The sequence below is a fragment of the Gymnoscopelus braueri genome (assembly GCF_963280865.1).
Source record: "Gymnoscopelus braueri genome assembly, chromosome: 9".
NCBI classification, from domain to species: Eukaryota; Metazoa; Chordata; class Actinopteri; order Myctophiformes; family Myctophidae; genus Gymnoscopelus; species Gymnoscopelus braueri.
Genome location: NC_137610.1, coordinates 46,567,652 through 46,639,740, shown reverse-complemented (window position 1 = coordinate 46,639,740; position 72,089 = coordinate 46,567,652). Strand labels below are relative to the sequence as shown.

The 72,089-nt window shown below is 42.5% G+C and overlaps 1 protein-coding gene across 1 annotated transcript; it reads left to right on the top strand.

Moving 5' to 3' along the window:
• Positions 1–40,784: 40,784 nt before the first annotated feature.
• Positions 40,785–49,414, top strand: LOC308092350 (zinc finger protein RFP-like; the record flags this gene model as incomplete). The annotated part of the gene is made up of 3 exons (XM_080438201.1): positions 40,785–41,182; positions 46,767–47,385; positions 49,382–49,414. The coding sequence occupies 3 exons, from the start codon at positions 40,785–40,787 to the stop codon at positions 49,412–49,414; spliced, it is 1,050 nt and encodes a 349-aa protein (XP_080294327.1).
• Positions 49,415–72,089: the final 22,675 nt, after the last annotated feature.

Genomic DNA, 72,089 nt, shown 5'->3' with positions numbered 1-72,089 from the left:
ACAACGCGTTGCGCTGCGACCCGCTGTGAGCTTGTATATCAACTATTTTCGGTCTGTGACACCCGCGTGCACCCATGATGACTTGTCTTTAGTTCTACTGGATTTCTTCTCCACTAGTCCCTCCCAAACAGTTTTTATTTGTTGACGAAATTAGTTTACTCATCATAGCTTAGTTTTTATTTAGTTTTCGTAAGTGAAAAAAGGTTGTCAACAGACATTTTTCGTCATAGATTTGGTCGACGAAATCAACACTGGTGCGATGCAACCAAATATTTTGGGTATTTTGAAATCTCTCATCACAACTCGCTGTATACACAACAACACTCCGTTAATAACAGACTGTCCCCGGGCAGGATAATTCAAATTGTTGATGAGATCTGTTCTCTCTGAGTAGTCAGTTCAGCCAGAGTTGAAAGAGCTTTGGAAGCCGGTGGAATGTTGAGCCTCCATCATGGCTGGTGTGGAAAGATAGAGTGATTTATTGTCATCAGACATAGCTGCAGAATTATGGAGAGAGTGTAATGTTCGGGAGGGGCACATATCTATCATGCAGTCCATGTCTGTCAAGATTCATCCTGAATGATATGGATATATCACATCTACAGAATACTGGATCAAACTGCACTCTGGACTTCCTCTGCTGACTGCTCATAAAAACCATACTGTCCATCTAGGAAGCCTTTCACAGTCCTTGCAGTCACTTTGATCCATCACTGCAGTGTCCCTATACTTTTTCTATTTATCAAATAATCAAGCCCTTTTTGTCAGTGGTGGAAAAAGTATCAATACTGCTTGTAAGAATAGCGGAAATGGGCCATAAAAGCTCACAACGCATGGCATCGATTACTTTATTAAAATCAATATTTTTTCATAATTAATTAAATAGATTAGTTCAAGTAACGTTTACACCCCTAGTATCAATGCAAATGTATTTAATAATGGGCAGAATTTCTGTCTACTGTGCGTGCTGGACAAATGGCTCCGAAGATCCCATGGCTTTACCAAAATAATTTCATTGCAATGCAGTTAATATTGCAAACTTTTAAAGGAGTTGTTCACCCAAAAATGTTTTTATTTTCTATCAATTACACACCCCATGAAGCATTGAATCCATGGAGATTTTTTTGTTTTTGTCGCATATAATTTGATGACTGGCGGAAAGATGCTAATGTATCCGGTAGTAGACTCAAAAAGTCTCCTTTGAGGCCCCCACGGTCATCAAATTATTGGCTTAGGAATGCGACAAAAAAATAAAACTCCATTAATTCAATGCTTCATGGGGTGTGTAATTGATAGAAAATAAGTCATTTTTAGGGTGAACTAATCCTTTAAAAAGAAAATATAAAACTAGCTTTTCTATATGTTTTTTTTATGCATATTTAATTATATTATATAATAAATACTCTTTTTGCGGTTTTGTAATATAATTTGACACAGAATCAAATGTTTTATGGTTATGATTCACCAGGATCCTGGATGGCTTGGTTCCACGCTTATAAAATATTTTCGGAAATGCCCTATTGGCCTTGACCCCACTGCCTCTACAATTGGGTCCAGCATCACAGGACTGTTTGATACATAACAGATATATATATATAGCAGCCTGGTCAGTGTCAGTGATGTCTGCTGATGATGAGATGCTGCAATTCCAAGCGTCTCTCCATGCAGCCTCTCCCTAGAACCCTGCCTTTCATTTGCTCTGTCCCCCCCTCACTCTGCCCAATGTCTCCTCTTCTCTTCCTTTGTCCTGGTCTCCTCTCTGTCTCTCCTTGTCTCCTCTCTGTCTCCTCTCTGTCTCTCCTTGTCTTTAAAGTTGTACAATGCAGATTCACAAATAACGATTTTTAGCAACCTCTGCTGGTCACTACCGTCACTGCATACAATTTCCGTAGTCCTCGATTACCCAGAATTCCATTTGTTTTCACCGGAAGCCGGAAGCGTTTCAAAAAGCGTTCTTTTAATTGTTTTATACTATCTGCGGATCGTTTCTCTTAGCCAGTGGAGCATTAGTTACCATGAGCTGTGCTTTCTTTTTCTGTTCTTTTTCGATCTTCCAATCCTACATTCTCTTAAAATCAGCGTGAGGTTCCTTTTTGTTATTAGCGCGGTAGTTCCTGGCCAAACAGGAAACCGTTGCGGTAGTTCCTGGCCAAACAGGAAACCAGTGCATTTCCGCCTCCGTTTTCTGGCCAGATGACGTCATTTTCCCGGGAAAGTCCCCCCCGTCACCGTTCAATAGAAAATATATAAATAAAAGGCTTCCGGGGGTGAAATTCATGGAGTGGGTGTTGTATAACTTTTGCCACTCACAAAAGATATACAATTTAACTTTAGTTTTGTTGAAAACGTTACCTAGTATTACTTTAAGGACAGAGTACAGCAACTTGCAATGGACCTGCTCTACAAGATACACTACTGCACCACAAAGACACCCATGTACCTGTCAAAATACCAGAGGGAGCTCTCCACTAATCACGTCCAACCCAGATTTGGCACTAAACAAGAGGTTAAATTTGTTCTCCTGCTATGCCACAAAAATGTGGAATGCCCCACCAAAAGCCGTGAAGGAGCGTAAATCCCTACTCTCCTTCAAAACCGCTCTAAGGGAACCTCCCACCAAAACATGGTTGGCTGCTGTTAAACGCAGGTTGTGCGCGGCCACAGTTTTTTGCAGCCAGAGGATTCTAAAAAAACGGGAGTGACCCACCTGTCACTCACTTTCAGGACCCCCCCCTGTAGCCCGCACCGCCTTCTGCCTTGAGCACCATGGTGCTTCCTGAGTCTTGGGACGCTCCGCCTTCGACTCACCCGATTGGACAGAGGGGGAAAAGCAGCTCCTGCCTCCAGCAGTTATATGCTTCAAATGGACAAGTCGTGTGGAGCGGATAAACGCAAGGTCTGCGCGACAGGCGGAAAGATGCGCTCTTGCGTGAATCCACAGGTAAAATAAAAGTGCGGTGGGAGCGTGTAAGAGCACTTACAGGTGGCTGCAATTTCAAACTGTCCGCTTTTAAAGTGTTTATATGATGTTTTGCATAGTAGTGTATCATTCAATGTTTCTATGAATTGAGTACAAAGGACCCCAATGGAAACAAGCCATAGGCTTTCTTATTTAGGTCTAAAATCCTCCTAGCAGACCTTGTATTGAACTTTCTTTGGCTTCTCTGTATTCCTCTCTCTTTTTCTCTCCTGTATTTCCTGTATAATTTTCCCTCATTTTAACTTACCTATACAGTTGGCACTGTCTGCACCCCTGGGACATTACCACACACAGTGACACATGAGGACAGGAGGATATGTAAATGAGCTCATTTAGAACAGTGCCCTCATGGCCTAGAGCACATTTTCAACACACTATTTTTGTCGAATTGCTAAAAACAAGGCTGTGTGTCTAAAATCCCTCCTAGCGCCCCCCTTAACACCCAGCAGGACTAAAGAGGCTTGAAATGACTGACATTCATTGCTGTCCTCTCACTCGAGTGCAGCGGTTCCCAGCCTGTGGGCCAGGGCCCACTGGTGGACCGTGAGCAGTGGTGGAAAGTAGCTAAGTACATTTACTCAAGTACCGTACTTAAGTACAATTTTTAGGTATTTGTACTTTACTTGAGTATTTCCAATTTCCAATACTTTTACTTCTACTCCACTACATCTCAGAGGCAAATATTGTACTTTTACTCCACTACATTTAGTTGAAAACTTTAGTTACTAGTTACTTTGCAGATCTAAATTATTATATTATGAAACATACATTAACCACTTTAGCCCTATTTTATACATAGGCTATTTGAAAATAGCAGATCTACAAGCTCACAACGCGTCGCATCGCGACGCTTTGTGAGCTTGTAGATCGGCTATTTTCGAATATTTAGTACTTTTACTTTTTGTACTTTAAAGGGCAAGACCACTTTGGTAGAGGTTTGGGTTGTGTAGTTACCTCGCCATGATGTAACTCCAAAGGTGGTCAAGAAAAAAATAATAATTGCTGCATTGATTAGAAAATGATAATTCAAAATATGCTCCCCATTGACTTACATTGTACAGTAAAACAGCTCTCAAAGTCGCTCTTTTAGCATGTAAACGAACGTAAACAAAGTTGATTCAGACAATATAGAACATCACCAAACCCAGTACTGTTTTTTTTTTACATAAAAATGTTAACTTACTGTTGATTTAGCTATTTTTATTAGAAAGTAAACCTGGACTGGATCGGCGGATCCGGATCCGGATCTTCAAATAGTAAAATCATCAGGAAGTTGACATTTTTATTAAAAAAATAAACAGTACTGGGTTTGGTGATGTTCTATATTGTCTGAATCAGCTTAGTTTGTGTTCGTTTATGGGCTAAAAGAGTGACTTTGAGAGCTGTTTCAGTGTACAATGTAAGTCAATGGGGAGCATATTTTGAATTATCAATTTCTAATGAATGGAGCAATTATTTTTCATTTCTTGTCCACCTTTGGAGTTACATCATGGCAAGTTAACTACACAAACCAAACCTCTACCAAAGTGGTCTTGCCCTTTAAGTACATTTTGATGCCAATACTTTTGTACTTTTACTCAAGTACATTTTTAATTCTGGACTTTTACTTGTAACAGAGTATTTTTATATTGTAGTATTGGTACTTTTACTTAAGTATAGAATTTGAGTACTTTTACCACCACTGACCGTGAGGATGTTGTATGTGGGGCCCCCGAACAAATGGCAAAACACTACTATTGGAATGATAATATAACATTATGCGTGCTATGAGCTTGTATCTAAAGCCAAAGTGTAAAATAATGGTTAAAGTGGTTAAATTGACACAGATGCTTTCCCGGTTTTAATGGGTTAAAGTATCCTATGTTAGTTCCATTACACAATCGATTGATCTATCATTAAAATAAAATATGCTCTGAGAATGCACGTCGAGCATCTGGCCACCCATCTGACCACTTAACAAGTGGTCAGATGGGTGGGCTGCGAACACTTTCGAGATTTTAAAGTGGGCTCTCGTCAAAGAAAAGGTTGGGAAGGTGAGACGAAGGAGGGGCCCGGACAGGAGGCCATCCACAGAGCCTAGTCCCTCCGCGTGCCAGAGCCTCCCCCGGTCCCGGCAGAGTAGTTCTGGAGAAGCGGACTGATCGAATCGTCCTGTCTTTCCCTAAGAGGACTGACCGTGGGTAGCTACTGGGACGTAAGTCGGGGCTTGAAAAACTGAACACTGACCTGAAAGCATGTCTGTCCTCAGATTACAAGTGGACTTCTATCTCCTACCAGCTTGACCTCAGCCAGCTCCATGGAAGGAGCCTAGTGGGCGTGGCCTCCTCTGCACCCCTCCCCACCCCTCTTTTTTTCTGTGAATATAGTATCTTTAGCTGCTATTGGTGTCGTTTCTGATATGCAAAGTATTGTATGTAGCATTATGTTTCTAAAACATGCTAAATAACTTTACTCCTATACACGCATATAAGATGTAACGATACAGAAACCATGAACCATGATTAGATTAACATCATGTATGTTTCTTTTGCATACTAAGTGTAAAAGAAGGGGGTCGAGTGCCATGCAGTAGCCATGTTCAATGCTGCTTCTATAACCTCTCATCGAAAATAGCCGATCTACAAGCTCACAGCACATCACTTCTGCTATGGATTGTGAGCCTGTAAGTCAGACATTTTCAGCATGCGAAGATGTCGTACGACAAAGTATACGTCCAGCTTAGCTGCCTTCCCCTTGGATCTGGTCCTATTTTAACAGCAATTCTCAGTAATATGGCAATGGATTAACTAAGGACCTGGTCGACTGGAGAAGTGGTGACAAATATTTCACTTAAATAACGTTATAAACAGTCTTGGCCGAGTAACTTAAAAAAAGTAGGTAGGTACCCTCACAAAAAACATGCAGTAATCCTGGTCTCTATACTGCCTCCCCCTGGTCAGCCGGGGCGCCTGATGGAGGGGAAAGGAACTGGTTGGAATAACGTGTTCCTTCCACGCGCTACGTGCTACCGGGGAAACTCCCCCCTGTCAGGTGATAAGAAGCGGCCTGCTCGCTTCTCATGCATTGAATGAGGCATGATCTCAGTTTATATTAGTAATTATATAAGAACTTTGTTTCCTCTCGTGATCCAGCCTAGGACATACCCACGGACTGGTTGTTGGAGGGTTTCGACAACTTGGGATGCCCGAAGACGAGGCAGATAGGCTGGCAAAGTATTGTGCTGTCTCTGCTGCCATATGTGGCGGAGCCGCCACTACTTGGAGTGCTGAGTGACATGCGTGTTGCCATGAGTTTGTGAATGTAACCTTTACTGCACCTATAATATTTGTGTCCCTGTATGCTTTTCCTGTGTGTGGACATAAATACATTGTTAAACTCTGTGTGTGTGTGTGTGTGTGCGTGTGCATGTGCGTGTGACTACTCTTACCGGTGTCCATGTTTGTTGATATAAAGTTATAAATATCCTACTTTTTTGTCACTATATTTGTATCCTAGGAGCAGTGAGCAGCAGTTGGTTGTAGCACTCGGGGAGCAGTTAGGGGTTTAAGTCTCTTGCTCAGTTTGACGCTTTGACACATTGCTGAGAACTGGAATCGAACCTGGGACCTTTGCTTTCCCAGGCGAGCTCTCTAACGATTCAGCTATGGCCGCCTCATGTTGCCATGGTTACCTGATGTGTCCAATCACAGTACGTTTACAGTGTGAGGACATTAGTGAAAGAGAAGCAAACTTCACATCCTCCTATTGATGTATAAGAGCGCAGAGTGGAAGTCAAAACTGACCATTCCTGGATCGTAACTTGAGATGTCACTGTTTGGGACAGTTCTAGACAGATGGAGAAGACACTCAGTCAAGAGATGGAGAGAAAGCTGTGTGATTCTGAGATGAGGATCCAGCAATATGAGGTGGATGTAACTCTGGACCCTGATACAGCACAATGTGAACTCATCCTGTCTGAGGATGGAAAACAAGTAAGTGAGTCATGGAAACGTAAGGAAGAATCTCCCAGACAACAAAGAGAGATTCTATACAAATCTCTATGTCTTAGGGAAACAAAATTGTCAGGTTGGAGGGAAGACTAACTGGAGTTTAGGAGTGGCCAGAGAGTCCGTCAACAGGAAGGGATTCATCAATCGGAGAACCAACACTGGTTACTGGACTATAAGGTTGAGGAATGGAAATGAGTACAAGGCTCTTGCTGATTCTGCTGTCCTCCTCCCTGTAAGAGAGGAGGTCCAGAAAGTGGGAGTGTTTGTGGATTATGAGGAGGGTCTGGTCTCCTTTTATGATGTGGAGACCAGAGTTCACTGGCTGCACCTTCACTGAGAGACTCAACCCATTATTCTGTCCATGTAACAACCGTAATGGTACAAACTCTGCTCCTCTGATCATCTCTCCTGTCAATCACACTGATTGACAGGATTAATCCTTACATTTGCAATAGAATGTGTAAATTACACAGTATAATTGTAACTCTGAACAAACCTGCTTATCTGCAGCAGTTAGGGCTTCAGTGCCTTGCTCAAGGACGCTTCATCCGGTTCAAAACACTGGTGACGACCTACAAGACAGTCAAGGTCACGTCACCTCCTGACCTTCAGGACATGATCCACCCCTACACCCCTTCACAAACACTTTGCATCAGATATCAGGGTTTTCTTATTTTTTTTTACCAAATTAGGTAGAAATGGTGTCGTGAGTCATGTGACAATGAGCATCAAACAGGGTTCTGATACTCCATACTGTTTGACTGTAATTGGATTCATAATTTGTGGGCGGGCTGGGACCTATTTCCGACCCCAGGCTACAACACTGATGATACGTCCCAGGTGCATCCACGTGATGTTTTTGAGCGGTGTAGCCGTTCCTATAAGTGGGGTTGGGAATTCGTCCTTCCCTGTACTATTCACACCCTTTCCGTCCTTCGCTGTACTGTGATTGGCTGACTCTATTCACACCCTTTTCCAGTTCAGACCCTTTGCTTTGATTGGCTAGCGAGACGCATGATGAAATTAATAACATATAAATAGTACCACGCACTTAAAATAAAACTTTTTTTTTTTTAAGTGAGCTTCCATCACTGTGATGACACCGCTCACTTCACACTGGGTGTGATTTTTTTTATTTATTTATAGGAAGCATTGCTCTACTAGTACAATGGGATAGTACAATTGAAAATAGTTCACATTGATATCTTGTTTGGGACTAAAGTGGTGGGGACCGACCGACATTGGCATAATTTTTCAATTTTTTATACCACGATTTTGTAAACCATATTTCACCCGCTGCCAATTGCCTAAGCTTGTAATCCTGGGCGCTACTCTCCCTCTGCCAGCCTGGGGAGAGCCCCAAACTGAGCTCATGCCTCCTTCAATGCATGAGAAGCGAGCAGGTCGCTTCTTATCACCTGACAGGGGGGAGTTTCCCCGGTAGCACGTAGTGCGTGGAAGGAACACGTTATTCCAACCAGTTCCTTTCCCCTCCATCAGGCGCCCCGGCTGACCAGGGGGAGGCAGTATAGAGACCAGGATTACTGCATGTTTTTTGTGAGGGTACCTACCTACTTTTTTTAAGTACAGTAACTCCGCCAACACTGTTTATAACGTTATTTGAGTGAAATATTTGTCACCACTTCTCCAGTCGACCAGCAGGTCCTTAGTTAATCCATTGCCATATTACTGAGAAATGCTGTTAAAATAGGACCAGATCCAAGGAGAAGGCAGCTAAGCTGGACGTATTGTCGTACGACATCTTCGCATGCTGAAAATGTCTGACTTACAGGTTCACAATCCGTAGCAGAAGTGATGTGCTGTGAGCTTGTAGATCGGCTATTTTCGATGAGAGGTTATCGAAGCAGCATCGAACATGGCTATACTGCATGGCACTCGACCCCCTTCTTTTACTCTTAGTATGTAAAAGAAACATACATGATGTTAATCTAATCATAGTTCATGGTTTCTGTATTGTTACATCTTATATGGGTGTATAGGAGTAAAGTTATTTAGCATGTTTTAGAAACATGCTATACATACAATACTTTGCATATCAGAAACAACACCAATAGCAGCAAAAGATACTATATTCACAGAAAAAAGAGGGGTGGGGAGAGGTGCAGAGGAGGCCACGCCCACTAGGCTCCTTCCATGGAGCTGGCTGAGGGAGTGAGTTGTTTGACTCTCTGTGGTCAAGCTGGTAGGAGATAGAAGTCCACTTGTAATCTGAGGAAAGACATGCTTTTAGGTCAGTGTTCAGTGTTTCAATGTCCATCCTAAGATACACTTCATTTACTATTTTTTCCCACCTAATTTTTCTAATTGCCCCCCTGGCCCCACTTTGAAAACCACTGGTCTAGTTGTGTGTGTGTGTGTGTGTGTGTGTGTGTGTGTGTGTGTGTGTGTGTGTGACTACTCTTGCCGGTGTCCATGTTTGTTGATATAAAGTTATAAATATCATACGTTTTTTGTCACTATATTTGTATCCTAGGAGCAGTGAGCAGCTGTTGGTTGTAGCGGCTCGGGGAGCAGTTAGGGCTTTAAGTGTCTTGCTCAGTTTGACGCTTTGACACATTGCTGAGGCCTGGAATCGAACCTGGAACCTTTGCCTTCCCAGGCGGGCTCTCTAACGATTCAGCTATGGCCGCCACATGTTACCATGGTTACCTGATGTGTCCAATCACAGTACTTTGAGGCAGGTGTGGAGTCACATGGAACTCCATTTTTGGAAAAATTACGTCATAGTTGATGAGTCGAGGTTTGAGGAGCTGGATTTAAAGGCCGATTCCACACAGTGTGTGGACATTAGTGAAAGAGAAGCAGACTTCACATCCTCCTATTGAAACCATTAGAGCACCGAGTGGAAGTCAAAACTGACCATTCCTGGATCGTAACTTGAGACTTCACTGTTTGGGACAGTTCTAGACAGCTGGAGAAGACACTCAGTCAAGAGATGGAGAACAAGCTGTGCGATGCTGAGATGAGGAGGATCCAGCAATATGAGGTGGATGTAACTCTGGACCCTGATACAGCACACTGTAAACTCATCCTGTCTGAGGATGGAAAACAAGTGAGTCATGGAAACGTAAGGAAGAATCTGCCAGACAACATAGAGAGATTCTCTACAATGTTCTTTGTCTTAGGAAAACAAAGTTTCCCCTCAGGAAGGTTTTACTATGAGGTTCAGGTTGGAGGGAAGTCTGACTGGTATGTAGGAGTGACCAGAGAGTCCATCACCAGGAAGGGAGGCATCTATCGGAGTAACAACACTGGTTACTGGATTATAAGGTTGAGGAATGGAAATGAGTACATGGCTCTTGTAGATCCTGGCCCCGGTGTCGTCCTCCCTGTACGAGAGGAGGTCCAGAAAGTGGGAGTGTTTGTGGATTATGAGGAGGGTCTGGTGTCCTTTTATGATGTGGAGACCAGAGTTGATCTCTACACTTTCACTGGCTGCACCTTCACTGAGAGACTCTACCCATTCTTCTGTCCAAGTAACAACCGTGGTGGTACAAACTCTGCTCCTCTGATCATCTCCCCTGTCAATCACACTGATTGACAGGATTAATCCTTACATTTACAATAGAATGTGTAAATTACACCGTGTAATTGTAACTCTTAACAAACCTGCTTATCTGCAGCAGTTAGGGCTTCAGTGCCTTGCTCAAGGACACTTCATCCAGTTCAGAAAACATGTGACGACCTACAAGGCAGTCAAGGTCACGTCACCTCCTGACCTTCAGGACATGATCCACCGCTACACCCCTGCACCAACACTTTGCATCAGATATCAGGGTTTTCTTCTTTTTTTTTATACCAAATTAGGTAGAAATGGTGTCGTGAGTCATGTGGCAATGAGCATCAAACAGGGTTCTGATACTCCATACTGTTTGACTGTAATTGGATTCATAATTTGTGGGCGGGCTGGGACCTATTTCTTATCCAAAAACTAAACTTATCACGAACACAACATCCAATCAACCTCAAATTAGAATCACTTATATAGAGCACACCTGCAGGTGGTTTCAGAGACTATAGTTCTCTGAAACAAGAGTTACAAGGTCCTATACATTTATTGTGAAAACATTACAGCAATTCATTGATATAAAAATTAAGAAATGGGCCTGTGCCGTAGCGTGACGGTCCAGGCACCCTAGGCTGCAATTTCATCGTGAATCCAATAATTAGCCGCTTAATCCATAAAGACATGAGGCCGATTCTACAAATGTCTTCTAAATCCTAACAGTTTTATGAAAAACCTATGTTTCTACAGTATGCCAGTGGTTCTCAAACTTTTTCATTTCAAGGACCCCCAAAATGATATGTATTTGGCCGCGGACCCCCCTCTTAAAATATTTTGTTCTAGGGATCCCCAGAAGCAAAGATTTGAGTAAAAAATGTCCACTTTAAAAAACTTTTTATAAAAAAGATTTAAAAAAAAAATGCAGATCTACAAGCTCATAGAGCGCCACTTCGTGCCACGCTATGAGCTTGTATATCTTTTATTTTTTAATAGCCAAAGTGTAAAATAATGGTTAAAGTGGTTATATTGACACAGATGCTTTCCCGGTTTTAATGGGTTAAAGTATACTATGTTAGTTCCATTACACAATCGAATCTATCATTAAAATAAAATATGCTCTGAGAATGCACGCCGAGCATCTGGCCACACATCTGACCACTTAACAAGTGGTCAGATGGGTGGGCTGCGAATACTTTCGAGATTTTAAAGTGGGCTCTCGTCAAAGAAATGGTTGGGAAGGTGAGACGAAGGAGGGGCCCGGACAGGAGGCCATCCACAGAGCCTAGTCCCTCCACGTGCCAGAGCCTCCCCCAGTCCCGGCAGAGTAGTTCCGGAGAAGCGGACTGATCGAGGAGCCCTGTCTTTCCCTAAGAGGACTGACCGTGGGTAGCTACTGGGACGTAAGTCGGGGCTTGATCAACCCCGGCTGGGTCACCTGGGCGAGGGTGTATGTTGCGAGACCCGAAACACCCGTCGACCCAGGCTACAACACTGATGATACATCCCAGGTGCATCCACGTCATGTTTTTGGGCGGTGAAACCGCCCCTATAAGTGAGGTTTGGATATTTGTACAACAAATCCTGCGCTGTGATTGGCCAAAAATGTACAAGTGAGGTTTGGATATTTGTACAACAAACCCTGCACCGTGATTGGCCAATCACAGTCTATTCAGGACTGTGATTGGCCAGTGTCACATGACACATGTGCATAGCCCTATATAAGAAACCATAACTTTAAAAAAAAACATATTTGTTTTTTTTAAGTTATGGTTTATTCCATCATAAAGAGTGTTTCAATAAATGTATTTATTTTTTGTACATGATTGGTTGACTCCATTCAGTATTGTGATTAGCTAGCAAGACACCGCCCACTTCACACAGGGTGTGATTTTTATTTATTTACAGGAAGCATTGCTCTACTAGTACAATGGGATAGTACAATTGAAAAGAGTTCACATTGATATCTTGTTTGGGACTAAAGTGGTGGGGACCGACCGACATTGGCATCTTCTTTTTTTTTTACACCACGATTTTGTAACCAATATTTCACCCACTGCCAATTGCCTAAGTTTGTAATCCTGGGCGCTTCTCTCCCTCTGCCAGCCGGGGGAGATCCCCAAACTGAGCTCATGCCTCCTTCAATGCATGAGAAGCGAGCAGGCCGCCCGCTTCTTATCACCTGACAGGGGGGAGTTTCCCCGGTAGCACGTAGCGCGTGGAAGGAACACGTTATTCCAACCAGTTCCTTTCCCCTCCATCAGGCGCCCCGGCTGACCAGGGGGAGGCAGTATAGAGACCAGGATTACTGCATGTTTTTTGTGAGGGTACCTACCTACTTTTTTTAAGTACAGTAACTCGGCCAACACTGTTTATAACGTTATTTGATTGAAATATTTGTCACCACTTCTCCAGTCGACCAGGTCCTTAGTTAATCCATTGCCATATTACTGAGAATTGCTGTTAAAATAGGACCAGATCCAAGGGGAAGGCAGCTAAGCTGGACGTATACTTTGTCGTACGACATCTTCACATGCTGAAAATGTCTGACTTACAGGCTCACAATCCGTAGCAGAAGTGATGTGCTGTGAGCTTGAAGATCGGCTATTTTCGATGAGAGTTTATCAAAGCAGCATTGAACATGGCTACTGCATGGCACTCGACCCCCTTCTTTTACATTTAGTATGTAAAAGTACAAGACCAGGAGACCTGGTTCTGCCAGACCCAGAATAAATTCCTTTTCCTTTTATGCCCATGTATGGACGAAAGGGGGACGAAATTGGCTGACTCATTCAGCACTGTGATTGGCTAGCGAGACACATGATGACATTACTGCAACTCCCTCCTTGCTGGTGCTCCGGCATCTGCAATCAGACCTCTGGAGCTTGTTCAGAAAGCTGCGGCTCGTCTGGTGTTCAACCGCCCCAAGTTCTCCCACACAACCATCCTTCTCCGTTCTCTACACTGGCTCCCCGTAGCGGCTCGCATCCAGTTCAAAACCCTGGTACTAGCCTATAGGGCAGTGAAAGGAACAGCTCCTTCTTACCTCCGGGCTATGGTCGATGCCTACACCCCTGCCCGACCACTTCGGTCTGCCACCTCGGGGCGACTGATTGCCTCGTCACTCAAGGGTCCTTCTGGCCGATCCACACGGTCACGACTCTTTTCTGTTCTGGCCCCACAGTGGTGGAATGAACTTCCCACTGATGTTAGGACAGCAGAGTCACTGCCCATATTTCGCCGCAGGCTGAAAACCCACCTCTTCAGGAAACACTACCCTTCCTCTCTGCCTGACCTACTTGTTGTTAACTAGTTGTACGAACGCTTGTTTTTCTATTGCTGTATTGTTTATTGGATCTTGTTTAGTCGATACACTTATTTGTTTTAGCTCATGCTCATTTGATTTAGCAATTTTTGTCTCATTTGTTTAAGGAAATAGGTGGCTGATATATTGTACTTTTACCTTAGCGCTAGGTATACTCTTGGTTGCTTGTTTTTGCAGAAAATGCACTAAAGACTTCTGGTGATTAGTAGTTTTCGTTCCCTACCTATGTTGAATACACTTATTGTAAGTCGCTTTGGATAAAAGCGTCTGCTAAATGACTGTAATGTAATGTAATGTAATTAATAACCTATAAATAGGATTATGCACTTCAAAAATAAAATTTTTTTTAAGTGAGTTCCATCACTATGGGGGACGAAACTTGAACCCTCTTTTATGCCCATGTATGGACGAAATAGGGACAAAGCCTCATGTAGGCCGACCCCTTGGGTCTGGCAAACATACATGATGTTAATCTAATCATAGTTCATGGTTTCTGTATCGTTACATCTTATATGGGTGTATAGGAGTAAAGTTATTTAGCATGTTTTAGAAACATATGCTACTTGCAATGCATTACATATCAGAAACAACACCAATAGCAGCAAAATATACTATATTTACAGAAAAAAGAGGGATGGGGCGGGGTGCAAAGGAGGCCACGCCCAATGGGCTCCTTCCGTGGAGCTGGCTGAGGGAGTGAGTTGTTTGACTCTCTGTGGTCAAGCTGGTAGGAGATAGAAGTCCACTTGTTTTTCTAATTGCCCCCCGGCCCCACTTTGAAAACCACTGGTCTTGAGAGTGTGTGTGTGTGTGTGTGTGTGTGTGTGTGTGACTACTCTTGCCGGTGTCCATGTTTGTTGATATAAAGATATAAATATCATATGTTTTTCGTCACTGTATATCTTTATCCTAGGAGCAGTTGGTTGTAGCACTCGGGGAGCAGTTAGGGGTTTAAGTGTCTTGCTCAGTTTGACCTTTGACACATTGTTGAGGTCTGGAATCAAACCTGGGACCTTTGCCTTCCCAGGCGGGCTCTCTAACGATCCAGCTATGGCCGCCCCATGTTGCCATGGTTACCTGATGTGTCCAATCACAGTACGTTGAGGCCGGTCTGGAGTCGCATGGAACTCCATTTTTGGGAAAATGGCGTCATATTTGATGATGTCGAGATTTGAGGAGCTGGATTTAAAGGCTGATTCCACACAGTGTGAGGACATTAGTGAAAGTGAAGCAGACTTTACATCCTCCAGTTGAAATCATAAGGGCACCGAGTTGAAGTCAAAACTGACCATTCCTGGATCGTAACTTGAGAAGTCACTGTTTGGGACAGTTCTACAGATGGAGAAGACACTCAGTCCAGAGATGGGAAACAAGCTGTGTGATGCTGAGATCAGGAGGATCCAGCAATATGAGGTTGATGTAACTCTGGACCCTGATACAGCACACTTTGAACTCATCCTGTCTGAGGATGGAAAACAAGTGAGTCATGGAAACGTAAGGAAGAATCTGCCTGACAGCATAGAGAGATTCTCTATAATTCTCTATGTCTTAGGGAAACAAAGTTTCTCCTCAGGAAGGTTTTACTATGAGGTTCAGGTTGGAGGGAAGACTCGCTGGAGTTTAGGAGTGGCCAGAGAGTCCGTCAACAGGGAGGAATTCATCCATCTGAGTACCAACACTGGTTACTGGACTATAAGGTTGAGGAATGGAAATGAGTACAAGGCTCTTGCTGATCCTGCCCCCGGTGTCGTCCTCCCTGTAAGAGAGGAGGTCCAGAAAGTGGGAGTGTTTGTGGATTATGAAGAGGGTCTGGTCTCCTTTTACGATGTGGAGACCAGAATTCATCTCTACTCTTTCACTGGCTGCACCTTCACCGAGAGACTCTACCCATTCTTCTGTCCATGTAGTAATGGTACAAACTCTGCTCCTCTGATCATCTCTCCTGTCAATCACACTGATTGACAGGATTAATCCTTACATTTACAATATAATGTGTAAATTACACAGTATAATTGTAACCTTCAGGACATGATCCACCCCTACACCCCTTTCACAAACACTTTGCATCAGATTTCAGGTTTTTCTTCTTTTTTTTTAACCAAATTAGGTAGAAATTGTGTCGTCAGTCATGTGACAATGAGCATCAAACAGGGTTCTGATACTCCATACTGTTTGATTGTCTCCGCCAGGCCGAAGGCATGGTGGAGAGTATGTTTTACCCTCTGTCTGTCCGTGTGTGTGTGTGTGTGTGTCCGTCTCAGCCAAGCTAACATTGGTCAAGCTTCACGTGACATCACAATATGTAATATAAATAGGTAAGACAGGATTAATCAGGAACAGTACTCGCCTGGCGGAGACCTGTGCTCCGAGGAGCACATTTTCTAGTTGTAATTGGATTCATAATTTATGGGTGGGCTGGGACCTATTTCTTATCCAAAAAACTAAACATAGCACGAACACAACATCCAATCAACCTCAAATTAGAATCACATATATAGAGCACACCTCCAAAAAGCTAATTTCTATGTTTTTATAGGTGTTTCTTCAGGCTTTGTATAACATAGTGGTTCTACAAGCACATTAGTGCAGGTGGTTTCAGAGACTATAGTTCTCTGAAACAACAGTTACAAGGTCCTATAATTCATTGTGAAAACGTTACAGCAATTCATTGATATAAAAATTAAGAAATGGGCCTGGGCCGTAGCGTGACAATCCAGGCACCCTAGGCTGCAATTTCATCGTGAATCCGATAATTAGCAGCTTAATCCATAAAGACATGAGGCCGATTCTACAAATGTCTTCTAAATCCTAACAGTTTTATGAAAAACCTATGCTTCTATGTCAGTGGTTCTCAAACTTTTTCATTTCAAGGACCCCCAAAATGATATGTATTTGGCCGCGGACCCCCATCTCAAAATATTTTGTTCTAGGGACCCCCAGAAGCAAAGATTTGAGTAAAAAATGTCCACTTTAAAAAACGTTTTATAAAAAAGATTTGAAAAAAAATGCAGATCTACAAGCTCTTAGCGCGCCACTTCGTGCCGCGCTATGAGCTTGTATATCTTCTATTTTTTAGTAGCCAAAGTGCAAAATAATGGTTAAAGTGGTTAAATTGACACAGATGCTTTCCCGGTTTTAATGGGTTAAAGTATACTATGTTTGTTCCATTACACAATCGATTGATCTATCATTAAAATAAAATATGCTCTGAGAATGCACGCGAGCATCTGGCCACACATCTGAATACTTAACAAGTGGTCAGATGGGTGGGCTGCAAATACTTTCGAGATTTTAAAGTGGGCTCTCATCAAAGAAAAGGTTGGGAAGGTGAGACCCGAGGGCCCGGACAGGAGGCCATCCACAGAGCCTAGTCCCTCCACGTGCCAGAGCCTACCCCGGGTCCCCGGCAGAGTAGTTCCGTAGAAGCGGACTGATCAAGGAGCCCTGTCTTTCCCTAAGAGGACTGACCGTGGTTAGCTACCGGGACGTAAGTCGGGGCTTGATCAACCCCGGCCGGGTCACCTGGGTGAGGGCCCGGGTGTATGTTGCGAGACCCGAAACACCCGTCGACCCCAGGCTACAACACTGATGATACGTCCCAGGTGCATCCACGTGATGTTTTTTATTTATAGGAAGCATTGCTCTACTATTACAATGGGATAGTACAATTGAAAAGAGTTCACATTGATATCTTGTTTGGGACTAAAGTGGTGGGGAGTGGGGACCGACCGACATTGGCATAATGTTTTCTTTTTATACCACGATTTTGTAACCCATATTTCACCCACTGCCAATTGCCTAAGTTTGTAATCCTGGGCGCTACTCTCCCTCTGCCAGCCGGGGGAGATCCCCAAACTGAGCTCATGCCTCCTTCAATGCATGAGAAGCGAGCAGGCCACTTCTTATCACCTGACACGGGGGAGTTTCCCCGGTGTAATGTAGCGTGTGGAAGAAACACGTTATTCCAACCAGTTCCTTTTCCCTCCATCAGGCGCCCCGGCTGACCAGGGGGAGGCAGTATAGAGACCAGGATTACTGCATGTTTTTTGTGAGGGTACCTACCTACTTTTTTTAAGTACTGTAACTCGGCCAACACTGTTTATAACGTTATTTGAGTGAAATATTTGTCACCACCTCTCCAGTCGACCAGGTCCTTAGTTAATCCATTGCCATATTACTGAGAAATGCTGTTAAAATAGGACCAGATCCAAGGGGTAGGCAGCTAAGCTGGACGTATACTTTGTCGTACGACATCTTCGCATGAATCCCTAGCAGAAGTGATGTGCTGTGAGCTTGTAGATCGGCTATTTTCGATGAGAGGTTATCGAAGCAGCATTGAACATGGCTACTGCATGGCACTCGACCCCCTTCTTTTACACTTAGTATGCAAAAGAATCATACATGATGTTAATCTAATCATAGTTCATGGTTTCTGTATCGTTACATCTTATATGGGTGTGTAACGGAGGTCCTCTTAATCTCCGTTACGTTACAGGACTTTGGGATATGTTCATGTATATGGCAGGGGACACACAGTTATACATGGTATGATATTGCACATGATAAATAAGTAGGAGACAAGTAATGGATTATAATTATAATCTTTATTCTCTGTTGGCATGTATGTGTGTTCCAGACATCGGGGGAGGGGTCACCTGTGAAAGACAAACAGCAGAGTTAGAGTAGTTATGCTATGGGCTCTAAGAATATAAATGTTATTGCTATGTTTCTCAACTTACCTTTCCTTTCCTGTCTCCTACTCCCAGGGTGCAGCATTAAAAGAGTCCCCGGGGAAACAACAGCTGCTTTTATAGTTCCGGGAGGGTTCCATCAGATAGGATTGTGCCAGGGGTGGGGAAAATGTTATATAGTTATGTTTGTGGGTTATTGTGGGGTTTGGGGATGGTAGTTAATTTAGATCAGTTAAGTGATGTCATATTGTGGTTTTCATAGTAGGTATATTGCTGGGGTTGGTATGCGGGGGGGTTTATGGGAAATTATTATGATAGAGCAACCCTGTAGTTGGTAGCACCTGAGGGTGGGGAGTATAAAAGGCTGCTTTCTATGCAGTCTGTAAGGAGGGCTGGTCAGAGTAACATGTGCCCAGAGGACATGATTTTATTGTTAGGATGTATATTATGAACACTGTAACTTTTTGGAATAAAGGCCCACCAAGTGGATTTTATATATTTCCTGCCTCTGCCTCCTCACTTCTGGTCATGAACGCTCGGTCAATCTAACAAGTGGTGTCGGAAGTGGGATTTTTTTTTTTTTTGACCTTGGTGAGGAGGTGAAGATGAGGAGAGGAGGAAGAGGAAGAAATGAGGAACAGGAGGAGCCTGATAACATAGAAGTGATGTCGGGAACTGACCAGGGGGCCACGGCAGTCCCCACCGGGGACACGCTGGAGGAGCTGTCTGGCATGATGAAAACTTTCATGAAAACTCAAGCAGCCAGAGAACAGAAGCATGACAAAGAACTGTCTCGCCAGGAGTTGAGATGGACAAATTTGGAGCTCCAGTTTCGGCAGATTGAGGGCCGAGTACAGGAGATGAGAGGAGAGGACGACGAGGAGCTAGGAACGATGGACGATGATGACGGTGGGGGTGATGATGATCTGGAGGTGAGGCCCAGGCGCAGGTCACCTGTCCATCGAGACCCAAAACTGTTGCCGCTGTCTCCCGGAGATGACATAGAACAGTTTTTAACCACATTTGAAAGAATGGCGCGCGTTTGCCGTTGGCCTCCAGATGAGTGGGCTGTCCGTCTGGTTCCCCTCTTGACGGGGAAGGCCCGTAGTGCATACGTGCTCATGGACATGGCGGACTCAGAAAACTACAAGAAGGTGAGAAAGGCGATTCTTGTCAAATATGAAATCACCCCTGAAACTTATCGACAGAGATTTCGTGCCTTGAACATCCAGTCGGGTGAGACACCCTGTGAGCTATACGCCCGCCTGAAGGACATGTTTAACAAGTGGGTCCGAATAGAAACCACCACCATTAAAGACATGGCTGAACTTTTGATCCTTGAGCAGTTCCTGAGAATGGTGCAGCCAGAAATGGAAGTGTGGATTCGGGAGCATGATCCAAAGACTGCTGATGAGGCTGCCCGCCTTGCGGAAGTGTTCCTCTCTGCCAGGAGGGGCCGCCAAAGCTTTGCCGCCAACCAGAGTGGTCCCCCCGGTTGGAAAAGTAAGTCCTATGGGGATGAGAGGGGTGGTCATGGTCAGGCCCAGAGTAGAAACTCCAACAATAGGCAGGACCCCCCATTTAGACCCACCTATACCAAAAAGCCAGATAGGCCAGAGCTGAGGTGCTATCAATGTGATGAGTTAGGCCACACCCAGTACTCATGTCCTGTTGCTAGACAGAATAAAACTTCTCTTCTCTGCTCTGTTCCTAGACCTACTGGGTTAACTGCTGTCAGTCAGGAAAGAGGTCGTATGGTGTCAGTGCTTATAAATGGTCAGCGGGAGAACGCACTTGTAGATTCAGGCAGTTTTCAGACTGTAGTGCGATCCAGCCTAGTCCCCAGAGAACAGTGGACTGATGACAGGGCTAACATTAGCTGTATCCATGGAGACGTAAAGGCCTACCCCACTGCTGAGGTCTATTTGACAGTGGAAGGGCAGACATTTCTTCTTTCAGTGGCACTAGCACCCAAGCTCCCATATCCGGTCATTTTAGGACTTGATGTTCCCACTTTATTAGATTTTTTACAACCCACAGAGCCACAAAATAGCCTGTCTAGTCACAAGTCTTTTACTCCCATTGAAACTGTGTCTGCAGTAGAAGTGGCCCAGGAGTCAGTGCTCTGTAAGGTCGAGTTGGAGGAGGATTCAGGGACCATATCAAAGTCCTGTAATGTGGCCACTAGGGCGCAGAGTGCAAGGGAGGCCCTCAGGGAACTACCGTTTTATGACGCTGAGCTGAAGGCAGGTCCAGAGAAGCCATTAAGGTCCAAGACCCAAAAGCGAAGGGACAAATTTTTGGGTACCCCTAGGGAAAGCGCAGAGTTGCCCAAACCCGACCACCCCTTAGACATGGACATTCCCCCTGATGTAGGTGTACTGCAGCGACAGGATCCTACACTGAAGTTATGGTTTCAGAAAGTATCAGAGGTTGAGGGGCGCAAACAGGCAAGGGTAGGCTGTTTGGAGGGAGCTACCTACGTAATTAAGAAAGGCATTCTGTACCAGTGTCAGGGCAGTAGTGAGGCCTTAGCATTACCCCAGTCCCTCAGGCATACAGTCATGGAGCTAGGCCATTCAGTTCCTTGGGCCGGGCATATGGGGTTTTACAAAACATTGCGCAGAATCAGTAGCCGATTTGCATGGCCAGGCATGTACACCCAACTTTCACACTTTTGCAGCTCATGTGACACATGTCAGATTACCTCAAGGAGGAGAGTAGCGAAGGCCTCCTTACAGCCATTGCCCATTATTGAAACGCCCTTTGAAAGGATAGGCATGGATGTAGTAGGACCTTTAGAAAGGAGCGCCTCAGGTAACCGTTTCATTTTAGTTATTTGTGACTATGCCACTCGTTACCCAGAGGCATTTCCCCTGAGGTCAGTCAAAGCCAGACATGTGGCAAATTGCCTATTACAGTTGTTCTCCAGGGTAGGAGTAGCCAGAGAGATCCTCACTGACTGTGGAACTAACTTCTTGTCTAAATTATTGCAACAAGTGTATCAGCTGTTAGGTGTAAAAGGGATTAAAACCACCCCCTATCATCCCCAAACGGACGGGCTTGTTGAGCGGTACAACCAGACCCTAAAAGATATGCTGCGCAAGTTTGTGTCTCAAACAGGCTCCGACTGGGACCAGTGGTTGCCATACCTTCTTTTTGCCTACCGTGAGGTGCCACAAGCTTCTACTGGGTTCTCCCCTTTTGAACTGCTTTATGGACGGCAGGTGAGGGGGCCCCTGGACCTGTTGAGGGACTACTGGGAGGAGCCAAAGGGGCCAGGGGAGGATGTTGTTTCATACGTGGTGAAAATGAGGGAAAGACTGGAGAAGATGGCTGCTCTGGCAAAAGAGAACATGGCCACTGCTCAAGAGAGACAGAAAACGTGGTATGACAAGAATGCCAGGGAAAGGGTCTTACAACCAGGACAGAAAGTACTGCTGTTGCTACCGTCATGTGAAAGTAAGCTGCTGGCAAAATGGCAGGGGCCTTATGAAGTCACCAAACAGATCGGTAAGGTCACCTATGAAATATATATGCCAGACAGAGTGAAAAAACATCAAAACTTTCACATTAACCTGTTAAAAGAATTCCATGTCCATCCAGATCCAGAGCCAGTTGTACAACAGTTCCTCATCCGACCTGCGGTGGTGGAGGAAGTGGAGGAGCTGGTGTTCCCGACCAGCACAGCCGAACCCAGCCCAGTGGATGTGACTCATCTCACAACCCCACAGCAGGAGGAGATGAAAGCTCTCCTAGATCCTGGGCTGTTCCAAGAGCGACCAGGGTTCACCAATCTAGTCCACCACAACATCTACCTTGAAAAGGTGGCACCCTGCCGGAAGAGAAGCTACCGGATCCCAGAGCGGTTAGTGCCAGCCTTGCAGCAAGAGATACAGATGATGTTGGAGATGAAAATCATTGAAGAATCGAACAGTGAGTGGTGCAGCCCTGTGGTCCTGGTGCCGAAGAAGGACGGCTCTTTAAGATTCTGCATTGACTTCAGGCACCTAAACTCCATTTCTAAGTTTGATTCATACCCGATACCCAGAATTGATGAACTGCTAGAGAGGGTGGGTAAGGCAAAGTTTATCAGTACATTGGACCTGAGTAAAGGGTATTGGCAGGTGGCCTTAGCACCAGAAGCCAAATCACTGACTGCCTTTACAACACCTTCTGGTCTGTTCCAGTTTCGAGTTATGCCATTCGGCCTGCATGGTGCCCCTGCAACATTCCAGAGGCTTATGGACCAGGTCCTGCGAGATGTCTCTGGATTCTCTGCAGCCTACCTTGACGATGTGGTGGTCTTTAGCCAAACCTGGGAAGAACATCTGGCCCACCTACAACAGGTCCTCCATCGGATCAGGGCTGCTGGGCTGACAATCAACCCCCGTAAGTGCGTATTGGGGAAAAGGGAAGTGGAGTACCTAGGTTACGTCATTGGGGGCGGAGTCATCCGACCTCAAGTGAGTAAGGTGGAGGCTATTTCATCTTATCCTATCCCAACCACGAAGAGGAGACTAAGGTCCTATCTGGGGCTAATTGGTTGGTATCGCAAATTCATACCGCACATATCAGAGCGAGCTGCTGTCTTGACAGACCTAACTAAAGACTCTGCACCAACCAAGGTCCGGTGGACTGAAGAAAGTGACAAAGCCTTCAGAGACTTGAAACAGGCAATCAGTACCGAGTCCGTTCTACACAGTCCAGATTTTAACCAGCAGTTTACCCTTCAGACAGATGCCTCGGGGGTGGGCCTTGGGGCTGTGCTTTTACAGGAAGCTGAAGGGGAGCTGAAACCGGTTTTGTTCCTCAGTCGGAAGCTGCTGGACCGTGAGACCCGGTACTCAACAATTGAGAAGGAGTGCCTGGCCATGAAGTGGTCTATTGAGACGCTGAGATACTACTTGCTGGGGCGCAAGTTTATCTTGGAGACAGATCATCGGGCACTCCAATGGTTACATAAGATGAAGGATGCAAATATGCGCATTGCTGGATGGTACCTTTCTTTGCAACCCTACAACTTTACTGTCAAGTACCGGCCAGGGAAGTCCAACCAGGTAGCTGACTGGTTGTCCCGTAGGTCCGAATGTTGAGGTACTGTGCTTCTGGGGGGAGAGGGGGAAGGTAATGTAACGGAGGTCCTCTTAATCTCCGTTACGTTACAGGACTTTGGGATATGTTCATGTATATGGCAGGGGACACACAGTTATACATGGTATGATATTGCACATGATAAATAAGTAGGAGACAAGTAATGGATTATAATTATAATCTTTATTCTCTGTTGGCATGTATGTGTGTTCCAGACATCGGGGGAGGGGTCACCTGTGAAAGACAAACAGCAGAGTTAGAGTAGTTATGCTATGGGCTCTAAGAATATAAATGTTATTGCTATGTTTCTCAACTTACCTTTCCTTTCCTGTCTCCTACTCCCAGGGTGCAGCATTAAAAGAGTCCCCGGGGAAACAACAGCTGCTTTTATAGTTCCGGGAGGGTTCCATCAGATAGGATTGTGCCAGGGGTGGGGAAAATGTTATATAGTTATGTTTGTGGGTTATTGTGGGGTTTGGGGATGGTAGTTAATTTAGATCAGTTAAGTGATGTCATATTGTGGTTTTCATAGTAGGTATATTGCTGGGGTTGGTATGCGGGGGGGTTTATGGGAAATTATTATGATAGAGCAACCCTGTAGTTGGTAGCACCTGAGGGTGGGGAGTATAAAAGGCTGCTTTCTATGCAGTCTGTAAGGAGGGCTGGTCAGAGTAACATGTGCCCAGAGGACATGATTTTATTGTTAGGATGTATATTATGAACACTGTAACTTTTTGGAATAAAGGCCCACCAAGTGGATTTTATATATTTCCTGCCTCTGCCTCCTCACTTCTGGTCATGAACGCTCGGTCAATCTAACAGGTGTATAGGAGTAAAGTTATTTTGCATGTTTTAGAAACATACTACGTACAATACTTTGCATATCAGAAACAACACCAATAGCAGAAAAATATACTATATTCACTGAAAAAAAGAGGGGTGGGGAGGGGTGCAGAGGAGGCCACTTCCACTAGGCTCCTTCCATGGAGCTGGCTGAGGGAGTGAGTTGTTTGACTCTCTGTGGTCAAGCTGGTAGGAGATAGAAGTCCACTTGTAATCTGAGGACAGACATGCTTTTAGGTCAGTGTTCAGTGTTTCAATGTCCATCCTAAGATACACTTCATTTACTATTTTTTCCCCCCTAATTTTTCTAATTGCCCCCCGGCCCCACTTTGAAAACCACTGGTCTAGATATGCGTGTGTGTGTGTGTGTGTGTGTGTGTGTGTGTGTGTGTGACTACTCTTGCCGGTGTCCATGTTTGTTGAGATAAAGATATAAATATCATATGTTTTTTGTCACTATATTTGTATCCTAGGAGCAGTGAGCAGCTGTTGGTTGTTGCGGCTCGGGGAGCATTTAGGGGTTTAAGTGTCTTGCTCAGTTTGACGCTTTGACACATTGCTGAGGCCTGGAATCGAACCTGGGACCTTTGCCTTCCCAGGCGGGCTCTCTAACGACTCAGCTATGGCCGCCTCATGTTGCCATGGTTACCTGATGTGTCTAATCACAGTACGTTGAGGCCGGTCTGGAGTCACATGGAACTCCATTTTTGGGAAAATGACGTCATATTTGATGATGTCGAGATTTGAGGAGCTGGATTTAAAGGCTGATTCCACACAGTGTGAGGACATTAGTGAAAGAGAAGCAAACTTCATATCCTCCTATTGAAGTCATAAGAGTGCCGAGTGGAAGTCAAAACTGACCATTCCTGGATCGTAACTTGAGATGTCACTGTTTGGGACAGTTCTAGACAGATGGGGAAGATACTCAGTCAAGAGATGGAGAGAAAGCTGTGTGATGCTGAGATGAGGAGGATGTGTGATGCTGAGATGAGGAGGATCCAGCAATATGAGGTGGATGTGACTCTGGACCCTGATACAGCTTGTTCCCACCTCATCCTGTCTGACGATGGAAAACAAGTGAGTTGTGGAAACGTAAGGAAGAATCTCCCAGACAACAAAGAGAGATTCTGTACAAAGCTCTATGTCTTAGGGAAACAAAGTTTCTCCTCAGGAAGGTTTTACTATGAGGTTCAGGTTGGAGGGAAGACTAACTGGAGTTTAGGAGTGGCCAGAGAGTCCGTCAACAGGAAGGGAGTCATCTATCGGAGTACCAACACTGGTTACTGGACTATAAGGTTGAGGAATGGAAATGAGTACAGGGCTCTTGTTGATCCTGGCCCCGGTGTCTCCCTCCCTGTAAGAGAGGAGGTCCAGAAAGTGGGAGTGTTTGTGGATTATGAGGAGGGTCTGGTCTTCTTTTATGATGTGGAGACCAGAGTTCATCTCTACTCTTTCACTGGCTGCACCTTCACTGAGAGACTCTACCCATTCTTCTGTCCATATAGGAACCTTAATGGTACAAACTCTGCTCCTCTGATCATCTCTCCTGTCAATCACACTGATTGACAGGATTAATCCTTACATTTACAATAGAATGTGTAAATTACACAGTATAATTGTAACTCTTAACAAACCTGCTTATCTGCAGCAGTTAGGGCTTCAGTGCCTTGCTCAAGGACGCTTCATCCAGTTCAAAACACTGGTGACGACCTACAAGACAGTCAAGGTCACGTCACCTCCTGACCTTCAGGACATGATCCACCCCCACACCCCTTCACAAACACTTTGCATCAGATATCAGGGTTTTCTTCTTTAAAAAACAAAAACAAGGGGGCATGGTGGCGCAGTCGGTAGCGCTGTCGCCTCACAGCTAGAAGGTCCCGGGTTCGATTCCCGCCGGGGACGCTGTGGGCGCTTGGGGCGTGTCTTCTCCTCCGCGTCATCAGCGCCCATACCCTAGTTGGGGTTGGCGAAAGGGCCTAGTCTGTGTGGAGTTTGCATGTTTTCCCCGTGTCTCCTAGGGTAGTTAATACCCTCACAAAAACATGCAGTAATCCTGGTCGCTATACCGCCTCCCCCATGACAGCCGGGGCGCCTGATGGAGGGGAAGGGAACTGGTTGGAATAACGTGTTCCTTCCACGCGCTACGTCCTACCGGGGAAACTCCACCCTGTCAGGTGACAAGAAGGTCAGTTGCCTCTCATGCATTGAAGGAAGCATGAGCTCGGCCCTGGCCTCCCTGGCTGTGGGGGACTGGTGTAGGGCTGGTGTAGCGCCCAGGATCACTTAGGAAATTGGCACCGGGTGAAAAAAATGGGTAACAAAAATCGCGGGATAAAAATTTAGAAAAAAAAACAAAACAAAAAAATAAATTAGAAATTATGTTGTGAGTCATGTTACAAGGTATATTTGTATTTAAAAGCAATGACTTTTGTACTATTATTTGAGTATCATTTTGACTGAGCTACTTTTACTTATATTGGAGTAAATTTGACTGTACTCAAGTACTGGGGTCGAGTACTTCGTCCACCACTGGTACCTAGGGGACACGGAGAGAACATGCAAACTCCACAAAGAAAGGCCCTTTCGCCAACCCCACCTAGGGTATGGGCACTGATGACGCGGAGGAGAGAACATACCCCCAGCGCCCACAGCGTCCCCAGCGGGAATCGAACCCAGGACCTTCTAGCTGTGAGGCGACAGCGCTACCGACATTGATATCCTTTTTCTTTTTTTAGATATAAGATTATAGATAGATATATTTTTGGGGCTTTTATGCCTTTATTTGGACAGGACAGTAGGCTGACAGGAAATGGGGAGAGAGATGGGGGGAGACATACAGCAAAGGTCTTCGGGAACGGGAGTCGAACCCGCGACACACTGTCATGCTGGATTACCAGCTTATGTGGTATGCGCCTGAACCGCTAGGCCAGCGGACGCCCCCATTGATATCCTTAAGCTTTGTCAGCACGTTGCAGATGCACCATGCAACGCTTTGTGAGCTTGTAGTAGGTTGGTTGGCTATTTTCGTCATGCGATTCTCTGGGTATATATTTTGCCATTAGAGCTCTGCTGCTGCTGGGGGGCTAAAAGCAACTGTAGTCTTAGGGTTTATCACCATGCCGGCTTGTGGTGGACATTTTTGTCAAAATTCTATTTTTGCCATGGACATACAAATATTACCAGAAACCGAGCTAGCCCTAAAATATATATTACTTTGAGGGAGTAGGTTGTGGTTGAGGGACCTTCAGTGGTGGACACTCTCAGAGTTATGGGGGTCCTTGAGAATAAAACGTTAGAGAACCACTGTGCTAGTGGACTCCTAATGTGCCATAGTAAATTAGTGTGTCATGCATATTCTGAAGAAAACCTGGAGACTGACGCTCAGTAATTGGGTCTTATGATGAAAATGAGAACATTATAATTGTATGTAAAAACAACATCTAAAATGTGCCACGGACACATTTGTCTGTGTACCGACATATTGATGACCAGTGGTGTAAAGTAACTAAGTACATTTACTTAAGTACAATTTTGAGGTATTTGTCTACTTGAGTATTTCCAATTTCCAATACTTTTACTTCTACTCCACTACATCTCAGAGGCAATTATTGTACTTTTACTCCACTACAATAATTTGACATTTTTAGTTACTAGTTACTATATGTATATTTTGAATATTATTACAAAACATACATTAACCACTTCAGCCCTATGTACATTTCGGCCATTTGAAAATAGCCGATCTACAAGCTCACAATGCGTCGCAATGCGACGCATTGTGAGCTTGTAGCTCTGCTATTTTCAAAATAGTTGTATACATTTTAAAACTTGTTATATGGGACATTCTGCATAATGAATACATATTTTGATACCAATACTTTTGTACTTTTACTCAAGTAAATTTTGAATTCAGGACTTTTACTTGTAACAGAGTATTTCTACATTGCAGTGTTGATACTTGCACTAAAGTAACAAATGTGAGTACTTTTTCCACCACTGTTGATGACCCCTGTGAGTAGTCTTGTTTGTGTAATGATGTCCTTTTAGCACAATTTTCACACTCTTCCCTTAAATGAATACTGCAGATTTCACTGTGTAGTTGCGATATATATTTTTTATATTTCTCTAGTAAAAGTAAAGGGTGCAGAAGGCTGGGATTGTGTGGTTAGATGTACTGTACCTGGAAAGATATTCTGTGATTGAGAAATGTAAATGTCACGGTGCTTTCTGAGAATACAAGCTGATACATTTACTGTCTAATGTCGGCACAGAAACAGCTCAAACCTGTGCCTCGGTTTTTTTCACATTTGAACTAAAATAGAATGCAATTATTTTGAAAAGAACACAGTGTGTTCATTATACTGTGTATAGTATGACAGTATAGGCCTAATAAAGTGCACTGACAGTTAACAAGTTCTCTGTCTAAATACTTCTAAATCTCACACATTCCTAATGAGTTCCAATATCACCACTCTCTAAGAAGTTCAGCGCCAACAGTCTGGTTAATTAATGCAGTGGTGGAAAAAGTCCTCAGATATTTTACTTAAGTAAAAGTATCAATACTGCAATGTAGAAATACGCCGTTACAGGTAAAAGTCCAGATTTCAAAATGTAGTTGAGTAAAAGTACAAAAGTATTGGTATCAAAATGTACTTAAAGTACCAAAAGTAAAAGTACTCATTATGTAGAAGGTCCCAACTCACAAGTTTTCAAATGTATAAGAATCCTTTGAAAATAGCCGATCTACAGTACAAGCTCACAACGCGTCGCTTTGCGACGCGTTGTGAGCTTGTAGATCTGCTATTTTCAAATGGCCGAAGTATAGGTGTGAAGTGGTTTTGTAATAATAATCAAAATCTACAAAGTAACTAGTAACTAAAGTTTTCAAATAATTCTAGTGGAGTAAAAGTACAATATTTACCTCTGAGATGTAGTGGAGTAGAAGTAAAAGTACTGAAAATTGGAAATACTCCAGTAAAGTAAAAATACCTCATAATTGTATTTAAGTACAGTACTTGAGTAGTAATGAGTACATGTACTTAGTTACTTTACACCACTGTTTTTTGCTCAAGTGCTGTAAAGGATAATTCCAGTCATTTTAGATGTTTGCTTTGATTTGTCACTAATCACTCACCAACATACAAAGGGCCGTTGAATTTTTCCAGAGAAGCCCCATGTTGTCCATTGTGGAGACCCCTTCCACTGGCATAATGGAGTAATGTAGATAAACAAAAATCGCCTATTTTAGCAGCTCCAAAGTTTTTTTTCCACTAATCCTCATTATAATAATAATGATGGATTTTATTTATAACGCACTTTACATTTACAAGAAATCTCAAAGTGCTTCCAGAAGGCAATTGCGTAAAAACAGAAACATCACACCGGTAAAAGAAATCGACAACTAAGAAACTGAAACAAAACAATTAAAACATGGGGGCATAAAGCCTAGAGGTAAAACCAGCTAGCTCTCAGGTGGACAGGGCGTTCCACAGTTCGGGGGCGACCGAGCAGAAAGCCTGGTCGCCCATGGTGCGTAGATTGGCCTTGCGGGTGTTGAGGAGGTTGGTGTTTGAAGAGCGGAGGTTGCGGGTCGAGGGTTGTAGGGAGACTAGGTCCTTGAGGTATGAGGGAGCGTTGCCGTGGATGCACTGATGTGTCAACAGGGATATTATGCAGTGTACTGACACTCAAACATGCACTGAATGTCCCTTATGAGCTGCCGTTCATGCAGAACAACGTGAAGCTAGTCCTCTGTGTTGCCAGATTATGTGAGAGAAACAAGCAACCAGCTCCATGTCGTTCTGGCAGCTCATAAGGGACATTCAGTGCATGTTTGAGTGTCAGTACACTGCATAATGAGGATTAGTGGGGAAAAAAAACGAACTTTGGAGCTGCTAAAATAGGCGAATTTTGTTTATCCACATTACTCCATTATGCCAGTGGAAGGGGTCTCCACAATGGACAACAGGGGCTTCTCTGGAAAAATTCAACGGCCCTTTGTATGTTGGTGAGTGATTAGCGACACATCAAAGCAAACATCTAAAATGACTGGAATTCTCTTCTACTGTTTTTTTTTTTATATATAAAAATGTTAACTTCCTGTTGATTTTGCTATTTTTATTAAGAAGAAAACCCGGACTGCATTCGCGGATCCGGATCTTCAAATAGTTAAATCAGCAGGAAGTTAACATTCTTTTGTTTTTTTTAAAACAGTACTGGGATTGGTGATGTTCTATATTTTCTGAATCAGCTTTGTTCGTGTTTGTTTACGTGCTTAAAGAGTGACTTTGAGAGCTGTTTTACCGTACAATGTAAGTCAATGAGGAGCAAATTTAGAATGATCAATTTCTAATCAATGGAGGAATTATTTTTGATTTCTTGTCCACCTTTGGAGTTACATCATGGCAAGGTAACTACACAGCCCAAACCTCTACCAAAGTGGTCTTGCCCTTTAACCCATTAAGACCATCTGTCATTTTAGATTTTAACCATTATTCTAAAGTGGTTTTAAAGTGGTTTTAAAGTGGTTTTTCAAAAATAGCAGATCTCTCAGCTCATAGCGCGGCACTCGGTGCCGCGCTATGAGCTTGTAGATCTGCTATTTTTGAAAAATCTTGAACATTTGTATCTCAAATCTTTGCTTCTGGGGTGTCCCTGGAACAATATATTTTGAGATGGGGGTCCACGGCCAAATACATGTAATTTTGAGGGTCCTTGACATGAAAAAGTTTGAGAACCACTGATATTATAGCAACATAAGTAAAAAAAATAAAGTTAGGACATTTGTAGAATCGCCAGAAGCAAAGATTTGAGTTGGACATTTTTGCTTTAAAAACATATATTATTCAAAGATTTGCAAAAGAAAATCATAAAAAAAAAGATATACAAGCTCAGAGTGCCGCGCTATGAGCTTGTATATCTGCTATTTTTTTAATAACCCAAATCTAAATCTAAAATGACACAGATGCGTTCCCGGTATTGAATGGGCTAAGTAAGATACATCTGAGTGCTTCTTCCAACACTGACTACCCGGCCCGTCATCAACTATATACCATGAATATTAGTTCTATGGTGTTGTGGAGACAGCAGGGGAAATAAAGTGCAGGGGAATTGTCTCTGGTGTGATAATGGCATCATTTGCTACGTCAATTCTCTTGTTGTTTAGCATCGTTCACGTCAAAAGACCTCCAAAGTGTGTAATGAGATGTGATGAGAGACGGGTTAATGCTCGTGTAATGTATTTATACCACACGCCTCATCAAGCCCAGAGGTCTCGAGTGGAACGTAAACAAAACCCGGTGTATGTGTGCTTATGTGAGAGTATGCAGCACACATGTACTGTACTGTATAGGTATAGGGCTGAGTGATATGACTTATAGGAAAAGTTCACCCAAAACATGACGTATTTCCTATCAATTACACACCCCATGAAGCAGTGTTGATTTTTGACGGCAAATTTTTATTTAGTTTTAGTCAGTCTTTTGAATACAACTCCATTTAGTTTTAGTCATATTTTATGACTGTAGTTGTAGTAAAAGTACAAAAGTATTGGTATACACACAGTGCAGTGGTCACTGGTCAGTGGCTCTGCATGGGTTAACCTCCATGCGACCTCCTCTCACGTCCCGTAATAATACCCCTTATGGGACACAGTGACAGGTTGAAACGGACTGTTTTCCTTGGCTGTGGAGAGGGACCAGGGCTTTGCTATATAGAGGTCATAACACTGTTTCTCATGTCCCAGCAGTGCCGAGCTCCAGCCTCAGCCCCTTATTGGGCCCTGAAGGACCCCCGCTCGCTGCTGTTACAGGTTTTATGTTTGTCAGGTGATATGTCACTGGAACGGGCCACCATTATTCCTGCGTTGCCAGGTTATATGCGTTTGCACTCAAGCCTAGCCTTGATCTCATTGTTCCTGCACTGTTTCCATTAACTCATTCAGACCGGGAACACATCTGTGTAACTTCTGGACTGTTTCTGTAACCACTTAAACCATTATTGTATACTTTGGCTTTTTTTTTCTTAATCTAAAAAATGTGTGCAAATCTTTGAATAATATATTTTTTAAAGCGGAACATTTTTAACTCAAATCTTTGCTTCGGGGGGGTCCCTGGAACAAAATGTTTTGAGATGGGGGTCTGCGGCCAAATACATATAATTGTGGGGGTCCTTGACATGAAAAAGTTTGAGCACCACTAATGTAGAAAAAAAAAATCAGAAAACTGTTAGGATTTAGAAGACATTTTGTAGAATCCCCCAGAAGCAAAGATTTGAGTTATAAATGTTTGCTTTAAAAAAAACATATATATTCAAAGATTTGCACACATTTTTACGAAAAAAAAAAAAAAAAAGCAGATCTACAAGCTCGTAGCGCGGCACTCGGTGCCGCGCTATGGGCTTGTAGATCTGCTGTTTTTGAATAGCCAAAGAAATTGTAACATGACACAGATGCGTTCCCGGTCTTAATGGGTTAAAATGATGTGAAGCAGTAGTCTGCAGAACAGCCAACGTGAAACAGAACAGACGTTTTTATATATATCTTCTGGACTGTTTCTGGAAAGAATTGGTTGTACCCTATATTATGTGTCATATATATATTGGACTTTTTCTTGATTGTAATATGAGTGAATGAATCAATCAAAATTCATTGCACGTTATACAAGCCAGTTCCCCATATCATCGAAAATTTCACAGTGAGATGGAAAGCTTAATTGTGAACGACTTTAACAATCAATACTCTGAAGAAAATAAATGTTACATTTCGTTGCTGTTGGGGGCAGAAACCTCTTATCTCCATATTTCAATGTTTTTGTTTTTTTTCCCCCCGTAAATTAATACCCTACTTCGCCATACGAGAGTGTCGCACAAACGTAGTGAAAATGGCAGATCTACAAGCTCACTGTGAGCTTGGAGATCGGCTATTTTCACTATTTCAAAATGTTTTAATTCAAAATGATAATAAAAAAAGACAAATATTGTACTTTTACTTTACTACAATTATTTGAAAACTTTAGTTACTAGTTAATTTGTATAGGTTTTGATTATTATTACAAAACTTCAGCACTATTAAAACTTTGGCTATTTGAAAATAGCAGATCTACAAGCTCACAATGCGACGCATTGTGAGCTTGTAGATCTTCTATTTTCAAAAGATTTTTATACATCTGAAAACTTGTGAAATAGGACATTCTGCATAATGAGAACTTTCTACTTTTGGTACTTTAAGTCCATTTTGATACCAATCATTTTGTACTTCTACTCATTTTTTTTTTTTTTACTGAATTTTTTAGTACTTTTTCCACCACTGGTTTGGGACATACAAGTTTTCCACCCGACAGCGACGACGATGAAATATATAATGAAGCCTGAAAATCTGCACTGATCTTTGTTATATCGATGCTCCAGCAGTCTTATTGGATAACTTTATCCTCTGGCAGGGGTTTCTAAACTACTTTAGGATGCTAAGCATTCAATCTGCCCTAAAGCCAGTATTATTACCAACGTGATATGAGGCAGGTGGATGACCATGTATCACCAGTGGAGCTGTTTAATATTTACAATAGAAGGTAATGCCTTTAAACACAAACCATGCCACGGCTGGTCACACACACACACACACACGCACACGCACACCAAGTAGTAATACGCATGCATTTAATTTCCGGACTTGAATGTTTAATGTTTTGTGTGTCTGTTTCACAACATTGCGAGTGAGAGACACCAGATTTCTGTCCTTATTTTATCCTGAGCCTGGGGGCAATAACATCGCTAGAGAGAGAGCGAGAGAGAGAGAGAGATGTAAAAAGGATGAAGAGCATATAGAGTAAGATGGCAGTGGTGTAAAGTAACTAAGTACATTTACTGAAGTACTGTCCTTAAGTCCAATTATGAGGTATTTTGTTTTTACTTTACTGGAGCATTTCCGATTTTCAGTACATTTACTTCTACTCCACTACATCTCAGAGACAAATACCACTCCACTACAATAATTTGAAAACTTTAGTTACGAGTTATTTTGCAGATTTTGATTATTATTACAAAACATACATTAACCACTTCAGCACTATATACATTTTTGGCCATTTGAAAATAGCCGATATACAAGCTCACAATGCGTCGCGATGCGACGCATTGTGAGCTTGTAGATCTGCTAAGATTTCTATGCATTTTATATATTTAAAAACGTTGTGACATTCTGCATAATGAGTACTTTTACTTCTGGTACTTAAAGTACATTTTGATACCATTACTTTTGTACTTTTACTCAAGTACATTTTGAATTCCGGACTTTTACTTGTAACAGAGTATTTCTACATTGCAGTATCGATACGTTTACTTAAGTAAAACATGTGAGTACTTTCTCCACCACTGCATGTTAGTAACTGAGAGAAGGAAGGGAAGTGGAGATCTGCTGGAGCTGTGAAAGCAGGGCCACGTTCTGAGGAGATCCACTTGCTTGGATGGCGTACTGCCCTGGCCCACAGCAGTTGGGCTTGATATGCTATTTTGTGCACGGTGCTACACACTGAATATAGCTTCGAGATTCTTGTGAGTTTGTAGATTAGGCCTTGGTTTGTATTCAGCGCACGGCACCGGCGCGAAACAAAGTATAAATCCGCCATGAGAAACTAGAGAGCAGTTCTGAATGCAAACTGATTTTACTACCTAAGGGTGGGAAGCGATGTCTAGGTTTCCCCCTTTGTCAGGCCTGGGGTCAGACAGGGAGAACAGGCCAACGCCCATAAATGAACCCCCCCCCCATTTTACATCTTTGTGTTTTTTCTTTATGTTAGTATTAAACAGTGGTGGAAAAAGTACTCAAATGTATTACTTAACTAAAAGTATCAATACTGCAATGTAGAAGTGCTCTGTTACAAGTAAAGTCTGGAATAAAAAATGTACTTGAGTAAAAGTATCAAAGTATTGGTCTCAAAATGTACTTAAAGTACCAAAATTAATAGTACAAAAATGTTTGAAAATAGCAGATCAACAAGCTCACAACGCGTCGCGATGCGACGCGTTGTGAGCTTGTAGATCGGCTATTTTCAAATAGCCTAGGTATAAAATAGGGCTAAAGTGGTTAATGTATGTTTTATAATGTAATCCATTTATATCTGCAAAGTAACTAGTAACTAAAGTTTTCAAATAATTGTAGTGGAGTAAAAGTACAATATTTGCCTCCGAGATGTAGTGGAGTAGAAGTAAAAGTATAGACAATTGGAAACACTCAAAACAGTAAAGTAAAAGTACCTCAAAATTGTACTTAAGTACAGTACTTGAGTAAATGTACCTATAGCGACTTTACACCACTGGTATTAAAGACAAAAATGTAATCTTCTTTGAACCCGGCTAGTCATTAGTTGGCTATTGTAAAGCTCATCTCACTCCATATCTCCATATCTATCTAACCGTTAAGGCATGCTGGTGTATAGGACACATAACGATAGCATCATAATTCCCAGCTTTTATACCATGGAATATCTCATCCTCGAAGCATCTCTGTATATTATTTCTTTACACAGTCACACATTACATGGAAGACAGAACAGTTTTCATAGGAAACTCGACACAATATTGTTTGGATAAAAGCAAAAGCAAAAAAGTACACGTTTATTTTCTGATGTGGCATTTAATACACTTAATTTAATTTTTCACTGCAAAACCTTGGGTGTTAATTCAACTTTCTGAGAGTGCTCCTCTCTCAGAGTCAGAACCCAGACCATACCAGTGATTTAGTCCACTGACTACAACTCACAGTATTCTTGACATTATGACTATTTTCCAAAGCAAAACTGTGCGTTTGTTTGATTCCTGAAGAAGTCACTGGATTATGTTCATTTCAATATGGTATGAAAATCAACTTGCAGAGACTAGAAACTTGATAAGTAATGCAACACACTATATTATGTTTTGTGTGGCTATTTCTTTATGTTATCGTTGTGCTTTAATGCATTTTTCAAGCCCGGAGTGATTTGAAAGGTCTAGCCAATATATATTCTCTGCAGAAAAGATGGATTTACTAACGAGATCTATGACTTATTAACCACACACTAACATTTAGTGATACTAATTTAGTCCCTTTGAGTTGTTTTTGGGGGTATCTGTCACTGTAGTTTCACATACTTGTACAGTATGTGAAATGTATCCTCTGCATTTACTATTTACTGCAATGGGAACTATTAATACGGCACCTGGGGAGAAGTTAGGGTTTAAATGTCTTGCTCAGGGACAGTTTGACACACACTTGGGTGGGCCGGGAGGCAAACCGAGACGTCCTCTCTATACCCACAGCTACAGCCGCCTTAACTCAAATATTCAGGTATGTTTTTGAGAATATTTCAAAAATCAAGCCATGCACAGGAAACCAGCTCGGTGGCCTTGTGGTTAAGAGTGTCCGCCCTGAGACTGGGAGGTTGGGATTCGATCCCCGGTCGGGTCATACCAAAGACTATATAAATTGTACTTAAAGTACAAAAGTAATACTCATTATGCAGAAGGTCCCATTTCACAAGTTTTCAAATGTATACAAATCTTTTGAAAATAGCAGATCCACAAGCTCACAATGCATACGCATTGTGAGCTTGCAGATCGGCTATTTTCAAATGGCCAAAATGTATACAGGGCTGAAGTGGTTTATGTTTAGTAATAATAATCAAAATCTACAAAGTAACTAGTAACTAAAGTTTTCAAATAATTGTAGTGGAGTAAAAGTACAATATTTGCCTCTGAGATGTAGTGGAGTAGAAGTAAAAAATATTGGAAATTGGAAATACTGAAGTAAAGTACAAATACCTCAACATTTTACTTAAGTACAGTACATGAGTACTTAGTTACTTTCCACCACTGGCCTACTGCATGAGCGAAGCTGTGAATAGAATGACACGTACTGCCGATATGGTCCTTATTATGAACACTGTGAAGGTCATGGCAACTCATAGCCATCTGGTCCTTGGCCCCAAACAGTGGGCAGTCTAGATACGTCTAACCACGGATCTTTGGGCCGGACAGGTGCTGCGGTGCATGTCACCACTGCACCTGTGACCGGTGCAGAGAGACCACTGCAGCACGCAGGCCCTCTCTGCTGGAACACGAAGGGCAGGCCAGCTATAAAGCCTGAGTTATAATTAGTTAGTGCTTGTGTGGGTGTCTTACACTGAAAATAGCCTATCTACAAGCTGAAAGGCGTTATGAAGTTTGCATATTCAGTACGTGGCACTCATGGGCAACTACTAAGTAGCTATAAATCAATCTTAAGACAGCAACAGAGCTGAACACAGCACTGCTTTTCCTGTACTCATCACATCACCACGGCTGCTTTCTGAGTGATGGATGCTGTGTGTAAACAACAAAGTGATGTCATCAGAGAGAGAGAGAGAGAGAGAGAGAGAGAGAGAGAGAGAGAGAGAGAGAGAGAGAGAGAGAGAGAGAGAGAGAGAGAGAGAGAGAGAGAGAGAGAGAGAGAGAGAGAGAGAGAGAGAGAGAGAGAGAGAGAGAGAGAGAGAGAGAGAGAGAGAGAGAGAGAAGAGAGAGAGAGAGAGAGAGAGAGAGACGCCCCAGAAGGGACAGGTCAGGGTGATTGGAGCTGTTAAAAGGATAATACATTATACTGCTTCACTCACAGATGCTCCTTCATTCATGAACATAAAAACAGAATGCGGTCAGACATGTATATACGCTCACAGGCCAAACATTCCACAACTGGGCTTGTGTGTGACTCATCATTCATTGGGTCATTCGGCACAGAGAAATGTAGGTTCTTCTTTTAGACAGAACCGATTAAAAGCTTTTATTGGGGGAAAATTAGCATGCAGACATGGCAATAAAAATGTTTAAATCTTCCTACTGTATATACTGCATGTGAACATCGGCGTTATATGCTACTGTTTGGGGCTCTGGGCTTTGGCAGGGGTCACTGTGCAGTCAGCAGTTCCACTAAATGGGTTCACAAGGAACAAATACCCCTTTGCCACATGAGTGACTCATTTATTGCGGCCATTATGTAATTTATTTGTATTTACAGCGCTTTTGAAATTAAAGCAACACAGCCGTCAGATCATTGAAGTGCATTTAACCCATTGTGACCGGGAACGCATCTGTGTCATTTTAAGATTACTTTGGGCTATTCAAAAATAGCAGATATACAAGCTCACAGCGCGGCACCGAGTGCCGCGCTATGAGCTTGTAGATCTGCTATTTTCTTGTTCTTTTTATCGTGAAAATGTGTGCAAATCTTTGAATATATATTTTTTCATCTCAAATCTTTGTACGTATGTTGCTATAATGTCAGTGGTTCCCTAACTTTTTCATGTCAAGGACCACCCAAAACAATATGTATTTGGCCGTGGACCCCCATCTCAAAATATTTTGTTCCAGGGACCCCCAGAAGTTGTAACAGAGTTAAAAATGTTCGCTTTAAAAAAAATTACGTATACAAAGATTTGCACAAATGTGCACGATTTCTCAAAAATAGCAGATCTACAAGCTCATAGCGCGCGGCACTCGGTGCCGCGCTATGAGCTTGTATATCTGTTATTTTTTAATAGCCAAAGAAATCAAAATAAATACACAGATGCGTTCCCGGTCTTAATGGGTTAACAACAACTTCACGTTTCAGATGTTGAAATTGATGGCACCACATGCTACACAAATAAAAAACAACAATAAAAAAAAAAGTTAGCTTGGTCCTTGGAAACAAAGTGCCTCGTGTCCCCCAGTCTATAGCTTCCAAGGAGGTCTTCATTTTCTGTGTTTTACGTGATCGTGGCTTTCCGCCAAACACTTAAAACTCAACGCATAGAGAAAGCAGAGGTAAGGGGTGAGTGATATATCTTTTAATGGCTCGACCCTCTGACCCTAATCAGAATACAGGAAGGAAGTATCAGCCTTGGTAACCCGGAGTTAGAATAACCTCCAGCTGAACATCAATGAAACCAAGGCGATGGCGGACTTTTGTGGACATTCTGCCAGCTCTGGTTGAAGGACAGCCCATAGAGTATAGTCGCTTCTTTAAAATTCCTTGGCACTGCGTTGTCCAATCCCTTCATTGCAAATTCAATGCGGTTGTTATTGTCCTACTATTGAATCTGTCTTCGCTTTTTCTATCACAGTCTGCTATGGCGAGAGAAAGGGCGTGTGAAAGGGCCACATCGACTTGAGAACATTGTCACTGATATCACAAGATGCGCCTCTTGCAGAATCAGTCGATCTCCACGTAAAAAGTCAGTCCATACCCTCTTATAGACAACTAGCCTTGTGACATTCACACCATTACACAGCAGTGCAAGCAAAAGATGCATTCCAGATGCATCAATATTTTGAGACTGGTGATGAAAGTATGCAGATGCTGTTCTGTGACACTACTTGCTGTCTGTTTGCCCCGCAGGAACAAATTAATGGTTTGAAAGCTGGATTGAAGATGTTTATCCAAGGAGTTCAGGTGACTCCATCTTACGCCTGAGCTGACAGCACCAGAGATAAATGAAACGGTCACATTTCAGCAGATCTGAAGACATTCACAGATGGAAGGAAACAGAAGCCAGGCAGCTTGAATGAAATGATGTTTTTGTCTCAACCAATTAAGCCCTATTTGATTTTATTTGAGTTTAGTTTACTGTATGGTGAAGTATGTGAAGTATTGTGAACAGAAACATGTGGGTGTGTCAGTGTGCAATATTCTTACACATAATGTGCAAGTTTGATTAACACATTCCATGCCAGAGTTTAATCTCATAATGTACTCACCAGTGCCAGCGTTTTATTGTTGTTTTTTAGTTTTTTTCATGTCGCCACAGACCTCGCTAAATAAGTTAAAAGTGCGCGTTCATTTGGTTCTAAACACACAGCGGATCCGTGAGAAACGGCGAGCGAAAACAGTTTCCAAATCCGTGCCGCCATCTTGAAGCTACAGCCGATGAACGGTAAACAGTGATCAGCGAGGAGAAAAACAACAACCAGAGAAAATCGAGTTTTAAACAGGATCCCAGACAGGAAGCGGATACGATCGAAAAAACCGGAACCCGAATAATTCCGTTTCCGACCGGAAACCGGAAACGGAAATGGATCAAAAAAATTCGGAAAGTGCACCTGGGGCACTTAACATGGGAATCGGCGGTTCGCGTAGATCTACGCGACTGGCACGCTGCGGCTTTAAATAGGTTCGCGTAGATCTACGCGACTGGCATGCAATGTGTTAATAAACACACTGGTTTCACTGTTTCCATTGAACATGCAACTGCTCTGCTGTTGCTTCCGTGTGCGCGGCTCTGCTGCAGCACCGCGACCTCAGCGTGCCTTGTATGCCTTATTGTTTAGTTGTTTGTATTGTCCGTGTGCCTATATGTCGTTACATGTTATGATGAGAGCAGTAGCTATAGCTCTGCTGATCCTATGGACTATCAACCCCTGCTTGTCGGTCGAACAGACTCAACTCGACAAAAACATCTGGCGTGAGGACGGCGCGACCAGGATCGCCTGTGTCACTGTGTACAGCCGAGCTGCACTGCTGGCATTACGGCCGCCGGAGCCGAACACAACGGCAAACCACGTTCACCTACCGGTGTTGGATAACATCCCCGCCGAGTTAATCCGAGGAAAAAGGAAGAGGAGACGAGGGAAAAGAGGGGGAATTCGGAACCGACTACGGAGGAGATTCACCCGCCCCCCGCTCCCTTCTATCGTTCTGGCCAACGTGCGTTCCCTGCACAACAAGATAGGCACGATACGGACATACACAAGGTACAATCATGATTTTCGTGAGGCATCACTGTTTTGTTTCACTGAGAGCTGGTTAAAGCCATCACAACCAGACTCACTCTATGAAGTCCCCGGATTCACTCTGGTACGACTGGACAGAGGTGGAGGGAGGGGTTACGGCGGTGTATGTGTGTACATAAATGATCTCTGGTGTCGATCCTTCACCGTCAAACTTAGGATATGCGATGATCCCAACGTGGACATCCTAGGCATGACTTTAAGACCCTTCTATCTTCCCCGCGAATTTGGGTGCATTTTACTTTTTCTAGTATATGTGCCTCCTAAAGGGCCAGGAAGAGCTGCACAAGCAGCAAAAACCACTGCTGACTGTGTGCACGGACTGCAACTGCAGTATCCAGAGGCACCAGCAATCGTGCTGGGAGACTTAAATCAGTGCTATCTGGACACCGTGCTGCCGGGATTTGAACAATATGTTAAGGATGCGACGAGGAAAAATAACATTCTGGACAAGTGTTATGTGAACATTCCACATGCATATGTTGCCACGGTTGGGCCGCCTATATTGACCTCTGATCACAACGTTGTGTGCATGACCCCAATTTATAAGTCAAAACTGAAGAGAGGAAAGCTGGAGAAGAAAGTAGTTAGGACATGGACAAATGAAAGCAAGGAACAACTAAAAGCATGCCTGGACTGTACAGATTGGGACACTTTTAGAGATGGTTCATTGGACGAAATAACCACAGTAACAAATGATTACATTAATTTTTGTGTACAGCTGGTTGTTCCTACAAAAGAAATTAAAATCTATCCGAACAATAAATCTTATGTGACCAAGGACATAAAGAATGTTATAAATGAAAGGAAAACAGCCTTCATAAACAAAGATTTCGGTGCACTTAAATTGACAGAAAAAAAGCTAAAAACTAAAATGAGGCAGGCAAAATTGGCACATAGACAGCATCTAGAGGATGCGTTTAAAGCCAATAATCACAAAAAGGCGTGGGATACTATGAAATCCATGACAGGAATGTCATCCCCAACCAAACCTATTGTGACAGACAATGAACTTGGCTTTGCCAATGACCTAAATACTTTCTATGCCAGATTCGAATCATTAGGTGATTCCTCTAAGTGCACTGAAATACTGAAGGCTGTAACACCTGCCCCCTCAGACAGAATTATCATCACTGAAGAGGATGTCAGGAGAGTGTTTCGGTGTACTAACACAAGGAAAGCTAATGGGCCGGATGAGTGCAGTGCTTTTCTCCTCAAAAACTTTGCATCTGAGTTGGCTCCTGTGTGGCAACCAATATTTCAAACCTCTGTAGATACACACATAATTCCTCTGTGTTGGAAAACCTCGCACATAAAACCACTACCCAAAATCCGATGTCCAAAAGAACATAAGGATTATAGACCCATAGCTCTCACTTCAGTGACCATGAAATCACTGGAAAGAATACTGTTGCAACATCTTGTAAGTATAACTAAAGACAAATTTGACCCCTGTCAGTTTGCTTATAAGAAAGGTTGCGGTACAGAGGACGCGGTTGTCACACTGGTCCACTTCATTACAAAACACCTAGATAAGTCTAACAAGAATCATGCAAGGGTGCTGTTCTTAGACTTCTCTTCAGCCTTCAATACAATACAGTCTGATATTCTGGTGACAAAGATGGTACAGTTGGAACTGAATCCATACTTAATTCACTGGTATGCTTCCTTCCTTACGAACAGAGTACAGAGGGTGAAAGTGAACAAAACCCTCTCCTCAGCATTAACTACTAATGTTGGTGCTCCCCAGGGTTGTGTAAGCTCAGCTGTACTTTTCACCCTTTACGGTGGAAACACACCAGACTTTTTTCGCGCACACACGCATATACGCACACACGCACATACGCACTTTTAGATCCAGTCCTATTTTAAAGCCTGCGTATGCGGGACTCGCGTATCCGCGCGCCTGGTGTAGCCGCTATCATTGATATCAATTGGACCTAAACAAACGCGCTCTACGCACCACGCATACGCGTGCTTTAAAAAGTCTGGTGTAGATCGGCCGTTATACTGACAGCTGTCGTACTGAGGAATGTCTGTCTGAATGTCGCACTGACAAACCAGACCAATACATTCTAAAGTACTCTGATGATACAGTTTTGATTTCTCTTTTGGATAGTTCCAGTGATCCTGGACTGCACCAACACAGAGTAAATAAGGTGGTGGAGTGGAGTGATAACAACGCTCTTATCATTAACACAAAAAAGACAGAGGAGATTGTTTTTGGTGCCCCACTAGAGATACACAGATCCCCCATTACTATTCATAGTGAACAGATCAACCAGGTATGTTCGTATACATACCTAGGAGTAGTAATTGACCACCTTCTGTCATGGAAAGACCAGATTGAATCAGTGGGTAAGAAGACAAAGCAAAGAGTCTATTTCCTTCGCCGCCTGAGATCTTTTGGTGCTAGTAGACAGATTCTTCTTTTGTTTTTCACTTCTGTCATTATGAGTGTTCTGCAGTACTGTAGTACCACCTGGTATGGATGTCTGTCTGTAGCCTTAAAGTCACAACTGCTGCAGCAACTGAACATTTGTTCAAAGATTGTTGGACAACCACTTCAGAGGCTCTATACATCTACGTATAATGACAGTATGATAAGGTTGGCAAGGAATATCACTTCAAACACTAGCCATGCTTTGTATGGAGAATATAGGTTGCTGCCTTCAGGAAGGAGATACAGTGTTCCTACATACAATAAGGTCAAACTGAAGAGGTCCTTTGTCCATCAGACGACATTGAGGCTTAATCAGGAGTTGTAGGCTTGGGGTAGGCTGAGAGGTGGACATTGCTCTTGTCTTTGTATGTATTTTGTTTTGTTTTGTTTTCTTGTGTCATGTCAAATGTGTGTACTGTTTATTGTTTATTGTTGCATACATGGCTGCTGGGTCGCAAGACAAATTTCAGTGTGAACTGACAATAAAGTATTATCGGATCGTATCGTATCGTATGAAGTGTGTCAATACTCTGTTAAGAAGTATAGATAACAGAGGAAAAATAACATGTGTATTGTTTACTTCTCAATCTACATACAGGGTGTAGCCCTAGTAGGCTACTGCAGGTGTAATGCAATCTTACAACACGCCACGATGTGTTGTGTTGTGAGCTTGTAGATATGCTATTTTCAATAAATATTGGAGAAAAAAAGTAAATATAACACAAATCTTGTATGGGGTCCCTGGCACACAATGTTTTCAGATGAGGTTCTGTGGACAAATACATATTAATAAGCTGGGCAATTGACATGAAAAAACAACGTTAGGAAGCAAGCCCAAATAAGCAACTACTTTAGAAACAAGTCCAAAAAACACACAACCACCAATATTTAGAAGTGACTTTAAAGAAAAACAAGCCCAAAGTCGTTTACAATAAGCAGACATGGCAACGCTGGTAAACAGGAACCCCTTTGAAATGGGGCTTAATTCCCAAATTCTGGTCATAAAAAAACAAAAACAAACACATTAGAATGAAAAAATCTAAGTTGATCTACAAGCTCACATCATGTCGCGATATGGTGCATTGTGAGTTTGTAAACCAGCTTTTAATGTATAGCACATTGGCATAGACACTATGGCAAATTAAAACAATTATATAGATCCACAAATCTCCATATACAGTATAGATCCCTGAAGTCATCAATATGACATCATAGTACTGACATAACACACTGGCCTTAGTACTCAGTGGTGGAAAAATTACTCAAATTCTTTACTTGAGTAAAAGTATCAATACTGCAATATAGAATTACTCTGTTACAAGTAAAAGTCCAGAATTAAAAATGTACTTGTGTAAAAGTACAAAAGTATTGGCATCAAAATGTACTTAAAGTGGTGGTGCACTTAAAGTACCAAAAGTAAAAGTACTAAAATATTAAAAAATAGCAGATCTACAAGCTCACAACGTGTCGCGTGTAAATCGGCTCTTTTCAAATAGCCTGTGTATAAAATAGGGCTAAAGTGGTTAATGTATGTTCATTTATATCTGAAATGTAATTAGTACCTAAAGTTTTCAAATAATTGTCGTGGAGTAAAAGTACAATATTTGCCTCTAAGATGTAGTGGAGTAGAAGTAAAAGTATTGGAAATTGGAAATACTCAAGTAAAGTACAAATACCTCAAAATTGTACTTAAGTACAGTACTTAAGTAAATGTACTTAGTTACTTTACACCACTGTAAGTACATTGATAATGTACAGTTCTAAATAGTCTGACAGCGGGTACAATGGGTATTGCATAACCAGAGGGGAATGTGTTCCTGACAGGCATCGTTCCCAGCGGGCATCGGCCTTGTATATGGTATACATTAAGTTTGTCTGTATATTTGAATTGAATTATTGTATTTATTTAAATGTCATGCCACCTCGTGGCCCATCCCTCATGGGATTATATAACACCTTTTCAGACTTAGTTACAATATTCAGTATGTTTCTGTATAAATGAAGAGCATTATTGTAGAATTAGCCTTCCAGCACCAGAAGTTTGTGATTATTATTATGTGTGTATTTCCTGCTTAGTTAGGATCTTATACCGGAGTGATGGGATGGTGTATAATCCGAAGGTACAAATATACACAGATTGTAAAGGCCACAGCTCTGACCTGTGGCGTTGGGGTCCACAGCAGGGGACTTTGAACATGAGAGTCACATGAAAGAGACTTGAGAGTGTTGATTGATTAGGTCAGATGAGGAGCTGGGGTACAGTGGCTACTGTTTAAGAACAGTGCTGTCAGACAAGTCACATGATTAATCAACAGAAGGTTACACCCACATGGGCAGACCAAACCCATATAAATAGAGTGGATGCTCACTGAACGGGACAAAGTGGTCTGCAAGCATCAGTGTTACTAGTTACCAGGGTGTTATTGCTGCGTTTGTCATTTTCCATTGAGAGCTCCGAGAGACTGAAGGTAAGAATTGAGTGTGTGTTTACACGACGATAAATGTATATATTTCTGATATGTTTTATAGTTGTATGTGTATATTTCATGTCAGTAATTTGTTGTTGTGTTGTTGTTTATTTTTCCTTTTCTAGGTTTATAACCTATTGATTCTGGTAGTAGCTTGGTGTGGCTACTGGCCTAAAAGTGTTAGAGTGTGTTTATATTGTAATGTTAGTATACAAAAAACATCAAAGACACGGGTCTGAGTTGTGTCCTCTAACTCGTTTGCTCTAATACCATTTACAAGGAGAGATCTAATTATTTGCATTGCTTGTGTGACTGGCTAGATAATTGTACAATTATAATTGACAATATTTGATGTTTTCACTGAATAAAGTTTGTAGGTATAAATGAAGAGCATTATAATAATAATAAATTTAAAAAAAATCATTTCATATTTTCACTTTTATTTTCAGTGTGTAGAAATGGCGTCCGCCAGCAGTCTCCATTCTGAAGAGCAGTTCCTGTGTTGTATCTGTCTGGATGTGTTCACTGATCCAATCACCACTCCATGTGGACACAACTACTGTAAAACCTGTATCACACAGCATTGGGACAGTAGTGATGTGTGTAAGTGTCCACTATGTCAAGAAATCTTCTATAGGAGACCACGATGCTCTGTTAATAAAGTCCTCTCAGAGATGGCTGATCAGTTCAGGAAGTCAAAGGAGCTCAAACAGCTGAGGAGGATTCAGCAATATGCTGTGGATGTAACTCTGGACCCTGATACAGCACCTCCCTATCTCATCCTGTCTGAGGATGGAAAACAAGTGAGTCATGGAGACATACACAAGGATCTCCCAAATAACACAGAGAGATTCTCTTCCACTCCCTGTGTCTTAGGAAAACAAAGCTTCTCCTCAGGACGGTTTTACTATGAGGTTCAGGTTAAAGGGAAGACTGCCTGGGGTCTAGGAGTGGCCAGAGAGTCCATCAACAGGAAGGTACCAATCTCACTGCACCCCAACAATGGTTACTGGGCTATAGGGTTGAGGAATGGAAATGAGTATGCGACTGATGTCCTCCTCCCTGTGAGAGAGAAGCTCCAGACAGTGGGAGTGTTTGTGGATTATGAGGAGGGTCTGGTCTCCTTTTATAATGTGAAGACCAGAGTTCATCTCTACTCTTTCACTGGCTGCACCTTCACTGAGAAACTCTATCCATACTTCAGTCCCTTTCTTAATGATAATGGTAAAAACTCTGCTCCTCTGATCATCTCTCCTGTCAATCACATAGATTTGTCACGGTCTGCCCCCCCACAGACCGTGTCTCCACTTCGGCCACTCCCACATTCCATTCCATCTCTCAGTTCCTGTTACACTCTAAATATTATAAACTTTCAGGACAATTGGTTTTGATTGCACATCACTAAATTGGATGAGATCTTACTTGGAGGGTAGAGAACAAGTGGTTGACATCAACGGAACCATGTCCTCATCCCTCCCGGTGAGCTGCGGGGTTCCTCAAGGCAGCATTCTAGGGCCGTTACTGTTCCTTCTATACATTAACGACATGAATGCTGCCTGTAACTGCAAACTGTTCCTGTTCGCTGATGACTCGGCACTCCTGATCTCGGGTGAGGACAAGTTGCAAGTTGAGGAAGCTCTCAGCTCTGAACTCTCAAAAATCCGTACCTGGCTTACCGATAACAAACTGTCACTACACCTTGGGAAAACTGAATCCATCCTATTTGGGACCAAACATTCCCTCAGTAAAATGAAGGTAGATGACTTCAAGGTCATAGTCGATGACACAATCATCACTAGCAAAGAAGAGATTACCTATTTGGGATGTATTCTTGACAAATACCTGTCAGGTGAAAGCATGGCAACAAAGGTGGTCAAAGGAGTAAACCAGAGAACCAGATTTATGGGCAGAGTTTCCTCTTTTGTCAACCCTCAGGCCCTCAGGACCCTCTCGGGGGCCCTGATTCAGCCCCTTTTTGACTATGCTAGCTCCTCTTGGTACTCTAACACCTCAGTGTCACTGCAGACTAAGCTTCAAACCTCCCAAAACAAACTGATCCGACTACTTCTCGGACTGGGGCCCATGACCCACCTCTCTCCCACTCACTTTGCCAGCCTAGGCTGGCTCAGGGTGGAAGACAGGGTTAAACAACTAAAAATGGGTCTGGTCTTCAAAATTGTAAATGCAGATTTGCCCGAAATGCCCCCTATACCCGCATATCTGTATAAATACCTCGAAAAAGTTAGTGACACCCACAGCCACGAAACTAGAGGGAGCGTAAACAACAATCTGGTACCACCCACCCATAAAACAAACATGGGCAAATTCTCCTTCTATAGCACAGCCACCAAGGAATGGAATAGTCTAACCCCATCCCTCAAAAAATGCAGTTCGCTGGGCTCATTCAAAACAGCCCTAAAAACTCATCTTTCTGGAGGCCGAAAGAGGAGATAGTACCAGTTTCCCTGTAGACAGACGACCCCCCCCCCTCCTCTTTTTTGTACATATTTTGTATTTCCTCATGCATTTTTTGTATATAATCGTTATTTTTCCATGCTTCACCCCCCCCCCCTTTTTTTGTACATTTATTTTTTATTTTATTTTTTTTCATGCTCCTTTTTTTTGGTACATAGTTGTATTTTTTCTGTATTATCTGTATTTTCATGTTGATTTTTGAACTGTTTGGTTGCTACTATATATGTCTATGAAATTAATTCAAGGACCCCAACGGAAACAAGTCCGCAAGGACTTTTTTGGCCGGACCTTTTAGTCAAAAGCATTATAAATGTAACTGTGTTGTTTTACATTCTTTTGCCTAATAAAAATTTCAATCAATCAATCAATCAATCAAACAGCCTAAGTACAAATATCAGTGAAGTCATTATTCAGTCCGACTTCACTGTAGCCTATAGTAGCCTTTTCATGAATGACATTTGTACTTAGGCTGTCCTGAAAGTTTATAATATTTAGAGATATTTAAAGTTTCAAATACAAAAGTAGTTGTAGTAGGCGAGAATTAACAAGCTGGACATTTAGACTGAATGTTGCCTTTATCCTCATCTTGCGCTAATGCACGCAACTGTTTTGCCAGGTTTTATTGTTGTTGTTTCTCATAAGCGTGCATCCGTTGTCCGTCAACAACACAGTAGTCTGTGCCTTGACTTCAGTGCGCTGACTCTCTCCCAGCCCCGCCCCCTTGCTTCAACAATATGGGAATAGGCAGTTCGCGTCCCCACGGCACTCCCTCATCAGCGCTGCTGTGCCCTGCCCTTTACGAACCTGTGAACACTTCTCCAAACAACCTTCTCCCTATAAAACTGGACTCTTTGCACTCACTCATTGTCAGTTCATACCTTCATGCCTTGATGTTCTGTGTTGGAGCTCTTGCCTTGTATTTAGTTTCAGGCTCCAGCATCTGTGGCATCCCCTGGGGTCTCGTCTCCGAAGTCTGCAGCGACGCCTGGGGTCCCGTCTCCGAGGTCTGCAGCGACGCCTGGGGTTTCGTCTCCGAGGTCTGCAGCGACGCCTGGGGTTTCGTCTCCGAGGTCTGCAGCGACGCCTGGGGTTTCGTCTCCAAATTCGGCAGTGACGCCTGGGGTCCCGTCTCCAGAGCTTGCAGTGACGCCTGGGGTCCCGTCTCCAGAGCTTGCAGTGACGCCTGGGGTCCCGTCTCCAGAGTCTGAAGCTTCGCCGGTGGTCCCGTCTCCGAAGTCTGCAGCGTCGCCGGTGGTTCCGTCTCCGAAGTCTGCAGCGTCGCCGGTGGTCCCGTCTCCGAAGTCTGCAGCGTCGCCGGTGGTCCCGTCTCCGAAGTCTGCAGCGTCGCCGGTGGTTCCGTCTCCGAAGTCTGCAGCGTCGCCGGTGGTCCCGTCTCCGAAGTCTGCAGCGTCGCCGGTGGTTCCGTCTCCGAAGTCTGCAGCGTCGCCGGTGGTTCCGTCTCCGAAGTCTGCAGCGTCGCCGGTGGTTCCGTCTCCGAAGTCTGCAGCGTCGCCGGTGGTTCCGTCTCCGAAGTCTGCAGCGTCGCCGGTGGTCCAACCTCCAGAGCCTTGGGCAGTGCGATGATAATTTGGAGAAGTCGGTTGTTTTCGTCTTGTAGTTCAGCCACATCTGACACCAGCTTCTCCTCCTCCATCAAGGCTATGGTCCTGGACTTTCTGTTGATCTCCGTTGTCAGGCTTTCCACTGCTTCTAGATGAAGCTTTTCAGATGCTTTGGTGTTCTTGGTTAGATCTACGGCACGCTTGACAAAACACAGCAGGAGAACCTAAATTATTTGATACTGTTTTTTTATGATGTCCATCATGACCCATTTTTTATGTACATTTGATGCTGAAGCTGATGCTGCAAATTAAATGCATACTTTTTTAATGTAGTTGCTTGTGTGGGAGGATTTTATTCGACAAAGAAATGTAAACGGCACAATTACATTTATAATACTGTACTTTGACTTGTTCCATTGTTTCCATTGAGGTCCTTGTGTGTTTCAAAAATAAAAGTTTCAATTGCCCAATGTGTTTTGTTTATAATTATTCATTATATTTAGTTCATTATTAAACCAGTGTTCAGTCAGTATAATAATTACTAGGCCTACGATATCAATATCTTTGAATATATCTCGTTTTCAATTATATTTTATGTGCACTCATTACAGTAAGGTGTTGTTTTGCCCTTATATGTAAAATATGTGTAGGCCACTAATGAGCGTCGATTATTATAAGACATTAACAAAAGAGTAGCCTACAGACACTTGATTAATGAATTTGCCATGCAAATGTAGTCCTTTCATACTTAAATAATGAGTCAATGTACACTGCATAGTTTGCATTCCATTCTAAAGTACCCTACAGTAACTTATTGTAGCCTCTGACATTAACAAAAGAGTACAGACACTTGTCTTGATGTTGTCCTTTCATACTAATTTAATATTTAATTTCGATTTAGAGTAGCCTAGGCCAAAGTAGTGAAAATAGCCTTTCTTTGAGCTGTAAAAAGACAAGGTCTCTCTCTCTCGCTTTTGTGATCGCATCGCACAGAGGCTGCTCTACACACTCTACAGACACAAGCACGCAGAGATTTAGCTATTTTATGGATAGATATATTAGATGTCATTAATTTATTTACTGCAATATTTCACCCGCGGTTTATCCGATATTAATTAATAATTATATTTGATTGACCCAAATCCACCCTAAACTGCGGTTAACTGCGGCAACCGCGATCCGCGCATCTCTACGTGCACACACACACACACACACACACACACAGAGTATTTGATTGAATACTTTATTAACAGTTGTCGAAGAACGAGAGAGAGAGAGAGAGAGAGAGAGAGAGAGAGAGAGAGAGAGAGAGAGAGAGAGAGAGAGAGAGAGAGAGCGAGCGCTTCTAGTAGACCATTGGTTCTCAAAGTGGGGTCCGGGGACCCCCAGGGGTGTGACTCTGAGAGTGTACAACATTTGTAGGGGAGAGTGAGGTAATGTGAGACACTTTTTACATTTTCTCCCCTCTAGGTGAGCTAAAATGATATATCAGTAAAATTTACACATTTCCCATACATTTGGGATGTTTCCTAACAATGGAAATGATCAGAATGTATTCAAGACAAAAGGCAGTGAAAATATGATTGTTTTAAAAAAAGTTTTCTGGTGTCTCACTTTACCCCAGGTCTGGGGTAAACCGAGACAAACCAGAAAAGTCAATGGGGTAAAGTAAGACACTTTTTTTAAAACAATCATATTTTCACTGCCTTTTGTCTTGAATACATTCTGATAATTTCCATTGTTAGGAAACATCCCAAATGTATGGGAAATGTGTACATTTTACTGATATATCATTTTAGCTCACCTAGAGGTGAGAAAATGTAAAAAGTGTCTCATATTACCCCACTCTCCCCTATGTTCTTGGCATTTTCTACAATGTTTATGACATAAAAAGTAAAACATATGCAATGTAATATTAGATTAAAATATGTTTAAGTACTAAATTTAGACACTTAGGGTAAAGTGAGACAGTGTCCGACTTTACCCCAAGCCATTTGTCTCACTTTACCCCACAGCCACATTTTGGTGAAAAGGACCACTTTTAGCAATTCTGGCTAATCTACAATTAGCATTAATCACATGGATGTATAGGTTTGTAGTTCATCAACATGCATGACTTAAGTTTTTCTACCTGAATCAATTTTCTTTGACACAACAGCTGATTATGTTGACAGCCCAAAAAATTACTTTTACATGCAAAAAACATATTTTAGTGAAAAAAACATGCTATTGCTTACCACAACACAATGAGGTCCTCTCCTCCATGATAAGTGGGAAATGGGAGGGGCTTCAAAATCTAATGGTCATGACCACACAGGTGTTGTGGTCAGGTGATAAGGGGGGTGTCTCACTTTACCCTGTGTCTCACATTATCCCACTCTCCCCTACACTCTCAGAGTTACATTAACATTGATTTTACGATATAAATGCAAAAATAGCTATTATACTTGTTCACAGCGTGGGATTCGAACGCGGGCCGTAAAATCAATGGTCGCCAGCTTTCACCACTACACTAACTGAGCATTTTCAAAATAATAGAAAGAAGTAAAATGAATACTACACAGCAAATGATGCGAGAAAAAAAAAATAGCCAATCTACAAGTAGGCCTACACGACGTGTATAGTAGTATATAATAGTATATTATATTAATTATAATTATAATCACACACACACGCCAGGCATTGTGAGCTTGTAGATCTGCTATTTTTTTATGACTCCCAGGTCAGGACTCACATCTCATCTGTCTGTCTGTCTGTCTGTCTGTCTGTCTGTCTGTCTGTCTGTCTGTCTGTCTGTCTGTCTGTTTGAAACAAAAAAAAAGTGACTCCAAAGCGCCACCTTGTGGTAGTATTTGGAACTAGATTTACTGCACGAGTGGGTGAGGCAAATGAGGCAAGTGATATCAACATGAGAAACGACAAAGTCAATAGGCACCGACTGTATGTGAAAATAGGCTATCTACTAGCTTGGGAACTTGTAGATTGGCTTTCCTTTTTTATTTAGCCTATAATGGCACGCCCAAAATAGGGATCAGGTTCAGAGTGATTAAACAAAAGTTAAACTAAAAACCAACCAACCATTTCTCATGAAAACAGCAAATTCTACATTAACTTCAATACAAATGTCATACTTTACCTAACCATGTCCTTGTGGCTGTATGGCATGATCTGCCGTTGGTAATCAAATGGCACCTAATAGTATTTAGTAGATAGTGTTGCCACTGCTGTTGTTGGTACCTACAGTACAGTGAGGAAACCCTACCGGGAGGACGTACCAGCCTCCGTCCTACTCCTCCCGCTCAACACCCCCCGCTGACAGGTACCACCCCCAGCCTGTAGGAGTCGCCAGCGCAGCTACAAAGCTTGCCCTCCCCGGCTTACCTCCCCTGATCACAACCAACAGTGCCTGTATCCACAAATTTCCTAGGCTGCGTGGGCATCACTTCCTGTCGATTTCATTGGATTTCATTGGATATCATTGGATTTCATTGGATTTCATTGGATCAAATCGACAGGAAGTGATGCCCACACAGCCTAGGAAACTTGTGGATAGACACTCGGCCAAGCCGAATGCAAAGCACCTAACTCAAACCCTTTTAAGGCTGCTCTTTCACTCTAAGCCACTCTCTTAATAATAATAATAATACACTTTATTTGTATAGCACCTTTCATGATAATGCAGCTCAAAGTGCCTTACCGAGCAAGAATACAATTACACAAAAAGTACAACTAATTTAACAATGAAGCAAAAATGAAAAGCAAAAGCATAAAACAACATTAAAACTCGAAAAAGTGCTCCTCGGAGCACAAGTCTCCGCCGGGTCAGGTAGGTTATTAACTCTATAACTGCCAAAGACGTTTATAAACGTCTTTGAGAAATTAGCTGTTGCCTGCCAAAGACGTTTAAAAACGTCCTGAAAAAAATAAATAAATAAAAAAAAAAATCTAAAAAGATTCTCTAATTATTTTGTATTGACACCTTTTCGATATTCCAAACGAATAAGGAGATAACAATTTCCAAAGATTTGCTGCTCCATCCACTTCAATGTTAAAATTGAAATGGACAAACAATTCACAATGTTTTTTGGTTTGAAACCACTGGTTTTGAGCTATTTTCAAACATCAAACAACACATGACAACAAGGTCAAATTGACCTCGTTGACATTTGTGAAACCACACCTGAATCTCATCTGTGATTAGAAATTTTCTGGGGATCAATCATACTTGAGAAAAATATTTTGTGGCTATGCGAAAAGGTACCAAAATCGGTCAAAACCCTGGCAGAGGCTACAGACTGTTCTGAAAAAACTCTGGCAGGGTAAGAGTTAAGGCCTCCTGGTGGCGCTATAATAGGCCAATGTGAAAAGGGTGCCATTTATTCTTAGGCCTTTCACAGCAATCGGACACTGCATTCATGATTTTGTTCCAAAAATGTGGTTTGCTAAATTAGACCTGCTGGTGGCGCTATAACAGGCCAATGTGAAAAGGGGGGCATTTCTTCCTCTGCCTAGTGGGAATGTGCGTACAAAATTTCACGGAAATCGCACACGGTGTTCATGATTTGAGGATTTGTTTCAAAACGGACCTATTCTGCAAACTTTGAAAGCCAATGTTAGGCAAGTAGGATGGAATATGAAATATCGGACAAATCTGTCTTGATCACATGACTATAGAGACACTGTGTACCGATTTGTGTGTTTTTTGGACAGAATCTGAAGGAGTAAGAGGAAAACATTTGTTTTACGAAAGTCAGCCTCCTGGTGGCGCTCTAACAGGCAGATGTGAAAAATGCAGGGCAAAGGTTTTTCCTTGGCCTCTAGGGAGTGTGCGTGCAAAGTTTCACGCAGATCGGTGCAGTTATAGGTAAAAACGTGAATCGGCCTGTTATAGCGCCACCATGAGGCTGATGTGAACGTTTTCAAGTGGCATTTCTTGTGGGAATCTACGTGGATAATTTCACGGAATTTGTTCCAAACAAACCAATCCTGCAAACTTTGGAAGCCAATCTTAGCTAGCCTCGCGCGGCCAGACAATATCACACGACACACTGCGTGGCTAAAGTGCAATGCAATTTTGCAAAGGCAGATTCGTCTGGAACCAGGCTAAATCTTAGCCAATCAGGATGGAATATGGAAAATCGGACAGATCCGTGTTGATCACATGACTATAGAGATACTGTGTACTGAATTGTGTGTTGCTTGGACAAAATCTGTAGGAGTAATATCGCAAAATGTGTTTTGCAAAAGTCGGCCTCATGGTGGCGCTATGACAGGCTGATCTGAAAAATGTGGGGCAGAGGTTCTGCTGTGAAATCCAGGGAGTGTGTGTGTGCAGTTTCACAGCGACTGGGCCAACGGTGGCGGAGATTAGCTGTTAACAGACAGAAGGACGGACGGACGGACACACGGACACACGGACACACGGACAGGGGGCAAAACATACTCTCTCGCCATGCCTTTCGCCCTGGCGGAGACAATAAAAGCAAAAAAGGCGGTGAATCAGACAAAAGGGTGAGGACATGAATAACAACAACACAGGTCTTATAGGTCACCCTAAACTCCAGTCGTCTGAATCACACACACACACACACACACACACACACACACACACACACACACACACACACACACACACACACACACACACACACACACACACACACACATATTGTCTGAGCTCTTTCTTACGCTCCTGACAAATTATAATACAGTTGGATCCTTAACTTGAAGGAGCATTAATAAATCTTCTGCAGTATCCTCAGAGGGGACACTACTCCCGTATGACACAGACAGCAGTGACCTCAAGGGTCTTGAGGTCTAACTGACCGGTCACTTCTTAAGGTCCCATCACCAACAAGGCTGAAGACCCGGGGGGGATAGATCATTTTCCGCTGTATAGCGCCCAAACTGTGGCACGATCTCCCACCCCATGTTAGATCGTCTCAAACTTTGCCTGAGTTTAAATCACGTTTGAAAACTCTCTTGTAATGTAATGTTTTTGGCTAAAAGTTCCCCTCAGAAAAGGGATGTTACATCATGCTAAGTGGCTAATGTAAAAAAAATGATCTTATCACACAAAGATTAGGCGGACCCCCCCTGTAGTAACTCTGAGGACCCGCTAGGGGTCCCGGACCCCCTGTTGAAGACCCCTGCATTAGGCAATGTGTTATGTGTTGAATGCCTCTGTGTTTTCCCCCTGTTTATTGTGTATTGTTTTGTGCTCTATAAATAAAGTGGATTGGATTAGATTGGATTGGACTGAATGAGGTTGATGTTGCAGATAGTGCAGTCAGTGGCTGAGGGGTGACGTCACCTTTATTTGGGATCAAAACCTCCTTTGGCTCACACATGGATCCATTTAAAATGCCGGGGCCAGTGTGTTCACCAGAGCTTAACGCTCCGCTTAGAATTTTAACAAGCTATAGCTCTGTGGATATGAAATTGCTCGTCAATCAGAATCGTGTTCCTCGGAGATGGGAGGAATATCGTGGGATGATAGCAGCAATGGGATGGTTGTTGAAAAGTGAAACACGTTTATTGATAGCGGAAGATGTGTGCGCCCCCTAAAACTTGTGTGTGTCGCCGCAAAGTCGCAAGCCCTTGCTAGTCTTTGTCAGTAATAATCCAAATCAGTTGCTCTGTTATTCAACTGTTGCGTGTTTGTATTTTCGGCTGATGGCCTCCATATGTTTGAGAGCATGCCGAGTAAGTGGCTGCAGGGAGCCCTATTATCAGATAACTCTCTGTTGTGTGATTCTGTCGCACTGATTAGATCCTCTTCCCCCTCTGTCGGTCACACACTGCTAACCCTGTGCAACACACACACACACACACACACACACAAACACACACACACACACACACGCACGCACAAACCCCAGCCTGAATACTTTACTAATTGTGACTCTAACTCTAAAAACCTTTTTATTTCTTAACCATGAAAAAAAGAATCTCATTTTCTCTTGTGAGGAAGCAGGAAATTGGTCTTCACAATGTCAATTTGTCAATTAACTTCTTCTGTCTGCAATTTCCGAATGACTGTTTCTACTGTGTCTGGGACATTTTGTAAAGCCTGAGTAACTTACTCTACCCCAGTACGTGAGTCAAAGCGTACTCCTGGATTATGCTTTTGAAAATACTTATGTATTCAAAAGTACAAATTACATTTCATCTTGTATTATCAATTGCGTTGCTGTATTAAAGATATGAACAATAGAGAACGCTTTGTGAGTGTGTAGATCTAATATTTTCACAATATTTGATATACTTTTTCCCTTCCCAGGAATGTAGTGGAATCAAACGTACAATATTTGTCTTAGAAATGTTACTTATTTACGCCTATAGCCCAACTTTGGGCATATAGGCCCGTGAACAAGTGCTCTCCCGGCCAGTTTCTCCAGCTGGCCCCATGTGGCCACATGGCTCTTCCCTATCTGCATCCAGGTCATGTCGCCAGGTCTTTCTTGGTCTGCCCCCTCATCCCTCTCCCTTGTGGGTTCCAGAACAGGGCAACAGTTTTTTGAAAAAACTTTTGTTGCTATGTCAGTGGTTCTCAAACTTTTTCATGTCAAGGACCCCACAATTATATGTATTTGGCCGCGGACCCCCATCTCAAAACATTTTGTTCCAGGGACCCCCAGAAGCAAAGCTTTGAGTTACACATGTTCGCTTTAAAAAAGCTTTGGGATCTTTGTAGCTGAAGTTGAAACCCGGCTCAACCTTTTTGTAGCTTTGTAGCAGCTACAAACGTCGGATGTATCTTTGTGTCTTCATGTCGCTGCTACATTGAAAGAGAATAGTAGCCTGTATCGATTGATTGATTGATTGATTTAATACAATTATCAGCAGTTTGCAAAAAAAAAGCACAGGAAAGTACAGTTCAATACAGGGTCTGCTAAGAGGATTTTAAACTCAAGAAAGCCTATGGCTTGTTTCCATTGGGATCCTTTGTACTCAATTCATCGAAACATTTAATGACAGACAAATATACATCAATCAAATAGAATTGGAGCTGCCATTGTAAATGCAGCCTTAGAAATGTAGTGGAGTGATAATCATGTTGTCAATAAAATACAAATACTAAAGTTAAGTACAGATACAAAAAGTACAGTACTCAAGTAAATGTACTTACTGTCCACTACTATTGATTATAACCTGTTGTACGTGAATGGATTCTCAGCTCACAGTCACATCTGACAGTAATGAACAAGAACATCAACCTCGCCTCCACCATTGTTCCTGTCTGGGTTCGCCGAGGGAAATAATAGAATGGAGGGAGAAAAGTTAATGGAAAATGGACCAAAAAGCACATTAAACCCAATTCCCCCGTGGACAGGTGTTAATATGAGAGGAAGCGGGACATTGTTGATCCTGATGTATTAGCATGGGACCTGGCAGGACCTCATTTTACGTTTTGAATATATCAACCTCCCTGGAAAAAAAAAAAACAGAAATTCACAATTACACTGCAGGCTGTAGGCCTAGACAATGGCACAGAGCAAAGGGAAATCAAATGGGAACAAACGGCTTGAGATTTTGTATGTAATACTGAAAGGCAAAATGAACAGAAATGTTCACGCGCACTAGAACCAAATATGCAAAGTGTTATGAATGATGTATAACACGTGTTTCGTTTTCATTTAAATGGATATGGCATATGAAAAGTGACCACTGAAGCCAACATTCTGCTTGGTTTAACGTCAAATACATTTCCTTTTATAAATGCCATAGTTTGTGGAGCTACATAACAAATGTAATGCATGCGGGTTAACTACTTAGGCCCCTATATACTTCATTTTACAATGAATAGCGAGTATAGTTTCCCCATTTTAGAACAGTTTATGTGTTATATTTGGCTCTTCGTTGAAAGATTTGGACAATTTCCAACTTTAATCATTATGCAGTGGTGGAAAGTAACTAAGTACATTTACCCAAAGTACTGTACAATTATGAAGTAGTTTTCCTGGATTATTTCCAATTGTCCATACTTTTACTTCTACTCCACTACATCTTAGAGGCAAATATTGTACGTTTACTTCGCTACAATTATTTGAAAACTTGAGTTACTTTTTTATTTACAAAAAATACATTAACATACATTACATTAATTGAAAATAGCAGATCTACAAGGGAGCTCACAACGCGTCGCGATGCGACGCGTTGTGAGCTTGTAGATCTGAGCTTGTAGATCTAGTAGTAGTACTTTTACTTTTGGTACTTTAAGTGCATTTTGATACCAATACTTTTGTACTTTTACTCAAGTAAGTTTTGAATTCCGGACTTTGACTTGTAACGGAGTACTTTTAAATTTCTACCCTTAATCATTATGTCCAATATGGGGACACCAGGTTTGAAAGTGGTGAACAACTTTCATCTGACAAGTAAAGAGACTGATAGCAGTCTACTACAGTATTAACAGAGTCCCACAGACATCAGTGTCTGTCTTCCGTCAGCTGGACTGACATCTAACACTGTGATGAGATCAAACATCTCAGAAAGCTCCATAAAACAAATCCTGTGAGTATATGACCCACACTTTTGAGATAGTATATATCTCTGCCTTGATTTGCATTCCGCAGACATCTGCCACGTCCCACGGCACAAGCAAGCAAGCAACCCTATTCCCTTATAATTGAACTACAAACTTATCTTCTCATTATTTATGAAATGCCATTTTCACACTTCTCAGTATAGCTCTAATTAGCGGAGGGAATGTAAAGTTGTAAAGTGTAGCCACGTGCAGAGGTTTAATTTGCAAGCTGCGATTGTCTGCGCCGCTAGCTGTCCTGACACTGATTAACATAATAATAATATCATTTTGTATTATTAGGAGTGGGTGTTTGTTTCAGAAAGAAGATAGGCATAGTTTTCTATTTTTCTTTTACTTTACTGCAGTGTTTCCAATTTGCTGTACTTTTACTTCTACTCCACTACATCTCAGAGGCAAATATTGTACTTTCTTTACTCCACTACAATTATTTGAAAACGTAAGTTACTAGTTACTTTGTAGATTTTGATTATTATTACAAAACATATATTAACCACTTCAGCCCTATATACAGTACATTTCGGCTATTTGAAAATAGCAGATCTGTTTTGTTTCTGCATGACATTACCAGATAGCATCAAAACTGACGCTAAAATCAACGCCAAAGTCCGACATACACAAAACAGGTTTCATGAAAATAGCAGATCTACAAGCTCACAACACAACGCCTTGTGAGCTTGTAGGTCGGCTATTTTGGATTTCATAGTGTAACATTACTGTAAAAATGAATGAATAAACAAGGATACTGTAGCAACATTAATGAAACGCTGCTACGGTACTCTGGTGTGTGAAACTGGAGAACAAGGCCAATCGAAACCTCTATGCAAATGCTGGACATGAATGTTCAACCCCCAAAATACACACAGAAACTCTCTTACAAACAGAGGCATGTTCACAATCTAATTGTAACCATTTAATGAGTATAAAACGGCTTTCTGATAGAATACAAACAAGATCTGCTGAATGCTGACTGTTACAAGCACACATCTGACTCACTTTACTCTCATCATCTTTAATAAGATCAAATACATCAACAGACATCATCACTGTCACATAGAAACTATATAATTCAAACCTGATCCATACAATATAAAGCATGTTATCTGTAATCATATCAAATATGTCACCGTTATACCAATAGAATTACAAACTGATCGTTTATAATTATACACTACACAATATCATTTGATCTATCTGTTTCACTATCGTAAAGTACGATCTGTCTGTCTGTCTGTCTGTCTGTCTGTCTGTCTGTCTGTCTGTCTGTCTGCCTCTCTGCCTGTCTGTCTGTCTGTCTGCATACCAAAGTCATTCTAAACTGAATGATACATGAATTAGATATCACTGCAATCAATTTAAAATAATAATTAATGACATGCCATAAAATATTAGCCCTTAGTCAATACCAGATCAATATATTCTGTAGTTTTTTTTATTGCAAGACGTTCTAACTGTGGTTTTCCAGAGTGACACAGATCTTTCCTGGTATCTTCAGAGACTTACCATCACCGTTATCACCATTATAAATGAATGGAAACAGTCTCTCAGTGAAAGTGTGTGTGAAGGTGTGTAGGTGTGTGTTAGAATCAGGATCAGAGAAGGACAGCTGTCCTCTGTCCCAGTCCAGACTCTGATCCTCTGGAGTCCTCTGATCCTCCAGAGAGGAGTCCTCCTATCCCCTATTGAGCCTGCTCTGTGCTCTGGATCCTCTATCCACGCCCCTATCCCTAACCCTATATACCAGTATCCACTTCTCCATTGCGTCCTCTGGTAAGACTCCACACACACCCAGTATGTATTGTCTCCAACCTCAACATCCTCAACTTCAACAACCTCAGCATGAGCCATGGACTAGCAGTGTTGGGGTCGACAGGAGTGTAGGAGACAATGTCCTTCATCTTGTCCCAGACTCTGAAGGTCAGGTTCTTCAGGTGTTTGGCCTCGTCTATCAGCGCTCCTGAGACCGGCGGTGGGTCCTGCAGGGTGAGCTGGACTCCCTCCATCGTGGTCTTGTAGTTCTGCAGGAATGAGACGTGGTCGTCGGCTCTCAGCTGGTCCTCAGCAGCTTGGATTGCATTGGAGAGGGTTTCCATTTCTCTGCTCAGACCCTCAATCCTCTCCTTCATCTCCTGACTCTTCTGAGCCTCTTCCTCCCACAGAGCGGCGATCCTGGCCTCCTCTTCCTCCTGTAGGAACCGACGAAGATTCTGAAACTGGTCCATAATCTGCTTCTCTGTGTTCCTGGCCTGAACCTTGATGTGATTTTTTATTTTGTCGTAATCTGTTTTAACTTCATCAAAGACCTCCAGTTTCTCCTTTAAAGGCTTCAGTGATTCCTGGACCTTCTGTTTGCAACGTCCATATGCTTCGTCCATGGGTAAGAACTTGTGTCCGGCGTGTTCCTCTGAATTGCGACACACGACATGCAGTGAAACCGTGAAACGGGGAGCCATTTTCTCTGCTGCTCCCTGCCGCTCACTGATCTGGAATGTTCTCTGAGGCTGTTACACAAGAGGAATACTAGAAGACAAATCAACGATAACATTATGAGTATCAATTGCACAATTATCTACCAATCACACTTGCTATGCAATAGATAGATCTCCCATGTAAATGTATTTGAGCAACCGAGTTAGCAGACACAACTAAGACCCGTGTCTTTGATGGTTTTATTATACTAACACACAATACAAACACACACTAACACTTTTAGGGCAGTAGGTTATAAACCTAGAAAAGAAAACATAAACAACAACACAACAAGAAATTACTGACATGAAATATACACACACAACTATAAAACTAAAATATATACATTTATCTTCGTATAAGCACAGTCTCAGTCTTATATCTTACCGCCAGTCTCTCGGAGCTCGCAATGGAAAATGAGGAACGCCGCAATAACACCCTGGTAACTAGTAACACTGATGCCTGCTTAGAACACTTTGTCCTTTTAGTGAGCATTCTCTCTATTTATATGGGTTTGGTCTACCCATGTGGGTGTAACCTTCTGTTGATTAATCATGTGACTTGTGTATTGTCTTAAATGTGGAAACAAAGGCTTTAGCATTGTTCTATAAGAATAGGCACTGTCCCCAGCTCCTCATCTGACCTAATCAATCACCACTCTCATGTGACTCTCATGTGACACATGCAAGTCCCCCGCTGTGGACCCCAACACCACAGGTTAGAGCTGTGGCCTTTAGAATCTGTATATATGTGTACCTATTATGACTAAATATCCCTCTGAAAATAAGATAGTAAATACATTCTACTAGAAGGCCACATGTGCAGGTAACATGTTAATACAAACGCCACCGTTACATCATAATAATGGATTATTCTACAGATGCAGGCGTTTGCCTCGTCATTTCGAAGGTCAGTTGATAAACTAACACAAATAATAATAATTACAATAATAACCCCAAACTTCAGGCGCTTGAAGCCCTGGATAATTCTACACACAATGTTATCATAAGACATTGAATCAAAGTTCATTTTCTTGTAGATGACTGGTTGTACTGGGGCATAAATGTTGTTGTTTTTTGTGCCTTATAAGAGCATTACTCAATGGATAGTCCCTGAATAATAATTGTTTCAAATACACCACTAGAAGATGTCGTTCGGGGACCTCCAGGGGTTCTTGAAGGCGTTCCAGTGGGTCCCCAGCAAAATGTGTTAATAAAACATCCAAATCAGTTTAAACACTTAAAACTGGAATGTGCTACATTTGACTAGAAATACATTTGGTTTCAAAAATAAACTTAAGGAAAACATAATCAGAAAGAAATTAGACTAGGATATTATTATTGGTATTTTCAGACAGACAAACCTGCTTTTTTGTATTATTATTTTACTTTTAATGTAAATGTTGTTCTCTAATTTTGTTTATTTCACTAACATTGACCATGCTGTACTGCATTTTATGATTTGTATTGTGTTTTTGTTTTTTTTGCCTGGACCCCAGGAAGAACCAGATTGTGTGCGAGAAACGAGCAACCAGGTTTTTGAAAACAAGCCCAAAAGAAGCAAGCCCTTCAACCCGTGCTGTCGAACTCTAGAGGTTCGGGCAAATGGGACATTCTGCATACTGAGTATACTTTCTACTTTTGGTACTTAAACTACATTTGTATGCCAATACTTTTGTACTTTTGCTGTTTCTTATGATGTGCGTGTGACCCCCCCCCAAAGACATCACATCAAATCAAATCAAACTTTAATTATAGAGCACATTTAAAACAACCGAGATTGACCAAAGTGCTGTACAGAGCAGGAGCAACAATCAGAGCAAAAAATAAAACATAATACATGTAAGTGTCAACATGAGCACCAAATATGCACAAAAATGAAACAAACATGGATGCTCTCAGATGAGATTAAAAGCCAAAGAAAATAAATGAGTCTTAAGCAGGGGCTTAGCGTGACGACGGGGTCCACCGGCCTGCCGGTCCTCCCATTAGCCAATGTTAATAGCACATTGGGGGGGGGGGGGTACCAGAGGGTTCCCAGCTAAAGTAGTTCATGTAGTGTCACAATTATTTTAACCATTTTATCCATATTTTATACTTTGGCTATTCAAAATGTAAAAATCGCAGATCTTCAAGCTCATATAGGGTAACCGGAAGACTTGCCCCAAAACACACTCTGCCCCATTTTTTTTCGCTGACTGCTCGCCCTGAGCGGTTCTTGTATTCTTGTATTTGTTTTACTGAGGTTAAGGTTAGGAATAAGATTAGGTTTAAGCACAGTTTTACTGAGGTTATGAGGGCGAGCGTGTTTTGGGGCGAGCGTTCTTGTATTTGCTCATAGTGCGTTGTAGATCTACAATTTTTTTTTAACAGCCAAAGAAAATAAATGAGTCTTAAGCAGGGACTTAAAAACATCAATGGACTGACACATCGTCAGGATAGGCCTGATTATTTGCCCCCCTCGTCTTGATTCAACCATCTTTGATTGCAACGTTCAACTGTGTGTCTGCTTCCATGCCAAAACATACTCACAGTTAGTTTAGTGCAGCGGGAGCAGCAGAAATGTGGTGAAGCGCTTGGCGAAAGGAGGTAATTGTTTAATGAGCCGTGTAATCAGTCTATCAGTGTGTTGATATTGCTGATCACTGTGGATAAAGTAGGCTAAATCGCAATTACGGCATGTTATACAACCCTTGTAGCTTGTGTGCACCATGTGGCTTGTACGGTACCATCAGCCCTGTGGGGGATTTTTATCATTTAGACTATGGGGGCGTCCGGGGCGGCATGGAGGCCTTCGGAGGGTTTGATTCCTGGCAGCGCTGCCTCCGGGCTTGGCCGGGCACTCCAATCAACTCGATGTCTCAAAGTCAGGCGTTGTGAGCTATAGTAGATCGGTTATTTTCACAATATTTATCTGTGGAACCGAGTCAAACTAAATGTAATGCCTCAACTCTTACAATTCCAAGTGCTAGTCAGGGTGGGGAGTCCCCACTTCAAATATGGTTATTTAGGGGGCTCACCAGTTCAAATATGATTATTTAGGGGGGTCACCAGTTCAAATATGATTATTTAGGGGGGTCACCAGTTCAAATATGATTATTTAGGGGGGTCACCAGTTCAAATATGATTATTTAGGGGGGGTCACCAGATTTTGGGTGGTCGCGGCCTGAAAAGGTTGAGAACCACTGGTTTTATACCAGTGGCTCTCAACCTTTTCTGGATCAGGGCCCACTTGAAAATCTCACTTAACACAGCAGCTTGCGTTAAGCGGTCAGATGGGTGGGCGGCGTGTATTCTCAGAGCATTGTGTATTCTAATGATCAATAAATAGATTGCGTTCCAGCTTGGATCAGTGGAACTAACGGTGCATGTGTACTTTTTCCTATTTACTGGTATCACAAAGATTTTAAAGGAGAAAAACAATTACACTTTTATTTACATTGTTTCTTTATATAATGCAATGTTATCATTAAAATGTTAGTGGGGACCACCAGTGGTCCCTGGGCCACAGGTTGGAGAACCACATTAGACAGTGTTTGTAGTTGACACACCTGCAGGCCACCTGGTGCTCCACTGATACTGCAGGACCATTGACTTTGGCACCAGGCTCAACATCATCATGCCAGAGCTCATTATGAGCAAGAAGGTTCTCATTCATCTTCTGTAAGTGTTCCTCCAACAGACTGATGCTGTTTCAGATGATGCCACATGGAATCACATGGCAACCACAAGGCCACACTGGCAGTAGATTGCTATAAAGAGTTTTCCCCCCTGACATTCAGACACAAATTAAAGAAAAATAAGCCTGGGAAACGCTAATAATCGGGGAAAACCAAGCCTGTGTGATGAACAACGGCAAGGTACTAACAGGCAAGGCACAGATCTCTTACAGCAGTGGTTCCCAAACTTTTTAGGTCAAGACCCAAAAGAGAAATGTGATGTTTTCCCGGGACCCAAACTAGTGAAAAATAGCAGATCAACACGTCGCTTCGCGCCGCGTTGTGAGCTTGTAGATCTGCTATTTTCACTTCTTCTTAAGCTTTTTTCTTTATTTAGGTATTTATGGATATTATTCAGATTTTTTTTATTTATTTACGAAATACTTTTGATATTGTTGGAATTGTTTCTAATTGATGAAAAGCTGTGTTTGTTTTGTTTAAATATTTAGAAATATATTTTTTTAAATGTATGGAACGAAAAAAAAGGGGACATTTACTCGCAAGTCGCGAGCCACAAAAATTGGTCCGCGACCCAAACATGGGTCCGGACCCACTGTTTGGGAAACAATGACTTACAGCATCTATATGCTCATGTTTACGTTATAGCCTACTGTAATAACTTCGCACACAGCATCAAGTACAGTACTTACAAGTGATAAGACAAAACTGTTCGTAATAACTCCCCATACTCATTTTTATTCTCCTTCTTGTTGTTTGTAATAGTTCTCTTTTTTTGTGATTATATTTTTTTGTTTCCTCCAGGCCAGACAGCCGAAGGCCGGAGACTATGTTTTCACTCCTGTCCGTCCGTTGTGGGAGGGGCCAAATCATGAATGCAGCGTCATCAATTGCCGTGAAACTTTATACGCACACTCCCAGTAGGCAATTCTTTTCAGGCATTTCGTGTTTTCTTCAAAGCACATTTTTGCTACTATCTCTGGAGTCTTGTGATCAAGTATCAATCAGATTTTTCATATTCCATTCCAATTGGCTATGACTGCCTTCTAACGATTTGCAGGCTTTGTGGAGACCTGCGCTCCGAGAGAGGGCACTTTTTTAGTTATTAATATTACTAATGCTCCTAATGTCTGAGGAGTCTTATGCACCTGTGTACACAAGATGTAACAATAAAGACCACCTTGAATCTTCCTTTAAAAAAAAGAAATCCCACGATTTTGTAACCCATTTTTTCACCCAGTGCCAATTGGCTTTGTAATCCTGGGCACTACTCTCCCTCTGACAGCCTAGGGAGAGCCCAGAGCTGAGCTCATGTCTCCTTCAATGCATGAGGAGCTAGCAAGTCGCTTCTTATCACCTGACAGGGGGGAGTATCGCGTGGGAGGAACACCTTTCCCCTCCATCAGACCAGGGGGAGGCAGTATAGAGACCAGGATTACTGCATGTTTTTTGTGTGAGGGTACCTACCCTAGGAGACACGGGGAGAACATGCAAACTCACACAAAAAGGCCCTTTCGCCATCGAACCCATGGACCTTCTAGCTGTGAGGCGACTGCGCCACGTTGCCCCCCACATTGAACCTTGAACCTTGAATGAGGGGGAGATGATACAGCACACACAACTCAGAGATTAATGTGTACAGGAAGGTCTGAAATACAACCATGACTTACTTGGCGGTTGCATGGTCATTATAACGAAATGAGCTGGAAATATAAAATGAGCTCCTATATACCCAGCTTCCCATTGACCTCACAACTAACTGAATGCTTGGAGGAATCACTCTTCTAGCCCGTTCTTCTCTCCTCATTAAGCCTAATGAGAGTCGTAATTGCGCACCCCGCGTTCTTAATTTGTTACACAAAATCTATACATGTTTAGATCGAATTACTGCATATGGCCAGACACCATTTGATGTATTTCTACCATTATAAGGCTATTAGGAGCCCCTTCAGAGCTCTTGTGTGATCAAATTCCTGAATCTCATCCTGATGAGACAGGACAACTAAAGATATCTGCGTTAAGATGCTTGCTGAACATGGTCGTATAGACGGAGCTCTCTGTCTGTCTGTCTGTCTTTCGGACAGTGGTGGGAAAAGTACTCAAATGTTTTACTTAAGTAAAAGTATCCATACTGCAATGTAGAAGTACTCTGTTACAAGTAAAAGTCTGGAATTCAAAATGTACTTGAGTAAAACTACAAAAGTATTGGTATCAAAATGTACCAAAAGTAAAAGTATTAAAATGTGTGAAAATAGTAGATCTACAAGCTCACCAAATAGCCTGGGTATAAAATAGGGCTAAAGTGGTTAATGTATGTTTTATAATGTAATAATCTATATCTGCAAAGTAACTAGTAGCTGATGTTTTCAAATAATTGTAGTGGAGTAAAAGTACAATATTTGCCTCAGAGATGTAGTGGAGTAGAAGTAATATAGACAATTGGAAATACCCCAATTAAAAGTCCCTCAAAATTGTACTTAAGTACATTACTTGAGTAAATGTACTTAGTTACTTTACACCACTGCTTTCGGAGGCCTTAATCTAAACAGCTCAGTCCCTCAGGCTGTGTGAGATCTGACAGCTTATTATCATAACCCTGGCATTTGTCTCAGAGAGAAAAAAGTATTCGGACATCTTCTGGCTATGGCAACAGACTCATTATGTTAGAGGCTGATTAACCACTTTCAACCTGGCGTCCCTATTTTATTATAGGTGAATGTTTTGTTTAAAATGGTCAAAAGGAATTTGTCTACAAGCTCGTCTTGAGCTGCTATTTTCGCTATTCGTCGTAAGATGACGTTCATATATCAGCGCTTAAGTAGTTAAAGATGGCACCAATTAAACGTGCTTTGTCTCTGATGGGTTATTGTCTCTGACGGGTCCGTCCTAACTATAGCATTTAAGCCACTAATTATGTGACTAATTGGCAAAAAAAGAGAGCAAGATGACACCCGTAAAACGAAGAAAACGACAGCTCATAATTCTACAGTGATACATTCACTACATGAGTGACTGCATGCTATTGTTCCTATAGCCCACCCACTCAGTCAGGTCCCAGTGGTTGTTACATCTCCCAGCGTTACTCACATTCCACCCCAGGAATCCCATGTTAAAGTATGATGTGTGTCACACAAAAAAAAGAAACCTGGTGTTCTACATAAAATGAGGTGGGCGGGTGACCACGGGGACTTTTATGGTGTGAAGTTCTGTTGAACGCTTGCTACACTACAGTTACTATGGGAACCGAGGCACGGCGGTTATTCCGCAGGAGCGATATAATTAGGTTGTAAAGAAAATAGAAAGCTTGGTTGGAGAAGAGAGATGGAGCAGGAGCTATAGCCGTGTAACCGTACATGTGCAGTGGTGGAAAAAGTACTCACGTTTGTTACTTAAGTAAAAGTATCAATACTGCAATGTAGAAGTACTCTGTTACAGGCAAAAGTCCGGAATTCAAAATGCACTTGAGCAAAAGTACAAAAGTATTGCTTTCAAAATGTACTTAGAGTACCAAAAGTAGAAAGTACTCAATACGCAGAATGTCCCATTTCACAAGTTTTCAAATGTATGAAATGCATAAAAATCTTTTGAAAATAGCAGATCTACAAGCTCACAATGCGTCGCATCACAACGCATTGTGAGCTTGTAGATCGACTATTTTCAAATGGCCGAGATATATAGAGCTGAAGTGTTTTTCTTAATAATAATCATAATCTACAAAGTAACTAGTAAACTAAAGTTTTCAAATAAATGTAGTGGAGTAAAAGTACAATATTTGGATCCGAGATGTAGTGGAGTAGAAGTAAAAGTATTGGCTATTGGAAATACTCAAGTAAAGTACAAATACCTCAAAATTGTACTTCAGTACAGTACTTAAGTAAATGTACTTAGTTTCTTTACACCACTGGTTTATGTGTGCAAGAGTACATGTGTGTTAGAATAATTAGGCCGAGAGGCAGCAGTCGGCCAGGTAGACATGGCCTCTCCTCTCTCTCCCACTGTGGGGATAATTAGGAGTAATGACAGAATGTATGAGTTTATATGTTCATTTACCACACTGCTATGGTTTCATCTGACATCTCTGAATGACTTTGCCAGAAAAATCTACTCATATTACCCCAGGTGAGTTACTTTAGATAATGCCAGATGAGCTTGGGAACATCAAGGACATACCTGCAAATTAACTACTGCACTACTGTAAGACATTAATACCTGACTGTTACTGGAATAATAAGGGTATAATTAATGGATTAATTAGACAGAGCAAAAAGGCTAGATTGGAGAAGACTTCCTTCAAAGCTGACATCATTCTCACTTAGAATGGCTTCCCCAGATGTTTACCTGAACCTTTGACCACACTAAACCAATTCCGAACCTTGACCACACTAAACCAATGCCGAACCTTGACCACACTAAACCAATGCCGAACCTTGACCACACTAAACCAATGCCGAACCACACTAAACCAATGCCAAACCTTGACCACACTAAACAGATGCCAAACCTTGACCACACTAAACAGATGCCAAACCTTGACCACACTAAACCAATGCCGGACTTTGACCACACTAAACAGATGCCAAAGAAGCCCTCATGCAAGAAAAGTCGACGTGGCTATCAATACCTCCCTCCGGATAATAACTGGATGCTTAAAGCCTACCCCTGTGTCCTTCTTGCCAGTCCTCGCGGGAATAGCACCGGCCGGCCTCCGACGGGAGGCTGCCACCCTCGCCCTGGCCAGGAAGGCACAAAAGTATGACTGGCACATCCTGCACAACACCACAATAACACCAGCACCTCCAAGCAGACTCAAGTCCCGCCACCCCTACAACAAGGCAGCACAAGAGATGCTCAACTCCACCTCTGAGGACATCTCCAGAGATGCATGGTTGGCAGCAGCTTGGAAGCAGGAGTGGGAGTCAGCCGGGCCCTCCCGAATCCACCGTTACATCTGGGACCCAGGAGATGGCGCTATTGGAGGAGACGACCTACCACGCCGGCAATGGACCACACTGAACCGTCTACGAACTGGGGTCGGTCGCTTTAAAACATCAATGAAGACGTGGGGCTTGGCGGACAGTGCGGCATGCAAGTGCGGTGACCCTGAGCAGACCGCTGACCATATAATCACCATCTGCCCCTTATATAGACCACCCTCGGAAGCCAGCCTCTTCGACCTAGGACCAGAGATGCGGGCATGGCTACACGACACCGAGTTGGACCTCTGACGTTACACGAAAGAAGAAGATGCCAAACCTTGACCACACTAAACCAATGCCAAACCTTGACCACACTAAACCAATGCCGAACCTTGAGTAAAATAAATAAATCAAACCAGACCAAACCCATACCTAAACCTAACCATACTAACAGTGCCTAACCTTAACCAAATGAGAATGTGCATTCTCGTGCATTGCTCCATGTGCGGTGACCACAGCCCAGGAGACATTTATGATGCACATTCCCCAGTCTTGAAAATTAGATCCACACAATGTCCGACAGGCTGCAAAATAAGAGATAATGCAGGTCGCGTAGACATCTATGAAAAACTACAGCTACAAGGGTCCCTCAGAAGTGACATCATCAAAGGGCTGCCTGACTGTCTCCCTGTGAAGAGCGTCTGAAAGAAGCTCATGAAACAGCCATCTGGACCACAACGCTTTACCTTGGCAGCTATATGCTGCAATCACCAGAGTAAACATACAGAAGAGTGTGTGTGTGTGTGTGTGTGTGTGTGTGTGTGTGTGTGTGTGTGTGTGTGTGTGTGTGTGTGTGTGTGTGTGTGTGTGTGATATTGTATGTGTGTGTTTGTGTACTGTACTATATAATAAGTCAGAATACCTTCACGACCAAAAGTGAATAATCTCTTTAACACTCGCGTGTCTAACCCACTTCATTCACTTCATTCCTAATGCGTTTGATGAAAATGTGTCTGCACCTTCTCAATTTTGACCTTGACCTTTATTTGAACCTTAACCTTTTCGACCCCATATTATCCCTTCAGCCCAGCCTACTGAGCATTGACACCGCGTTCTGCCTTCAATGGCAGTGTGCGTGCGTAGTTCCAATCAGTCCAACGTTGTCGGATATTAGCTGTTGTCGGATGTTAACAGACGGACGGGCGGGCAGGAGCAAAAACATAATCCTGCGGGCCAATATGGGGAGTTATGGTTCAAGAGTTATTGGCCAAAACGTGCAGTGGGCTGTTACTGTATAGTGCACCATGAAGCCAAT